This window comes from Trifolium pratense, linkage group LG2 (assembly GCF_020283565.1).
Source record: "Trifolium pratense cultivar HEN17-A07 linkage group LG2, ARS_RC_1.1, whole genome shotgun sequence".
Taxonomy (NCBI): Eukaryota; Viridiplantae; Streptophyta; class Magnoliopsida; order Fabales; family Fabaceae; genus Trifolium; species Trifolium pratense.
This window is the reverse complement of record NC_060060.1, coordinates 24,425,944-24,498,032: the sequence shown is the minus strand read 5'-3', so window position 1 is coordinate 24,498,032 and position 72,089 is coordinate 24,425,944. Positions and strand designations below refer to the sequence as shown.

The 72,089-nt window shown below is 31.3% G+C and overlaps 5 protein-coding genes, 1 long non-coding RNA gene and 1 other non-coding gene across 32 annotated transcripts in view; 4 read left to right on the top strand and 3 right to left on the bottom strand.

The window, feature by feature from the left end:
- The window catches only part of LOC123905086, a 5,268-nt gene extending 4,544 nt beyond the window's left edge, over nucleotides 1–724 (bottom strand). Inside the window, exon 1 of the mRNA XM_045954719.1 lies at nucleotides 168–724. The gene's annotated coding sequence lies outside the window, so the exon portion shown is untranslated. The remainder of the gene's footprint in view (nucleotides 1–167) is intronic.
- Nucleotides 725–10,252: 9,528 nt separating this feature from the next.
- Nucleotides 10,253–14,482, top strand: LOC123905085. 16 transcript variants are annotated; one of them, XR_006808334.1, is made up of 8 exons: nucleotides 10,253–10,459; nucleotides 10,755–11,085; nucleotides 11,568–11,669; nucleotides 12,021–12,439; nucleotides 12,602–12,709; nucleotides 12,806–12,870; nucleotides 13,833–13,901; nucleotides 14,000–14,482. It is a non-coding gene; the product is annotated as an uncharacterized LOC123905085 (long non-coding RNA). The 16 variants fall into 16 exon arrangements; XR_006808331.1 differs by adding an exon at nucleotides 12,969–12,989 and having other exon boundaries at nucleotides 13,833–14,482; XR_006808332.1 differs by having other exon boundaries at nucleotides 13,833–14,482.
- Nucleotides 14,483–26,469: 11,987 nt separating this feature from the next.
- Nucleotides 26,470–26,551, bottom strand: TRNAS-AGA. Its single transcript has one exon. It is a non-coding gene; the product is annotated as a tRNA-Ser (tRNA).
- Nucleotides 26,552–31,563: 5,012 nt separating this feature from the next.
- Nucleotides 31,564–34,503, top strand: LOC123905083 (xylan glycosyltransferase MUCI21-like). Its single transcript, XM_045954717.1, has 3 exons — nucleotides 31,564–31,579; nucleotides 32,129–32,249; nucleotides 33,230–34,503. The coding sequence occupies exons 2-3, from the start codon at nucleotides 32,156–32,158 to the stop codon at nucleotides 34,459–34,461; spliced, it is 1,326 nt and encodes a 441-aa protein (XP_045810673.1). The 5' UTR covers nucleotides 31,564–31,579; nucleotides 32,129–32,155; the 3' UTR covers nucleotides 34,462–34,503.
- A 3,516-nt stretch (nucleotides 34,504–38,019) lies between these two features.
- On the top strand, nucleotides 38,020–42,414 carry LOC123905082 (chorismate mutase 3, chloroplastic). The gene is made up of 6 exons (XM_045954716.1): nucleotides 38,020–38,267; nucleotides 40,352–40,574; nucleotides 40,663–40,749; nucleotides 41,489–41,632; nucleotides 41,809–41,901; nucleotides 42,039–42,414. Exons 1-6 carry the CDS (start codon nucleotides 38,077–38,079, stop codon nucleotides 42,273–42,275), a joined length of 975 nt encoding a protein of 324 aa, XP_045810672.1. The 5' UTR covers nucleotides 38,020–38,076; the 3' UTR covers nucleotides 42,276–42,414.
- Nucleotides 42,415–44,725: 2,311 nt separating this feature from the next.
- LOC123904436 (xylan glycosyltransferase MUCI21-like) lies at nucleotides 44,726–47,550 on the top strand. Its single transcript, XM_045954105.1, has 2 exons — nucleotides 44,726–44,822; nucleotides 46,286–47,550. Exons 1-2 carry the CDS (start codon nucleotides 44,726–44,728, stop codon nucleotides 47,548–47,550), a joined length of 1,362 nt encoding a protein of 453 aa, XP_045810061.1.
- Nucleotides 47,551–49,076: 1,526 nt separating this feature from the next.
- On the bottom strand, nucleotides 49,077–52,760 carry LOC123905081. 11 transcript variants are annotated; one of them, XR_006808311.1, is made up of 6 exons: nucleotides 52,458–52,718; nucleotides 51,941–52,344; nucleotides 51,759–51,835; nucleotides 51,026–51,302; nucleotides 49,936–50,043; nucleotides 49,077–49,370 (listed from the first exon to the last, which is right to left on the bottom strand). XR_006808311.1 is itself a non-coding variant. In XM_045954714.1 (4 exons), exons 1-3 carry the CDS (start codon nucleotides 52,100–52,102, stop codon nucleotides 49,995–49,997), a joined length of 324 nt encoding a protein of 107 aa, XP_045810670.1. In that variant the 5' UTR covers nucleotides 52,103–52,433; the 3' UTR covers nucleotides 49,087–49,370; nucleotides 49,936–49,994. The 11 variants fall into 11 exon arrangements, 2 of the variants coding, with proteins under 2 accessions (XP_045810670.1, XP_045810671.1); XR_006808313.1 differs by having other exon boundaries at nucleotides 49,087–49,370; nucleotides 51,941–52,054; XR_006808315.1 differs by having other exon boundaries at nucleotides 49,087–49,370; nucleotides 51,026–51,138; nucleotides 51,941–52,760.
- Nucleotides 52,761–72,089: the final 19,329 nt, after the last annotated feature.

Here is a 72,089-nt window from a genome sequence, read left to right as displayed (position 1 = left end):
AACAAAGGAATTAACCTTGTACACAAAACAGAACCAGATATAAAATACTAAAACTAAAATTCAACTAGGTTAAAAAAAAATAAATACATATATGTAATTAATTAAATAATTATAATTAAACAAAAATCAATGTCAAAAAAAATAAAAAAATTAAGAGAGAAATTTACCACAGAGCTACATCCTCTTGTTAAGAGTTTTGGGTGTTTAAGAAGAATCTGAGATGGATTCTACCATTGAAGAGAGTAACAACAATAACACCACCAAGAGAAGTAAAAAGGAATTGAGGAACTTTTAGATTCCCACTATTTAAAGCTAAAAAAGGTATAAAAAAAACACTAAAAAACAAAAAAATAATAATTATAAATAAAAAAAATTATAAGAAAAATAAGAAAGTGGGTGTTGTTGGAAGACCATTGAAGAAGCTTAGATCGTCATCAGGTTCAAGAAAAATAGAAGATTTTCGATCTAATGGGCCACCCAGACACACTTATCTTTCTCTTTCTCTCTCTATATCTATGTATGTATCTGTCTAAGAAAAAATGGTACACACAGAAAGAGAAAGAAAAAAAAAGAAGAAGAGAGAAAAAGAATGAAAATTTTTTAGAGAGAGAGAGAGAGAGAGAGATCCGAGATAAGAAATCTTTAACTCACAAAAACAAACGACCTTCTAAGAACAGTGACATGAAATTTGTCAACATCCGGTCTCTTTATATTCTCTGCTTTTCTATCACTCCTCTCTCTTCTTTCCATTACCATTTATATCAATTAATTATTTTTTATTTATTTTTATAATAAATAAATTTATGTTTTTTTTGACAAAAATAAATTAATGTATCTAGACTATATTATACTTCTATATACATTAATCTTTCAATGTAGTATCTAAAAAGTTAACTTCTTCTTATATTAAAGATCGAAGGAAGATTAATCATCTAATTTTGAAAAAAATAGATTTCTTTAATTTAGACTTCTGTAATTCAGAGTTCAATCACAAGGTAAATAAATCTAATTAAAAACTATTCTTATAAAGAATTGAACTTGAGGTTCACTCAAAGAATTTGTATTACGATGAACCTGTTAATTAATTACTTGAGTTCAATATTAATTTATATGTTAGTTTTTTTTTATATTACAAAATAAGACCAAAAAAAGCCCATTTCACTAGTAAAAACTAAAAACAAATGCTCATTTCTAGATTCTCTCCACCTTCGTTGCTTTGTTATCTTCATTTCAATTATTATTTTTTTACAAAGATATTAATTATTATCAATTTAAATACCAATAATTGACCAAAAAAAAATACAAATAATGGATCTGTACTAGTAGTAAGAAATTTGGACCGTTTGAAAGTCATTGGAATTTGATCTCTAATTATTACTCCTTAGATAGAGATTAGTCACCGATACTTCTTCCATCTCAAAAGATTATCACTTTTTATTTTGAATGTAACTTTTTTTTTTTAATGTCATACGCATCCGTCTCAAATTATTATTTTTGTATTTTATGATAATAAAAACAAAAATACATCAATAGTTAATCTGAATATCAAATAAAATAATCTGAATAATCATTATCTTTCTTTATTCATAATTATTGGTCAAATTATTCATAATTTTCATTTAAATTTATTTGAAATTGTCAAATGTGATGGAAAAATAACTTATTTATTTGAGAGAGAGAGAGAGAGTAATAATTTTGTCAAAAAGAAAAGAAGTATCTAATAATTTTGACTAATAATAATTTTCATTATTTTTGTCATTAATTTTTGTAAATATCAACTTGTGTGTATATAGTAGTAAAGTTTAGTCACACTGTATTAAGTTGTTAAAAAAAATTATATATATATATATATATATATATATATATATTACAATAATGTTACAATATAATTATTTGTGAAATTTGACCGATAATGATAATTATAATTATTATTATTATTAGTTTATTACTATTATTGTTTTTAGTCAAAATATTAGTCAATAATAATAATAGTATAATTATTATTATCATTAATATTTTTAGCTATCAACAGTGTATAATAGTCAAAACTTTAGTAATAACAGTAGAGTTTAGGTGCACTGTATTAATTAAGTTTTTTTACAAAAAAAAAAATTGTTGAAAAGTATTTTAAAACTTTAGTAAAAAAAAGGTTGCACTGTTCTACCAAAAAAAAAAGGTTGCCCTGTCATTTGTAAAATATGACTAATTATTGTCATTAACTTTCTTATGTCTGCATTTTATTTTTCTCCCGTTTAATTTAAATAAGTGATTTCACATAATTAAGTTTTTTTGTTTTATCTTTTGTTGTGATTTCGTCGTTTGAGATCTGCGGTGTGTTGGTCGTCGTCCGATTGGTACAACGTTTTGGATTTTTTGTCTTGTTGCGGTGTTCGTTTAGTTCATATTAAAAAATCAACTTAAATAAGTTGTTTTATACCGATCTCTGTTCGTCTTGTGCAGAGACCTGGTTAATAATATATTTGCCGTTCAAAAAAAAACTTAAATCAGTTGCAGATTCAATCAATGATTTGAATGTTAACGTTGAAGATCCGACAACATCAATAAAGATAAATAAAGATAACATAATTTTTTTTAAAAAAATTGACCTAATTAGAATATTTGAACTTGTAGGCGCCCCAAATTATTCTCACGACTTAAGCTCTTTGAACACGCTATAGAACTTCTTGAGTCGTAGAACATCCATTTTTTGTACGGTGTTGAATTGTCTTCTAAATAGACTACTCCAAAAATTGAACTCATATTCTTTTTATAAGAGAAAGATGACAAGGGTCGATGATTGAACTCGTATGTAAAATTGTACATAATATAAAATCATTTGATGTGTTATTGGAGTTGTGATCCTCTTCATTTTGTATTTTTTTTTCTATTTCCTCTATTACTATATAGTTTTGAAAATATAAATGCAAAAGCGTGACATTAAATGAGTCAAAATCTTTTTTACATACCTCAAAATATTAAAAAACTTTATTAACATAGTGTGATACAAGTGGTAGATACTTGAATCCCTTAACCATTTGGTCCCGGGTTCGATCCCTGGTTGGTGCGTATGGAGAAACATTTGTTGGGAGAGGTCAACCTCTTAAATGGATCTCAGTTACCTTGAGGGATTAGTCTCTGCAGTTGCACACGGAGGATACATTTGGTTTACAAAAAAAAAATTAAAAAAACTTTGGTAATGGAAGAAATGAAAATCATAGAAAATGGAGAGAATCCTTACTGGTATTATTGAAATCAACAAAGATTAACGTTGTTTAATAAAAAATACATACTGTATTTTTGTGGATCTTAATGACATATCAAATGATTAGTTTGTACTCCCTTAATTTGAAAATGATCGTTCAAGATTTTTATACATAAGTTAAGAAATGTCGTAATATTGTCAAAAGACGTGACAATTCTACTAAACTAAATTTTATTAACGAGTAAGCTACTAAATTAATTCATGTATTTAACTTGCTCTCAAATATAAAGTCTCGACTCGTTCAATATCTCAAAGTCATTTGCTTAATATCTAAATATCTATATATATATAATTCCTAGATAGTTCTCCTACTATCCATCTTAACCCTAATCCACATCACTCATTTACATCCAATTAAATCACACAATAATGCCACATCACTTCCTTATATTATATCATTTTCATCTCTATTTTTTTTGTTTCCACATCACTTCCTTATATTTTTTTTCAATATAATCAATATTATATCATTCTCATCTCTATTTTTTTTATATTATATCAGTCTCATAATAAATAATAAAGAATTATGCTTCTCCAATTATCCAAAAATTGATGTCACAAGATGTTACAATTTTCTACATTATTATTGAATTATACCTCTCCAATTATCCAAAAATTGATGTTGTGATGTTACATTTTTCTACATTATTATAACATTTCTTAGTGACAATGAAGATGAACATGGTTGGATTCTCTTTCAACATTTATCCCATTTAAATGTCAACCGTTTTCATAGAAACAACAAAGAGTTTATAATTTAGTCACACAAAAAAAATACGAAGATATACATTATTGACTTAATTACATTATAATTTTAGAGAAGAGTGAAGGTTATGCAAAAAGTTAGGTTATGAGATTGAAATATATAATAACCATTATCATTATCATATTTCATTCAATTTTAGTGTGTCGCCTATGCGTTGCACTATTGCATTGGCTGGCACACCCCACCAAAAAAATAAATATATTTCATTCAATTTTGATGGTCCGTACTCATTCTCTATACATATAGGTATATATATTGGTTGGAGGAAGTGATAAGTACATCACTTTTATATTATTATTATTATTATTATAATTTTCATTTTATAATACTTATTGTTACAATTTATACAAATAATTTTTCAACATTATAATATAAAATACCACATAACACCTGTGCATCGCACGGGTGTGGGACTAGTTTACTCATAAAATTAGCTACCTACTAGTAATAGTTATTGGGGTTTAACACAAGTGGTTGGTGCCAAATGTGCGAGTGTTGTAAATTCATAATATTTAAAAAATATTGTATTAATTTTTTTAATATGTTAAATTAGTTTATCCAAATTGACACTAGAGATAATCGAATCTGAGACCTTAAAGAGGAGCACACTCCCAAGTCCGAAGTCAATACCACCAGACCAACTCAAATGGGTTTTTATTAAATTTATATAGGTAATAGCTTTTTATTTTTTAATTTTTTTTATAGGAAACCTGTGAGATACATAATGTGAGTTATCCTCTTCCGATCAAAATGTTTCCATACGTGTGAGTCAAGAATCAAACTTCTGACTACGTGCTTAAGAGGACAAAGACTCTTATCACTTTTTTTTTAAACTCAAGACTCTTATCCCTTGAACTATTAATTATTGGTTTTTATTAAATAAATTTTTAAGAATTTTTAAATATTTTGAATGTTAAAATTAAATCACTCACTTGATTGTTATCCATTGCATCAACGTAGATGGTTGGTTATATAAAAATCATAGAATAAATGTATGGGGCCAAATGGTGTGAATATAAGATTTGTTTAGTGAATGTGTGTATGTGACTCCAACAATAATAGGCACAACAAACTTGACAAATCATATCTTTCTCTAACCTAAGGTTCGATTAAGACTAATTAATTAATGTCAGTTTTTCAATCTGACTTCGAGGCATTTGAGGTAAAGGGTGTGAATAAAATGTCATTTTTTAAGGAAATATTTTAATTGGGAAACATACAACAATAAGTGGGGGACCTTTTAAAGGATGAGCGAGGTTGGTCAATAAAATTGCCCTTGTGGGTAGCAAATATTTACATAAATGGGATTATTGGTTTGAGGAGTGCTAGCAACACACTCCAATAACAAACACACTCTAACACACTATCTTCTATTGGTTAAAATTTATATGGGTCCCATAAAAGTTATATGGGTCCACATTTTTTTATGGGACCCATGTGAATTTCAACCAATAAAAGAGAGTGTGTTGGAGTGTGTTTGTTAAAGAGTGTGTTGCTAGCATTATTCTTATTGGTTTTGTGTGGGGTACTTTTAAGGGTACATTTTACAGTGCATAAAAACATACTCCCGTCGTCCCTTAATATAAGTCTCAATCAGAGTTTTTCACGCATATTAAAAAAAGTTAGAAGTGTAATAAATGTGTATTTTTTGGGTATTACAACTATTAAATTGTCATTGGCGAAAAGATGTATTTGTAATTGACTTTTCGGATTTCAATGTAAAGTAGGATTATGTTTAGAAAAGTAATAATAAATGTGTCTAGTGAATTGAAAAGAGACTTATATTTATAGACAAATTTTATCTTTAAAATGGTGCTTATAATTAGGAACGGAGGGAGTATTTTGATTGGTTGATTCTGTTTCTTTGCCTGAGTGTAATTCTGTGAGTACTTGGTTGCTTTACCTAGTTGGACAAAGAAAGATGTACAAGTGCAGAAGCATAGCAGATTGTGATTCTCTCTTACACGTGGCTGTTTTTATGGATTGAATTGGATCTGTTTTGTAGTGGAAAATACTAGTTGAAATGGAAATCCCTTTATTTAAGGGAATTAAACTCATGTGGATGATTAATGTGTTTCATTAAAGAATAGATTATTTACCGGCACAAGTGGTAGATAATTGGATCTTTTAATCATTTGTTCTTCGATTTGATATTCGGGCGGTACGTCTGGAGAAATATTTGTTGGGAGAAGTCAGTCCCTTAAATGGATCTCAGTTACCTCGAGAGATTAATTTTTACAGTTACGCGCAGAGATACCTTTATTTAAAGAAAAAAGAATTGATTATTTTGAATTTTTTTATTATATTTTTGGAAGAACAGTTTTTTTTTTTTTGCTAGATTTTAGTTATTTCTCAGCCGAACTTTATGGGCAAACTATAGTGGGCAAAACTAAATAAATGGGCTACTTCATCCCAATTCATTGGTTAGCGACCTACACATTAACAAGTTTGGTCCGACCAATGAGTTAATACATAAATTCTACATTTAATATTGTAAAAAATTTAATGTTTAAAAAGTTAAAATGAATGAGTACGAAAAAATAATTTTATACATTTACTTTTTTAACACGTGTTGATATTCTCTTTTATTTATGGTGAAAAATTTACCTCACTTTTATTAGCAAGAAAAATTAGTCATTAACAAGAATTTCAATTTTTTTTGTCAAGTAGTCTAGTGATTAGAAATTTCATCTTAAAAGCGAATAAGTGGAGTGTCCAGAGTTTGAACTCCAACTTTTACACATATAGTATGATGTGTCTACCGACTCAATTAAGCTCACATCATAGGAACACAAAACTTTCAATTTTATCAACCAACATAATTTCAATTTTCATTATTTTATTTTTTGATACTCTTTTCTTTTTACCATTATATAGATAAAAAGTTTTAACCATTTTTAGCGCAATGACTAATTTCTGTGGAGTAAATTACAGGACACATGAAGTATGTTCTTCCCTCTCGACCGAACTTTTCATACATAAAATTTAGAAACTAAGCAGCAAGTAAGGGTTAGCACAAGAGAGTTAAACTTATAATGCTTAAGGAATTCAAAATCCTTACTATTTAAAAACAGTAATCAAAGACCATTAATAAAGTTCACGAATATTAAAAAATAATCAAAAATTTGTGTTACTCGTATTATTATTTTTTTTGTTAGTTACTCATGGATATTTATCCCTTGATGTAATGGGAGAGAGAGAATTTGTTTGTTTTTATAACAGTATGTGAATTTTTGAAGATAAGGTGGGCGGAAAAATAAAATAAAGACTTATCATTTTTTTGAGGTAAAAAATAAAGACTTTATGGCTTAAATGCAGATTTGTCTCTCATGTTTTGATTAAATCGGAATTTTACCTCCCTGTTTTAAAATGCGGATTTTTGCCTCCCTATTTTATAATTTTTTGGATTTTGCCCCCCACCAAAATTCTGCACAAAATTTGCTTTCGAGTCTCAAATTCAAAGCTTCCCACATAATTCACCAAACTGGTACCGAAATAACCGTAATCGAGTTAGTTTTCCACAGAATCAAATTCCACTAAATTTGGAGTTACAGAGAGAGACTAATTACCGTTTTAGTGAAGGTCTGTCCAAATTAATTATTGTATGGAACTACTACTGGTATTTTTGTCATGTCTCTCACCCTGTAGCTCATTTTTAATAGTATTTACATATCTGGAAAGCTAACGAAATTACCCTTGTTTGAATTTCAATTTTGTCGAATTTGGAGTTACGATGTGTTTGGTACACGATGTTGAATTTGAAGGTCAGAGGTAGATTTCTACAAAATTAGTAATTAGAGAGACCTTCACTAAAATGATAATTAATCTCTCTTTGTAACTCCAAATTTAGTGGGGTTTGATTCTGTGTAAAACTAACTCGATTACGGTCATTTCGGTATCCGTTTGGTGAATTATTAATTCAAATTGAGTTGTGTGCGAAGCTTTAAAGTTGTGATCCGAAAGCAGATTTTGTGCAAAATTTGTGCAGAATTTTGTGCTCGTATTAGAAATATATCATCTCCAACAATATACTATTTTTTTTAATAGAAAATAATCTATATATTACTACACAACTCAATGCAGAAGACATGACTAAGTTGGAGAGAAAACAAGTTCAGCCTGCTTCAAGAGACTTACAAAGAGTCAAAAAGGAAAACACCTAGACAGTAAGCCACACAAAAAAAAGGCACCCCTATTCCAAAACAAATACAAACAAAGGATTGAAATTGAAAGCTAAGCAATGAAAACTACACCCAAAAGATTCAACTTTAAGCTGAAAAAAAAAGAAGAGCAGCAGGCAACACAATACATAGAAAAATGTGCTTCAACCAAGGTTTTAAATTGCGGTTGCGGTCGCGGATGCGGTTGTGGTCGCGGATGTTGCGAATGCGTTCATTGCGGATGCTGCAGCGCGCAATACGGCTGTTGCGGCGTGAAATCATTTTGAAATTTCACAAGCTATATATAATGAAACTACTATGTAACTACACTATTTATCCACCATTGTATAGTCTTAGTCTATTTCATAAACACTAATTTGAATGCTCTTAAAATTCACGGTTGAGAGATCATTAAAATTAAGATTTTTCATTAGATTTGACACAAATTATGATTTGAAGTTCATAAATTTTATTTTTTGGTGATAAAATTTGAATGAACATCGCCGAAAACATCTGATGCGGCTTCTGATGCGGTCGTACACGTGAATTAAGATCACACCGCAATAGCGGTACGATGCGATTGCGAAGGCTACCGCATCAGCAATACTGCGGCCGCAATTGCGGATGCGGATGCAATTTTTTTCTTGTCAGCAAGTGCTTTCAAGTACAATGTTGTCAAGATCACATTGAAGTTGTAGAGCCTATCAACTGCAGTATGCTATTTTTTCGGATTGCTAAGAAGGTTCTGAAGATATATTCAGAAAGAGCTGACATCAAGAAGCTGTGAAAACGCAACTCTTTCTGTTTAGTTGAAACTGTTAGAAACTAATACATATTTTCTTATGATGATATGTATTTTAGTTATTTAATTAAAGCAGTGCTTGTTTACTTTACACTATATATTTCTGATTTAGTAATTAGTTGATCATCTCATTTCCTTTACCACTAGAGAAATGGATATATAACCATGAAAGAGAGAAACAAAAGCAACTTATCTTAGCTTAGCAGGAACTTCTCACTCTCTTGGTATTTTATCTACAATACAGTGATAATAACCACATTATGTTAGCAAGAAGGATTTTAGAACATTAATTAAATTCCAAATAAATAAATAAATAAATTTTCACTCTTGAAACTATAGATAGTCATTTTATTAAATCATTTCTAGATTTTTTACATTTGTAATTTTGTAAAATATCTCATATCCTAAATTAATCAAGAAAGAAAATAAGAATTGAAATGTTTTAGATACTATATTTTTTAAGTGTGTTTAAAATCGTTGCATACAAGTAAATGAACTAATGCGATTGTTCATATTTTCCTTATTTTATCGAGAGTAAAAGAACCACTATAATTGTACTTAGTAAACTTCTAGCTCAATTGACAATGTCAATATTGATAGGTTAAATACTTTCACCCGAGTATGAAATCTCACAATTGTGTTTATCACTCTATCTATAATTTGATCTCTAAACTATTAATTTCTCTTCAAGTAATAGTTAAACTATAGAAATATATTAAATAGTCCCTAATACATCCCCGCTTCAAAGGAAAGAAGAGCAAAGACTAGAGAGGAAGGAAATTCAAAGATAGAAGCACCAACTGGAGCCAAAACAACACACCCACCCACTCTTCTACCGAGTCCAACACAACATGTTGCACCTCCCGACACTACTAGAAAAATCGCTTTTAGAGACTGATTTAGAGACCGAAATAATTCAGTCACTATAGAGACCGAATTAGAGACCAAATTTCGAGGGTCAAAACTTAAAAAACAACCGGTCGCTAAATCGGTCGCTAAGTAATGATAGAGACTGAATTAGAGACCGATAATTAGCGACCAATATATCGGTCGCTATTAGAGACCGAATTTGAGACCAAAATTTTGACGTCAAAATCAAAATATATTCGGTCGCTAAATCGGTCGCTACGTGATTATGGAGACTGATTATTAGCGTCCAGAATATCCGTCACAAATGTTTTTTTTTAAACATCACCACCAAAAAAAAAGAAGTTAATCTAAATATCTAAATATTATTACTATTTTTTTTTGCAGCAAAAGCATTACTAAAATAAAAAGTGTTTTCTCCTTCCCAAATTATTTTTTTGTTAGACACAATCCACTCCTCTTCTTCTCACCACAACCCACCTCTCCATCGCCAAAGAAAATCTCATGGTCTTCTTCTGGTGCGATTTCCATTTAAGAATCCACATCGTCAACGTTAGACCACATAGCGAAGGAGCTATGTACTACTCGAAATCCAAATCCAGGTTTTCTTTCTTCTTCTGTTTTGTTTCTCTAATCTCGGTTATACGATTCATCTTCACTTATGCTTGTTAATGGCGTTTAGATTCCACGAAACTAATCAAAATATTGTTCGGTATGCGATTCTTCTCGGATTCTAGCTTTTGATCTTAACGAAATTGGGGAAAATTAGGGTTTAAGAAATCGATGTCGATTCCTCGATAGTTTGGTAAATTTTGATGTGTTTTCCTCTTAGAACATTGTCTCTGAGCTGATTGAATTGTACGGAACATGAAATTTTAGAGTTAAAAAAACTTGCAGGAATCAAGAGTTGGAGTTTTTCAATGAGTATGGGATGGGGAAGCCAACAGATACAAGATTATTGGAAAGGGTAGTTATGGAGCTGTTTGTGCGGCAATTGACACACACTGTCACACACTGGGGAAAAAGGTCGCAATAAAGAAGATTCAGGATGCTTTTGAGCATAATTTTGCAGGTTACAAATGATAATGCAAGGAAGTACTTTTTGAGAATGCGAAAGAAACCTCCTGTGCCATTTGAATGAAAATTCCCAAATGCTAATCCATTGGCACTTCGCCTTTTGCAAAGGCTTTTAACCTTTGATCCAAAGGATCCACAGACTGTTGAACAGGTATATTATATGTTTATCTATATTGTCATGTGGTACCCCAATACCCTATCTATGTAGTATTTAGCACTCCCTCTAGACTCGTATAAACGAAAAACAACCAATTGCTCATTACCCTTTGGCTTAATTTAATTTTGTTGATGTAATAAAAAAAATATAATTGTATTCCTCAAACAACCCTTTCTCTTCAGTTACTTTTCTATGTGAACTTCTCTCATGACAATATTAATTAATTAAATGGTTTTTTCAAAATGATAATATTAAATGTGGTAAAGTGAATTATATATTTTTTTTTTAATTTTATATTTGAATCTACCAAATATGACTTTTTTCTAGTTGCATAGGTCAAAATATACACTTCTATTGATTGCATTCTATGATTCTATCCATGTTTCCATTTTTTGCTGATGTTATTATCAATACATGTATGTATAATGAATGTTTATATGCAATGCATATTATTTATGTATTTATGCTCCTAGCAGTGCAATTGACCAATTAAGAAAGCAATTTGCTCATCTTGAGGAAAATGATGGTAAAAGTGGACCGGTGCTTCCGACTGAAAGAAAGCATGTCTCACTTCCCCGGTAAGATCAACCAAAACCAAACACGGAGGTCTTTCCCTTTGCTGTATTTAACATGCTGGTTATTGATGTTTCAATTACAGGTTTTATGTCAGAATGTTGTAGATAACTATTCCAAGTAGTTATCTTAATAGAGTAAGGCTTGCATAGGCACAAATCCAAATAATATTTTATTTTGGCACACACTAATCCAAAAATTTAAAACAAAAATAATATAATCACATCAATCAACATCATTTTATTTCTTTTCTCTTTAATTTTTGTTTAATTGTGTGAGTGTGCCTAAAACCTCTTATTTATATTTGTGCCTATAACAAAATTTTCCATCTAAATATAATCATTCCTCTTTTGTAGGTCCACTGTTCACTCTAGTTCAATTCTTCCAAGTTACCAGTCATCCCTTGATTCTAAAAGGAATGTCATATATTAGAGAACAACTTTTTTTTTAGGACAACGGAATGATCATTAAATTTTGATTTATTTAATTGATCTGAGAAACCTTGGTATCACAAAAGAGTGCTCACAACTTTTATGCATTTCAAGAGTTAATAATTTGGAAAGTTCATCATTCTGTTATTGCTTTTATAGCTTCTTTTGGAGGTGTTTGTATTTAATTCATTTTCTTATTTTGCAATGCTGGTTTTGACTATGATATTGTATCTTTGAATCTTGAAGCATCCTTCAAGAACAATATAGGTTCAGCCTTCGATGACTGAAGTTGAGACAGACTCAAGCCTTCAAAATATTCAAAGCATAAATTCAGTGCCTGTAAGGTATTTCACTTTTTCATTTTGACAGTGTTGATACTTATTATCCACTCTTGCTACTAGGGTGTTAGTTGGACTTTTTGGGGGGATGAATTGGTCATACTTGTTGACATCATGGATTATATTTACTAACCTGTTTCTTCTGTGTTGCGGCTTCACATTGAACAGGTTATTGTGCTAGAACAAGTTTGTTTCTCGCTTATTGTGCTAGAACGATTCATGGTACACAATAGGAGTTGATATTGTTTGTTCTTAGGCAGTTCTCTTGTTATCAAGGTTTGAGCTCTTTGCCCCACTTTCCCTAAAGCATATCTCTTTTTGTACAAGTTGTTTTGACCAACATTGTTATTCATATTTTTCCTTCTTTTGCAGTAATAATGGTTAGTGCAAGATAAACTAGAGGGCCATCTTAAAGTCTCATTCAAAATATTTAGAAAGTAAGCACTTGAAATTCATTCTTTTTCTCTTTTAACTTCAGTACAAATTTGTTTTTGCAATGAAAACTTATGATTTCTCCTCTATTTCTACTGTTCAGACCTCAAGACTCCAAGTTGAGGTACATATATTCATTCGTAAAGAACATAAATCCTCAGTGCCCTGCTTTGCATATTTTTAGATATATTTTGTTTGAAATGCAGCATTTACACTGCAATTTAACTATTGCATGGACATCCAACTTAAATTTAAGAGTTTCCTATAAAAACTAAAACATTTTTTCACTAGGTGGAAACTTTATAAATTAATTATTAATGATGCTACCATATCAATTGTTTGGCTTTAGCATATAAACCTGTCATGCCAATATTGTTAGAAACTGTCTGTTGTGAAAAAATAGTAGTGAGGATCAGAATCTAGAGAGTGTTTGGCTTACACATTATAAGATATATTATTATTTTCTGCATTTTGTATTAGCAGTAAACTAGGATTACCTTAATATAATATAATGTCATGTCCTTGATTTATTTCCCCTCAAAAGTTGTCTAGCTGAGACCACTGCTCATTTATAGTTCTAAACTAATGATAAATTGATAATGATAACATGCATTATCCTTAATTTTCTTTGCTGAAATATAACTACTGCAATGGTAGAAGTCCTGCAATCAAACGCAATATAGCTTTGCGGTATTAGGTATGTCCTGTCATTTTTCTAGTATCCACAAACAAAAATCTGGTTTGTTGAGTTTTGGTGAGTTGTTGGTGGGACTGGTATTAGGTATGTTCTGTCATTCACATCACATGGAACCCTGTTTCGGTGAGCACACTGCTAAAGGTTTTGATGAATGATCCTCTAGTTACCTATTTGTAGTTAGTGATCTGATGGTTCCTTATAGTTACATTTTGCAAATCTCAATATTGTTATCATCTTTGAAGCCGATTTACCTTGTTGGTGATTCTTTAGGTGGATGCCTTGCACTCGTTGCTGCTCGTAATCCAACGGTTGATCTAGTACTTATTTTAGTCAATCCTGGTGAGTCTATCAAAATTTGTTCACATATTTATATCCATATTGTAGTATATTAAAACTTTGATTAAGCACGTTATTATATTAATTAACTAAAAATGCAGGTAAAAGTGTGACAAAACAAGGGTTGGTAATGACTTTTGTACAACCTGTAGTTCACATATATGCAGGGATTTTTATAAATTGGGTTGAAAGACTATGATTATGAGGTTCTGTTGACATATTCCATCATTCCATGCCTAATTAATTTCTTAGCACTGCTTTGGATTTTGTGTAGGGCTTATTTCTTCAGATTAAATTTGTTTGTAGGGATTTTATTAATGCATATAGATGTTTTTATTTGATAAATTTCTTCCAATTTGCAGATTTTACAAGTTGAACAAAGGAATGCTCTTTGATATAATTTGACCTGCTCAAAATTCTTCTTGTAATGGAAATTGACACAAGATAGAGGAACCGTGATATTAGGTGTTATATCTTAGTATTTTAGAGGCATCTTGGTTGTATGTTGTAGTTAGTTTTTGTATTGTTATATCTTAGTATTCACAGATGATACGTAATGATAATTTAATCTTGGTTATGTTCTAGATTGATTACTTATTTTTTCATAAGTATTTTGTAATACTTAAATATAAATATAATTCATAATGTTGTGTGCATGTTTAATTGTTTGGCGTGTATGAAATAGTTTGAGATATTAAAATAGATTAAAAAATTGCTTTCTTAGGATTGTAAATTAATAACAATTTAAAAAAAAGATTAGAGACTGAAATAGAGACTGAATTTTCCATCTAGCGTCGTCCAATCAGTCGCAAAATTTGTCGCAAGAACAGAGAAATTATTTTCAAATCGGTCACAAAATCAGTCGCAATATTCAGTCACAAAATCAGTCGCTATAGCGTCGTACATTGCGTCGCAAAGAGCGTTGCAAACTCAGTCTCTAAGTCAGTCTCTGAGGTTGGTCGCTATTTCGGTCTCTAAGAACAGTTGCTAAGTTGGTCGCTACCAAATCGGTCGCTGGGTTGGTCACAATGGAGTAGCGACCAGGGTCGTTGATGCTGATTTTATTTGGTCGCAAAATCGGTCGCTATCGGATTTAGAGACCAATTTTGACGAAAATCAGTCTCTAAATCGGTCGCTAAAGGCGAGTTTTCTAGTAGTGCGATCATAGAAATAGCAGGGGCTACCAAGGATTTATTTTCTTAACCATTTATAGGAGAAAAGTTTAACCCTATCCACCAAACTCTCGACGGTCAAGGAACCTATGACAAAGATAACATCATTTTGAGAGATCCAAATTGACCACACAACATGTCAAACTAGAGTCAGACCTAACTTAAACCTCCGTCTAACCTCCACCTCAAGAAACGCTTAAATAACCCAACAATGCCTTCCTTTACCACCGAGAAATACAATAAATAATACACACGAGATATCAAACAGATTGATTGGTACTATGAATATATGGTTTCATCACAAATATCTCAAAAAAGAATATTGAATCAATGTGAGCCAAGAAAAGCATTTTGGCTTATGATGATGATATATACTCCCTCCGTCCCAAAATATAAGGAAAAATTGATCAACTAAAATTGATATATTTAGTTCAAATTCTTAGATTGGTGATGTTAACCGTTAATTCTAGGGCGATGGTGGAGATGTGCATAAGAGGATGAAGTTTGTATTCTGATGGGTGTCTTAGGGCATCTTTTTGGGTCGGGTTGATGGTCTCTCGACTGTGGAGTGTGTACTAGGTGGTGTCTGTTTTTAGTTTTTTTATTGGTGTTCCGTATATATACGGCGCCTTTGTTTTGTAGTTCCGTTTATGTCGGTCTCTGTTCGTCTTGTATAAAGACCGGTTATTATTAATAATATTTTGCCGTTCAAAAAGAAAAGGATGGAGTTTTGGAGAAGGGGCTGGAATGAGAGGAGACATCTATTCGTATGGGAAGAAGAATGGTTGCATGGTTCTTGTTAAAGACGCTTGTGTGACTCTTACCAAAGGGTAGGATAATTAATGTTGGTGTGTAAATTCTTGATCCAATTTAGCTTGGGTCCAGGATAAAGTAGTCCCACTCAATTTTTCTCTTTTTACTTGACAACTTTTGACAATCCGACTGCTTGATCTAATTGTTATATTTTTCAATGAAGGAGAATTTTGAGAGATTTATCTCAGCTATGTCTTTTTGGATGTTCTTTTTCTCATAACGTGTGATTTGATCTGCTTCAATGGTTAGGTGTGAATTGTGCTCTTCCTAACAATGTTTTTCTCTCATCAAGATCATTTTAATGGATTAAAAAGTTCGGTTTGGATGATTTGGAAAACTCATAATTCTTTTTATCTCTTTATATGCGTTTTGCAAATGTACTAAAAGCTTACATGTGTTCATTAGTAATGAAATTTCTATAGCCTAAGGAAGAGGGGACCAACATGCATTGTCTAAGTATTAATGTTTGAGTGCAAAATGTCTCTAGTCTTTGTTTTGTGTGCATATATAGTGTGTCTCCTTTTATCTCATATTCTTTCATTTTCCCACTTGCATGTATGTCTACCAAAATGCATAGTCAATGTCACCTATTTATTCATCTATTTTTATGGAGTATTATATACTTATTTTTTAAGGTTTATTCTTATTTTTGACTAAAAAAAAATATTCATTCAAATTGAAACATACATAGATCATTACAAATTTAAAATTGCAAAAAATTGAAAAATGTGAATCTACAACAATCTTGCAGCACCTAGGTTAATAGCATACAACGACATCATAAAAGTGCCTACAAATATGACAAAATAAACGTAACCGGAATATTCATATATACTCTCGGATCTGCAATGTTGATGTCCAAATCTTCATCAGACCAGTAATGAGTTGAGGTGAATATATCAATTTGAATTAACGAAACACGCTATCAAAACGAAAAACCAACAAAACGCCGCACAAGACGACAACAAATACAATGCTGCACAAGACGACGACAAATAGAAAATCACGAGAGAAAAAAATTAAATAGATGTGAAAATCACTTTTTTAAATAAATAGAAAGGAAAAACAATTTATTCTTATTATTTCATGTTGCTTTGGACTTTGGTATCTTTTCCTTCTGTACATAGCCCATAGGCTCTTTTTAGCTTTAATTGGTATCTCCCTTTTTATATATAATAATTCAAACCTAGCTGATTGAATTGAACAGGATAGATTTAGGTTATCAAGTTAGTAGGTACTTCCACCGTCTTATATTTGATAATAATATGTTTAACATTTAACTCATAATTATAAGTAAAAAGCTATTTTTTAGGTTATTAAAAAAGTAATGTATAATGAACCTAAAAAGTGATTTTTGCTTATAATTGTGTCAAGAGGAAATACATAGTTTAAGAAAAAAATATAATAATTAAAAAAAAAAAGAAAATATGGCTTTTACTTAATTGCTTATAAAAAGTTTGATGATTTATTTGAATGTCGTAAAAGTAGTAATGATTAGATAGTATCATTGTAAAATACATAATGAAAAGTTGAGCAGGTCAAGTATTTTAAGACAAAAGTTTATTCTAGAGGTTAATTGGGTAATTTTTATACGGAATAAAAAGTTGATTAACTCTTAAAACTCTCTTTACCGATTGATTGGGTAGCTCAATTGATTTGAGCTTAGAGTTAAATGAGTTAGAAGTCATGAGTTTAAAGCCGAACAAAGAAAAAAAAAATACTAAATAAAACAATTAATTACTTATCCTCAGAGGAGTCGTTGACTCATAGATATCCATAATCGTGTTGGCGATTGGACACACTGCCATTTTTAGAGCTTCAAGTCGTATGAACTCGCATCTAGTTCTTGCTCATGTTCATCCATATATGCATCATTATTTTTTATGCAATTTGATTTCGAGTCTGTATGCATGACTAGAGGTGGGAACAGGCCAGGCCGGCCTACATGGCCTTAAGGCCTAGCCTACATAGGCTCAGGCCAGGCCAGCCTATTTCTTTAAATAGAGCAGGCCAATGCTTTTTTATAAGCCTATTTAGCTAAAAAGGCCAGGCCGCAGGCCATTAAAAAAGCCTTTGAGGCCTACTAGGCCGGCCTATTTAAGTTAACATGAATAATATTTTTATTACGATTATTATTTATATATTAAAATTTATACTTTGATTAAATTATAAATCTATTAACTTTTTAAGTAATTTAAGTTTATTAATCTACATTAGTTTTTAACATATATAAATGTATTATTATAAACTAGAATTGAAATATGATGACATATATAGTCAAATTCTCTAAAATATCAAATGGAACATTATTTTATTAGTTCATAAGTATATTTCAAAATAAATATAATTATTTATTTAAATATGTTAATATGAAATAGGCTTTTAAACAGGCTAACAGGCCACATCAGACTTTCAAAAGGTCAGGCTCAGGCCTAGAATTTAAGCCTATGATAGGCCACAGGCCAGGCTCAGACCTTCGATTTTTTGACAGGACAGGCTCAGGCTTGGCAAAGCCTAGCTCGACCTAACCTATTTCCACCTCTAGACCACTGGATTGTACTGGTGGTGTGTGTATGTTTGCTGGTTGTTTTGGTACCCTTTTGGGTTGGCTTATAAAATTCTTTGGTTGGTTTAATTTCTTCCCTCTATTTTTTTTTACCGGAGCAGACTTTATGACTTTATACTCCCCAATATATTTAATTTTTTTGTCTTTTCTTTTTTTTGAAAAATTAATTTTTTTTGTCTTGTTGCCCTTTTTGTCGTAAAAAAAGAAGTTAAATTGTACTTTGGTCCTCTAAGTTGCATAATAATTTGATGATTTTGTTCTTCGAAGTTTGAAAATAGTGTTTTTAATTCCTTGCTTCATTCTCAATTTATGAAGTCCTGATACGTGACACGATACCGATATCATACGACACCGATATGGCGATACGAGAAAATTTTTAAAATTCCCGATACGATACGTCCGGGATACGTTATTTAAAAATTAAATTTAAAATTAAATATATAAATGCACAATATATAAACATAACTAAAATTGATACTTGTAAAAAAAAAACTAAAATTGATAATGATAAAAATTAACATTCAAATTACTAAAACTAAGAAAACAAGTGACAATTACATATATTAAGTTAAGTACTACCCAAAAGGGGGTGGGATATGTAGTTTAACTGGTTAAGCTAGTTGAGCTAAGGGTTAAGGAGTTGGAGGTCCAGAGTTCAAGTTATGACAAGGAGAAAAACTAATAAAGACATAGTTTGTAACATCATACTCTAACATTCAATACTTAAGAGAAAATACGAATTGTATCAGTCTCCTCTCATACATTTCCACCATCAAAGAACATTAATTGTCTGATACTTTATCGATCGATACACGTATCCGAGAAGTATCCGACAAGTATTGGTTATATTTTATTTTAAAAAATAATATTAATTGTCGATACTTCTCCGATACGATACTCCTCTAATACATGTATCGGAAAGTATCGGACGAGTATCGATATCAAGTACGTATCAGACATGATACTTTGTCATTTTTAAAATATCGAGACTTCACAAATCTCAATAGCAAAAGAGAAAACCTTTTAATTTTTTACCCAGTAAACACTATACGTAGACATATATTTTTGAGTATAACTATAAAATGCAAGCTATATATGATTATTAACATAAATAAGGCTTAAATGCAGTTTTGGCTAGGGGTGTACGTGGGCCGGATTGGGTTGGGTTTGGCCAAAACCAAAACCCAAACCACATATGGTACTCCGGGTTGGGTTTAGTAAAATAACAACCCGTTATAACATTGGGCCGGGTTGGGTAAATCCACTAATTTCCGGGTTGGATTGGGTTGGGTTGTGGGTTACCCAAATTATTTTTCTATTTTTTTTATTAAATATCTAAATATTGAATCATCATATTTTCTCATAAAAAATAACTCAATCAATGTATCTTCTTGAAAAATAGGGTAACTTTTTTTCACTATAAAAAATAATTACCCATTTTTGTGTGTAAATCTACTAATTTACGGGTTGGATAGCGTGTTATCCAAATGATTTTTTTGCTTTTTTTAATATCAAATGACTAAACCATGAATCACTATATTTGTTTATGAAAATTATTCAAATTTTTTAAATTTTTAAAAAATAATGCGAAAAGTTATCATATTTGTTTATAAAAATTATTCAATCTTTTTTATTTTCGTAAAAAATAGTATAACTCATTTTCAATATAAAAAATATTTAATAATCAAATGAAAAAATCTTTAGTATTTTCATAAAAAAATTTCAAGAAACATAGCACTAGTGGGTTAGTGGGTTTTTTGGGTTGGGTCCGGTTTTACCCGAAACCCAATTTTTTTAATGGGTTTTTCATTTTTGAAATCCATATCCACCCACTTGCCCGACCCAACCCACTTTTTTGGGTTGGGTTGGGTGGGTTTGACCGGGTCGACCGGATTTGCCCAACCCATGTACACCCCTGGTTTTGGCCCTCAAGTTTCACAATTACTTGATTTTGGCCTCCCAGGTTTCAATTGCTTGATTTTAATCCTCTAAGTTTCACAATTGCTCGATTTTAGCCCTCCAAGTTTCAATTGCTCCATTTTGGCCCCCAAGTTTACCCCCTTTTGCATTTGCTTACCCCCGTTGAATATTTTGATTAAAAATTGGTTATGTGGCATTTTAAAATTAAATATGTATTTCAAAATAAATAAATAAATTACAAATTGTTTTTTAAAAACTATACTATAAAATATTTTTTTTATTATATGTAGTTTATAAAATAATTTTGTCATATAAAAAAGTAAAAAAAAAATATTTATGAACTATTTTTTAAACACTTTGTAAACTTTTTTTTAAATAAAATATAATTATTAAAACTTTTATTAAAAAAACAATTTTTAATACTTTTTATAAAAGCAAATATTTTTATTTTTTATAATTAAAACATTTTTAATTTTTTTTAAAAAAATGTTATATAAGCAAATTTTAGTCAAAAAAGTCAACGGGGGCTAGCAAATGCAAAAGGGCGTAAACTTGGGGGGCCAAAATCGAGCAATTGAAACCTGGAGGGCTAAAATCGAGCAATTGTGAAACTTAGGGAGTTAAAATCAAGCAATTGAAATGTAGGGGACCAAAATCAAGCAATTGTGAAATTTGGGGGGCCAAAACTGCATTTAAACCTATAAATAAACATTAATCAAATTAAAAAATAATAATCATAGCTGCAACCTGCAAGCAAGTGAGTGATTGTTTACAAACTTAGAGAAAGCGCGCAAAAATTGTGATTTTCAAATTTTAAAGGTGCCACAATCATCTGATTCTGAAACTTGGGAACAAAAATCATCAGATTCTTTGATGTGTCCTAATTTAAATTTACATCAATATATACATTGAGGAGTGCTAGCAACACACTCTTTAACAAACACACTCTAACACACTTTCTTCTATTGGTTAAAATTTATACTAGTCCCATAAAAGTTATATGGGTCAACATTTTTTTAAGGGACCCATGTGAATTTCAACCAATAAAAGAGAGTGTGTTGGAGTGTGTTGTATTGCTAGCATTATTCTATATACATTACATGTATTTTCACTAGATGTTAAAAGTAGATGTTCTGCATTTGTACCAAAAAAAAAAGTAGATGTTCTGCACAAATATTATTCTTTAGAGGAGGAAATATGGTTTGAATGAATTTTTAATTTTAAAAACAGTGTGTATTTTTTTGACAAGAAAAACATACTTTATATGATTAATTATTTAGATTCTTACGTAAAAAAATATTATTTGGATCATACTAATTTAAAAGATAAAATAAAACGTGCTATGTAAAATATATTAGTCTAATCAATCTTCTCATGATGTGTGTATTATGAGATATAATTAATAAGTTGATTGACTTAGAAATACAGGAAACAGGTAGTTAGCAATATTTGATCGTTGATAATTTTATTTTTTATAATTTGAAATAGAGTGACTGATTCAATTGATTTAAATTAAGGGTTGAAAAAATTATAGGTTTCTGATTCAACTTCAAGAAGGAGAGAAAATATATTAATTTAACAAAAAAAACATTTCTATTTACTTTTTGAAAGAGAAAATCAATTAAATTAAATTGACCAAATTCATTATATAAAGATGGGCTATGCAAATTCCAATAGAGCCCTTAAACATGGTTAAACGTGACAAAATATGTTAAGTTTTTTACATATCCAAATTTTAGTTTAAACCCTCAAAATTTTGAAGTCCTACCTTGTGGTTGTGGTATAACTTGCACATGCCCATAGTTTGGGAGTTGTATTGTATAAAAGCTTTAGAGTTTGACCTATGCTACATTGCTACTTAACATTGTTCTATAAAATTTTGTATCATACTATTCAAAATAAATTAAATTTAAACAAAAAAATGGAAGAAGAAAAGAACACAATTTATTTATTTTTATTACAAAAAGGGTTTAAACCTGGAAACAAAATAAATAATTTTTTTTTTTGAAAGAGGCTAATTTTATTAAAAAAAGAGTACAAGAAGTACTACTAATATACATATTACAACAAAAAAGGCACCACCAGCCCAACACAACACAAAACAGAAAACCAAAACCAGTAGCGTAGGCCAGAAAAAACGGCCGCAAAGCAAAGCCTGCAACACGAAGAATATCACGCCTGCACCATGCAAAACCCCACCAACAATCTCAACGCCTTAAACACAGTCCGAGATCCCAACACCATTCATAATTTTGTTAATACTATAGATTAAGATGGGTTGCAAGTCAATTAAGAAAAGAGGAGGAGTATACTCATTCCAGGTAGATATGTATTATTAATATTTTTGAAATTTTTTTTTTTTGATGAGATGGAAAATAATTACTATATAAATATTATGGTCCATAGTTTTCTATTGTCACTTTCAAGTAAAATAGGTGATGCTTTCAAAAGACCTCAACTAGTGGAAGATTTGGCAAACTAGATGTGAAGGGACCCACTAAGTTTTATTGTAGTATGATAAACCCCATAAACAGTGTTTGATTGATATGATAGTCTGTTTTTTGGTCTTTGTTACAACAAATTTATTTCCACTTTTATTAAACAGATTGATTGGTACTATGAATATATGGTTTCATCACAAATATCTCAAAAAAGAATATTGAATCAATGTGAGCCATGAAAGCATTTTGGCTTATGATTGATGATGATATATATACTCCCTTAGCTTTTGTAAATAAAATTATAAATACTATTATTCAATTCCACTTTCAAATGCATCACACCACTTATGAAGTATTTTCTGTTTTGGATCGTATGTGAGTTCTTATGGCTTTGTTTCTTGTAAAAAGCGCTTCATTAGGCTAAGATGTATGGAAAAATTATAATATGGGCATAAATCCAAATATTTTTATCTTAGGCACACTCACAACAAAGGTAAAAAATTTAAAGAAAAAATTAATAAAGTGATGTTGATTGATGTAATTATTTTATTTTTCTTTTAATTTTGTAAATCAATGTGTGTGCGCGCCTAAATTTATTTCTAATTCTCTCGTGCCTAGACAAGAATACCTAAGATGTATGAGTGTTGTATATAAACTCCCTTTAACTTCAATTTCCTAGTGATGTGAGAATTTTTTGGTGTATTGAAACATTACCTAATAATAAGAGAAATGCTAAATAGTGTTATGGGGCAATGGTTAAAAAAAAAAATACAAATATATTCTTAAAAGTAATGCATTCAATCCCTTAAAATATAAAAATAAAATATTTTCTATTTAAAACTTTTGCTTATATTTCCACTTTTAATTTTTTTAATCATTATTCCAAAACACAGTTTAACACGATCCTTAAGTAGAGTAATATGGTATTTTCATTTTACCTATGACCTATAAACATGATATGCCTTTTTGTGTGTAGTCAACAAAATTAATATTAGATTTATCCTTATTTTACTAGTACAACTTTTTGGGATCAAAATGTACTCAATTACCATACTTTGTGATATCATATGGGCAAACATTTATGATCCTAGCTACATGTGATATGCATCATAATCATAAGCCATAACAGCAACCCCACTAGCTATGGTAAATATACTATTCAAGTCTAACCTCAGAAAACGTGAATGCTTTTTATTCATGATTTTTGTTAATAGAAAAAGTGATAGGAAGCGCTGTATATTGGAATAATATGAGATAGAATTATTTCATTAATATAAATTAAATAAATATTGGTACAAATAAATATAATACATATAAAATAAAATTGAGAAGAAAAAAAGTTTATTGATTTGACTGAGGCGTGCAATGCACTGAACTTAAGAGTATTTCGTCATCACATGTAAGTTATCCGATACACTTGGTCTCATCGCTAATATTCTCCAGGATACAATAGTCACTTCTTGTTAGCACTGCACGTAAATTAGCAAGGTCTCGAGAAACATTTTCTGGATGATCTAGGAACTTATTATTGGATGCTCTAGGAACTTATTATTTTACTTGTGTTACTTATTTTCATATCCTTGCTCTCTCTCGTGACTATGCTTCTTTATATATATATATATATGGAATATGAGTGTACCCGTTGCTAATCAATCATATAAGCAAAACCATAATTCCTATTGATTAGGAATAAAAAGCAACGTTACAATATTAAAAGGCATTAACCGAAAACCCACATTTTTTTTGCCAGTTAGTCTAGTGACTTGAAATTCCACCTTCAAAGATGGATAAGTGGAATGTCTGGAGTTCGATCCCCAACTCCTGCATATAAAATGTTGATGTCCCTACCAATTGAGCTAAGCTCACGGGACGAAAACCCACACTTTTAATTAGGAATTAGGAATGGCAACTAGATAAATTGAGAGTGGACCAACAATAAATTTTAAAAAAAGTGTGTTGACTAATTCAATGATAGATTAATAATATAATAATTAACTTTAAAATAAATTATTATATGAAAATATTCAACAATATATACACTGATAAATATCAAAGCAAGCCAGAACATTTTCAGTACAACCATAAAATTAAAGAGAGGGAAACATATGTAAATGAAATTAGAACATTTTATTTTATTTTATTTTATTTAGAATATTTTAGTCTGTAAAAACTTCATTTCCAGAATTTGTAGATTTTGTAACCCCTAAGAATTTCCAGATTTTGTAGTTTAGCCACGGTTAAACACATGGCTAACCTAATGGAATTCTTCTCATATGTTTTTCAGATGGTAACTCATTTTGGTTTTCCATTCTAATGTTCCAGAAGGCTTTCTTTTAAATATTCCGGTATGAAATTTTGACTATTAAAAAAAAATTAAGTGGCGGAAAAAATTTGTAGTGTTGTCGAATGATAAAAAGAATAAAATTGATGAAAAAAAGAAGTAAAGATATAATTGTAGGGGTGTAAAAAGTTTCCTAAATGCACAGTCGAATCCAACATGAATCATTTTTATTGTTGACGCAAGCCCACATCACATGGGCCAAAAACATGGGAAAAAAGGCAAGCCCAATAATCTAACATTTTTTCATTAGTGAAAGGATATTGATTTTTTTTTTTATTTTATTAAAATAGGGTACAATTGTTTTTTTTTTACGCAATTAATAAGTATATTAAATACGATTAACATTCATATAATTGCGAAATTTTAGATTCGAATATGAGTCGTATTGCTCTACCTACCAATATTCATATTGGTAATTGAGTTAAAACTTATGTACAAACATATTGAACAAGCTAACTAACTTGTTTTAGTAATCCTATCTATTATGACGGTGGGGAAAATACATGCAAAACAGGTTATCATTGTTGAGATTTATCAAGTGTGAGTTACGACCTGAATCTCTCTAGCATTTTAATTATTCAAGACTTACAATATGGCTGAGGCTATCGTTGAAATTGTGCTTGAGAAATTGAGCACACTCATCCAAAAAGAGTGACTTCCTATTTTTTGGGTTCGACCAAAACTTTAAAAGGCTTGGCCTATTGTGCAATGTTTGAGAGTGACTCCCTATCATTAGTTACTGCTAGTAATTCCAACAACAAGGGAAACTCTGAGTTTGGTTATCTTATTTTTAATATTAAGAATAGTTTACTTTCGTTATCACACTTTAAGGTAAAGTTTGTTCTGCGACAAGCAAATATGGTTGCTCACTCTTTTGCGAAGTCACCGTTATGTTGATGTCACTCCTCTTTGTATTGAATATTTGATTATGAATGAAATACATTAAGTTTGTTTGTTTCAAAAAAAAAATAATAATTTGAAGAGGAGAATACTATGTTTGTTTTTAAATCTCTTACTCGCAATACTATTAATTTTATTGTATTGTACACCAATTCTCTACAATAAGTATATAAAAAAATCAAGTCAAATTCAACTCATGAATCCTACAAATCAAAGAATTCTAATTCAATTGCTTCATACAATATCTGTATTATAGCTATTTCTATATAGAATTGTTGCTATTAAGCATATATTTCAGTTTTGTAGTGATTTGGAGTGCAAAGAGAGAAGAGTGTGGATTCTGATGAGAGTGTTGTAAGTGAAAGTTGTTGGATTTGGAATTAAGTTGAAAAAGGTAGGGAAAAAAAATATGAAAAAGCGTGGACGGCAGGATTCGAACCTGCGCGGGCAAAGCCCACATGATTTCTAGTCATGCCCGATAACCACTCCGGCACGTCCACAATTGTGTTAATGTATTAAGCATATATCTTGGTCAAATAAGTCAACATTAAAAAATTAAACAAGAACCAACCATGTCAATAGACTGCAAAAAACTTGTTATGCATCAATATAAATTTTTCAGTTTGCACTTTGCATTATGAAGTAATTAGTACTAACTAGGATTATTATGGAGAACTTGATCTTTGAAATTCTACCGACAAAAAACTAAGGTACTCAGTGATGCTGCTAGTTAAGCCTTTCATCCGTAAAACTGAAGTTCAACATCAATAATTGATTCCATGGTTACTAACATTTGTTATAATGTATTATGTGACTATCAATAATTTCCTTACTTTCAGGTTTGACAAGATGATTGAATGTTCTATACCAAAATATGAAATGCAAAAGAGTTAGGAAACTAGATAGGTACTTACTGCATCGATTACGAGATGTCCTAAATATATGTTTATAAGTAGAGGTAATTCTTGGTTTTGTAGGTTGAGTTAGGCTCCCAACGCCCAATTTTAAAATGGTGTCAGAGCCTCCTCCATGATTCGCTAGACCATGGCCTAAATATATGTTTATAAGCTAGAGCAATCATCAACTTACATTTAAGTCTAGAATTATGAACAAATATATATCACGCTCATTAGCTCTTTTAGCAGAAGTATAAGCTCAGTTAGAGACATCGCTAAATGTTAGGATTTGAAGATTATGCATTGTCGGTGTAAAATAAAATTGTTAGTAAATTTTTTTTTTACACTGATATTCAATTAAAATTCACTATTTTGCCAAATGGATTCACTTCTGAATCACCTACAGAAACAAAATAACCATAGGCAGCGATGTTGTTGAATATCAAGGTTTTTCTCAAAGATCACGAGAAGGTAGCAAGATCATAACAAAGATCATAGTTTCCTATCAAAATAATCTTATTAAGGATCCTAACAAAACTGAAATTTAATAAAGATAAAGTTCAAGATTAAGAATTCAGGAAAGAGATACTGAAATTAACAAAGGTAAATCTCTGCAAAGAGCAAAAACACACACATATATATATTGCTAGTGCAAGTGTTGTTTTACTTATTACACCAATCCTATAGATCTTAGATTCAATCAGATCTAGAAACCAAGATTAATGGAATTGGTGGAATAGGTAAAATAATCCTTGATCTAGATCTTGAAGTTTCATCTTCTTGCTCATCAGTATGTGAAAGTGAGAATGAAAAGGAATCTACATGTCTGTGTTGCTATATATATACTCCACTTATTGTTTTTTTTTTTAACAGCAAAATATATTATTAATAATACTCATGTCCCCGTACAAGATGAACGGAGACCCATATAAGAGGGCTACAAAATAAAGACCCCGTATATAAGCGGAACACCAATGAAAATGCTAAAACAGACACCACCTAATAGAGGTCTAATTCTAACCTCATTCTTAGAAAGACACTCCTCAACTTCAAAACCACCAGAGAAGACAACAACCCGACTCAAAGTGATGCCACTAGACAAACTAACTCCTGATCTCGAAGCAAAAGAGATCGGCCCATCAGAATCCAAAAAACAACACTTGAGTCAAAAATTGATGCGACACCGGTAGAAAGAGAACCTAGGCAGATGAGTCTCAGCACGCAGACCGCCTCCAGACGATCAACACCGACGCGATAGAAGTCAACCAGATACATAGAGACCTGCAGATTTGGAAACAACTTATTGTGTTTAGTTAATAATGGAATTTGTCGGTTTTATGCAAAATGTAAGTATTACCCGTTCCTGCTTTATTTATAGGCAAATTTTTCTTATTTCTCGCATATTAAGAAAGCAGTTATTTTTACTAATTACCCCTTACAATATATATTAAATTTGCATTGGAATTATAAAATCATGTTAAAAGTAGAACAATTAATTAGGGGTACTTTTGGAAGAATAACATTAAATATAGTTGCTTTTGGTAATTTTTGCTTATATTTGAGGCCACACTTTTTTGTTGATTTTTGCTTATAATTAAATAAGATCGGAGAGAATATTATACATAATAGTATATGGAGTATAGACACAACAATACATGTTTCACGACATGAAAAATGTTTAAGGTATTGAATAATACAGGACAATAATTTGAACTTATGCAATATTTGGTAGACAAAAAATATTTTAGCATTTTAGATAATTTGTGAATTTCAGTTTTTGTCTATTATCTTGACATTAGTTTTGCAAGTATAGTTTTAAAATCAAACGTATTAAAATTGAAATTATTTTGTTAGTACTTTATTTTTTTGACCAAACTCACATAACCTAATCCATTTTATTGATTGGGCCAATTTGTGTTTTTTGTATCTTCTTGGACCAATTTGGTTTGAGTCCATTTCTTTGTGAATTTCTAACGAAAAATTCTCTTGTTGTATGTTTCTTTTATCCTTTGAATTTCAAATTTTTTCTATGTGAAAAAGGTTTGGAAACTATTTTAACTTTTTCCAGTGTGAAATATATATTATTTTCAATAGCAAAAAAAGTTCGAAAAATACATTTCAAAATTTTTTTGCATGAAAAAATTGAAATTTCAGGGAATAAAAGAAATGTGAGTGGAAGAATAATAGCATATGAACTTTAAATTTGGGACGCAATTTTATGTGGTTTTTCATTGTCTCTTTGAGTACTTGCTTTGTCTACATAAATTGATTTCTCTATTATTTCCTAATATATACAAGCATATGATATTTTTGCAATAATCACCAAAGTTTGTTATATTTCTTATCCATGACGGAAAAGCATATTGGAATAAATTTTTTTAAGTTATAAGCTAATTGAATTAGGGTCCATTTGGATTGACTTATTTTTCAGTTTATGGGAAACAACTTATGCAAATAAATAAGTTCTTAAGTATTATTATAAGTTTTTCAAGGTATTTTATGTGGAAATAACTTACAAGATATAATTTTTGTTAGTGAAAACTTATGATTTAACATACAACTTTATTTATTTATTCTGTACCAAAAAAAAACAACTTTATTTATTTGCATAAGTTAGTTTCACAAGCTAAAAAATAAGTCAAATTCAAACGGACCATTAGTTTATCAAAATAAACTATAAGCTAATATAATTTTGGGTTCTATATATTTTGGTCCAAAGTAGAATCTTGTGAAGTATCAAACAATAATAATATGTATGATTTAATATATATTTAATAAGTTATAACCCGTTCTTTTTTTTTTAAATAAAAATTTTGTGGTTTTTTAGATATAGTTGGTTAGTTTGTTGATTTTTTTTTTCAATAGAAATTTTTTGAATTGTTGATTTGTTGGTGTTCTATTTTGGATATACACGTTGTATTAATAATATCGGAGTATATAATTTAGTAATTTTATATATTATTTATTGTTTGACTGAATTATTGGGACGATATTTTTTGTCTAGGTCCGCCCTATTTGTAAGGATCCGCAAAGAGGAAATTTTAATTATTTATCCGCTGCATTTGCTTGATTATTTTGAATAGTTTCTCTTCAAAAGAAGATAGGGTGATGTTGGAAATTTATGGGTTTATCCCTTTTTATTATTCTCTATGTCGCTGACCTCTCTTAACGTACACACATATGTTACCTAAACACACAAAAATTCTTCTCTTTTTTATATATTCTTTTCTTTTAATTTGCATGTGGCTCCCGGTGGAGGATCCACCCAACATATTGCATGATTAAAAGAGTAATAAGTCGTGTTAATCCGATACTTGAAGGAAAGGTAATAAATGTGTTGATTGGTTAATTTACAGTCGATTTCAGTGTCCTCGAACAACCTTCAAATAAGTTTATGAGATTGTTAAATGATGATATTTCTAGGAAGTCCTTCTCAAAATAAGTTAGATTTGACTCATATTTTTTCCCCCTTTTATGTTCATTTTTTTGACCTCTGACCTTTTATTTTAAACATAATTAATTATAATAGAAAAAATTAAAAATATTCTAGAATTACAATGTGATTATAAGAAATAACGTAATATGTATTTTAACATAATATCAAAATATTGTTAAATATTTTTGTTAAAATCTTTCTTTATAGTAGATACAATAAATATTCTTAAAATGCTAATAACAATTCACCCATTCACTTCTTCTAATTGATTAAATGGTCAAAGATTTTTTATATTCATCCTTTCATTATGTGTACGTACAAATATTTTTTTTATTAAAATAGTAGTATAATTTACAAAATATGGTACTAATACATGTATATATTTGTGATATGCATACACAATATTTTTTATGTAATTAAATTTATATACATCGAATCAAGAAATAATCAAATTCATCAATGAAGTTGATTCAGTTTGTATCTCATAAGGATCAAGAAAATGAGACCCAACTAACCTGGAAATAATTTTCAAGAAATAGTCAAATTTCATGCTCTAATAATTTACATATGTTTTTCTAGTAATTTCTAAAAATATAATGAATAACACTCGGCCACTAATTAAATTAACCTCACGTACGTTGCTCTTTTTTTTTTTGTCAAATAGTCTAGTGACTAGACTCTCACACATTTAAATGTGGAGAAATACGTTGCTCTTTTTTATTGGGTAATTTTATTACATTATTCAATAACATTTTATTATAATACTCACCCTTTGAGTTGAAAGGTAATATTAGATAAATTATCTCTCTGAAATATTCTTTTTATATAATTTTGAAATCATTTTATAAGTTATTTAGATGAAAATTAGTGTTTTTTAGTAAAAAAAAGTATTTAAGACGTTAATTTTGACTTTGTAAAAACCCATTATTAGTTTTTACACACCTCAATATATAATATATTACTATTTAAATTTTCTTAAAAAATTTATAAAAATGCTTGTACAAAAAAAAAGTATTTATAAATTTTTTTTTTTTTTGAAGGAATTTATAAAAATACTATATCTAGTAAAATGTATGTATATAAAATTATCAAGCGGTTAGACCTATATATTGATTTTATTTTTTTATATATATATATATGAAAGAAAGGGGAAGCTACGTCAAAGAAAAAGGAGTGACTACCAACCTTGCTATCAGGTAACTAAGTGCTCTTTTTGTTTTAGATTAAATAATCAATTTATATTCAATGGTTTGAAAGAATAATTTATTTTCTCTAACTTTTTCATTATCCATATCAATTAACCTTAGCTTCCTAATCATATTCAAATTGTAAATTCACTTTTCATCTATATATATCATGATGACTTCTTTGCGATTATAAAAAAATGATCACTTCTTTGCTAATAGTCCTTCAAAAATTAGTTTAGCGTATAGAAACATTAATCATTGATCATCTTTGTTTTTGTTTTGCCTCAGTGATCGAACATTTCTTCTATTTAATTAAGGGAAGTCTGATCGTCTCGAGGTGTTGCGATGTTTTTTAATTTTTGGAGTTTTTGGTGTGTTTGTATTTTTTGCGATTGTTTGTATTTTTTGCGATTGTTTGATTAAGGTGTTGACTCTAGTTAATTATTTGTACATCTGATACCTATTTGTACTATGAACTTGTTTTGCATTTTTTCGTATATAAAATTATATTTTCCATTAAAATTAAAATTGACCATTTGTTTCTTTTTCTTCAAATAGGGTGTTGTGCCAAAACCTAGTCTAACCATGTTGGAAGGAAAGACATCAACATTGTCAATAACAGCTATATGGTTTTCCATATTGGGACTCATCATTATTTTTCAGATAAATGTGGTGCGAGGTAATTAATATACAAAACCTATATTAATCTATATATTAAGGATTGTTGTGTATAAGCTTAATCTCATATTCACCAAATTGTATTGAACACATTTTAATTAATGAAATGTTATAAGTACCTTTTCGTAAAAAAAAAAAGCTTAATCCCATATTAATACTTGTATTGTATGTATGTTTGTTTTGGTTGATTATTTTTATTAGTGGTTACAATCTTTGTAGAAACAATTAACTAATTAATTTTATTTTTAGTTAGAGACAAAAGAATTATTCCATTTCACATTATTAAATTATTAATTTAAAAATATGACCAAAAAAAATGTACAATATTTCAATAAATTTCATTTAAATATAGTTACTTGATATTTACTTTTAAAGAAAGGAGTCAAAGTCAGAATGTAAGAAAAATCTCAAGTTTTATAGTAATTATTTAATATTTACAATAGGAGTCAAAGTCAATGGTAATTTAAATTGCTAGTATTGTAAATTATGGTATCTTTTTAAATTATTTATTAAATTTATTGTGCTATTTTTTTTTTCCATGAAAGAAAAGTTTAGATTAAAGGTGGCAGTGGCACACCTCCATAAAAGTATGAAGATCCATAAAAGCTTAAATTTAAGATGAAATTGACGTACCTGTAAAAAAAAAAAAAGAAGATGAAATTGACGTACTATATATAATTTATTAATTATGAAATTTTGGACTAGAATTTTAGTTATAGCTGATGTGAGTTGAAGGTTTAATTATATGTCTGAACACAATCGGTAACGTTTTGTTTTACTGAAAACAATATTATTATTTTTCTGTTTTGGTGAGTGGCTCTTTCGTAAAATCCATGGAAGAGATTGATTCAATTACTCGTCTCTGACTTGCCTTGATATTGAGTTGACATATAATTTTATTCAAGATTCACTTTACCTCTATAGTTTAAATTATTTTTATTTGTAATCTCATAGATTGATATGAGTAATTTTTTTATGCAGATTCAACTAGGCTAATGCTCTCAATTTCAAAGTGGAATTGGGATTTCGAAGTTACTTATAATACTACGGTTATCACGTGTGATCGTTCTAATGAAACTTATGACATATGTACAATAAACAGTCCAACACTTCTAGACCAAACTTCATTGACTCTTTTTACATTAGGTACTCATACAAGGACTCAACCTTACATCCATATGAAAATTCAACCTTACCCTCTCAAAAATGATAAAAAGGCAATAACCCTTGTTAGTGAATTCACTCTCACATCAGCTCCACCAAAATCATCTTGTGGTGTCACACATCATAGCCCAGCACTAGTGTTTAGTGTGGGTGGGTATAGTGGTAATTTCTACCACGATATAAATGAAATTTTCATACCTATCTTCATAACCATTAATTCTTTATCCAATGGTCAAGATGTAATACTTGTGATCACAGATGTTAAACATGGATGGTTTGAAAAGTATGTTGATTTATTATCTACATTTAGTCCTAACCACACGATCATCAACACAAGTAACCTAACAACCACTCATTGCTTTCCATCAGCAATTGTAGGTTTGATAAAGCATGGACAAATGATCATAAACCCAAAATTGCTACCAAACCCTAAAACCCTCCTTGATTTTCATGGATTCCTAAAAGGCGCATATATGAAAAAGAACACTCCATTACTATTTCCCGACAATAAGGGTAAGCCCATTCTCACATTGGTGAGTAGAAAGGGAAGTTATAGCCGTGAGATTTTGAACCAAGACGAAGTCATCAAGTTAGCCGAAGATGTAGGATTTGATGTACATGTTTTGGAACCATCAATAAATTTCCCTGTGGCTGATGCTTTTAGGCTGATACATTCGAGCAATGTAATGTTAGGGGTGCATGGTGCAGGTCTAACAAATTTAGTGTTCCTTAGACAAGGATCGGTATTGGTTCAAGTGGTGCCTATCGGACTTGAATGGGCCTCGGAGACTTATTATAACAAACCAACTAAGCTTTTGGGGTTGGATTATGTAGAATACAAAATAGAGGCAAATGAAAGTAGCTTGTCATGGGAATATGGAGCTGAAAGCTTAGTTGTCAAGAATCCAAAGGCTTTTCGTCAAGGAAAATGGTCTAAGCATCTAGTATACTTGAAGGAACAAAATGTGAAGATTGATATAATTAGATTTAGAAATTGTTTGACAACAGTATATGAAAAGGCCAAGAAATTTATCAATAGTACTAGTTAGGTAGCTAGTTGGATTTTTTTCTTAAAATTTCATCCTTCCCTTCCCCCTTATTAGTGTAAGCCATAGAGGCAAAATGTTTTTACTTTTGAATATGGAACTTGTATCATGCTATTTATTTCTGATATGAGGCACTTCAGTTATTATGTTTGTTTCAATGTAATACTAAAATTTGTTTCTTCAAGTATACTACATGCTTAGACCACCACCCCAAAGCCCCAATTTTCATTTTCTTCAAATTGGCACCCATTGAACTTGCAACCATTGTATATTAAGTAAAACTAGACCCTTACCCGTGCGATGCACGAGTGTTATTTGTTGTTTATAATATAACGTCAACTAAAAAATTTAAATAATTGAAGGAGGAATGACCTATAGTTGAAACTTGAAATAAATAAAAAAAATCATGAACATACATTTTTTTTAGGCAATGACATACATAGTTCATAAGTTGTTTTTTTGGTGCAAACATAATTCTTCAAGTTCTTCCAACTTTGTAACCAAAAATCAAACAAACAAATCAATTATTAAGCATAAACAGTGTCAATTACTCGGAGAAACACAATTATACATATAGATAAAGTATATCAATCTCTAAATTAAAAGTAAAATATATATATAATGCAAACATAAAAAAGTATAAATAAATAAATAAAAAAACAATACACTATTTAATATATATAGAAGAGGTGAATGTGAAAGGAAGATAAAAAAAAAAACATAGGTAAAGAAGAAAATCAATTATTTCCAAATGACTAAGGTGGTGAAAAGAATTGAAAAACAAACAAAGAAATAAAAAAATATTGATAATGTCCACCGAAAAGATAAGTGCTTATATGAAATTAAATTTTTACAACTTTTCATTGCTTAAAAAAACTTTTCATCGAAAACCATTAGATTTCTTGGTAATTAAAATGGGCATATGAAAAGGATAATGGTGTATGAATAGAAATGAAATGAAAAGACATATGAATGCTTCAAATTAAATGTGACATATGACAAATCATTAGAAATAATGTGCCATGTGGCTAAATAAACAATTAATTACAATTGTTAATTTTTTTATTTTTTATTTTTTAAAGAAAATGATTTAAAAGCTATGATTGGTTAATATAATTAGGGTTAGGATTAGTGGTAGGAGAACTATTTAGGATTTATATATATACATACCGTTTGGCCTAACTTTTAAGAAGGGTATAAGATAACCCACTTGGGTTGGTGCATCGATAACCCACTTGGGTCTGAGGTTCGATTCTCTCTGATGCCAATTTGGGTGAGCTAATTTAGCTTCTTCAAAAAAAAAAAGTATAAGATAAAATAAAAATAAAAAACAGTAAGAGTGAAAAGAAATGGACCTTTGAGATAGTGAGAGTGGACTGGCTAGTGGTTAGTAAAAACCGGGGGTGCATCAGTTAATCTGTAGAGTTTTTATGAAAAAGGTAATTAATGGTAACAATAATGAGATAGTTCTCCTAAGCTTAACTCAGTTGGTAGAGACATTGCACTATATGTGCAGGATCCCGGGTTCGAACCCGAAACACTCCACTTATTTACTTTTAAGGTGGATTTTCTAGCCACTAGGGGTCTGTTTGGTAAAAATAAGCTATAAGCTAGCTTATAGCTGATAAGCTAGCTGATAGCTGAAAAGCTAGCTTATAGCTGATAGCTGAAAAGCTAGCTTATTGAAATTAAAGTGTTTGGTAAAATTAGCTTTTAAAGTGGTTATTAAATATAAAATTACATAATTGATAGTGGGTAGTTTATTTTTTAGAGTGGGTAGTTATTAAATTAAAGGGTAAAAATGGAATAAAGTGTAAAAAGCTATAAGCTATAAGCTCAAATGCTACTTGAAATAGCATCTGAAAAAAAGCTATAAGCTAGTACAAAAAGCTTGTTACCAAACACCTCTAATTTTTTGAAACAAGCTTATAAGCTCATATAATAAGCTATAAGCTAGCTTATTTGTGTTACCAAACAGAGCCTAGGTTAAATGACAAACAAACAAAAAAAAATGATGAGATATTTTAGGGAATTTAATTTTTTGGAAACAAATTTGTTAGGATTGATACTACTTTTATGATTTTTTTTTTTTTTACAGTAGATACTACTTTTATGATAATAAACTTGATTAGTTATTATAAATAAAGAGGATTAGTAAGGAAAATAAAAGAGAATCAAAATAGAAGATACGTTAATTAGTCCGTTATAAAATTATTAATCATTGTATAAAGATTTATGTCAGGTGTATGATAGTTAATTTTTTCTGTGTATGATGGTTAATTTAAACTTGGGGAAACAGTCATTTTAGTCCCTGAATGTGCAACTTGCTGTCATTTTGGTCCCTGACTGAAGAAAAAATACAAAATAGTCCCCGACTCTACAACCCGTTAGTCACTTTAGTCCCTGACGTTAAAAATGACCGTTAACTTTACAAAAAAGCTGATGTGACATTTTTTGGGGACACGTGGCACGTTGACTAGGCATTAGTTGGACAAATAGTCTGATGATATGGCGAGGGACGAAAATGACAATACGAGGGACCAAAATGACAATATTTTTTCTTTTCTTTTTTTTTCTTTTCATTTCTTCATCTTCTTCCTCTCACTCCTTGTTCATACATTCATCAATAAAATACAGAATTTTAAACCCAATTTTTTTAAAATATCATCAATAAAAAATTTGTAAAATTTTAACCAAATTTTCAAACAAAATCGCTAAAACCTCAAATGAAAATATTTTTGATACAATTTGGTTGTTCCAATTTTTCCAGAAGTTACGGTAAATAGCAATCGATTGATGGTTGGGATTTAGGGGAAGATGAAAGTGCATAAACAATTTGGCGTAGCTGAGAGCGGTGAAGTGAATTCATTTGAGAAAAGAGGAAAAATCAAAGAGAAGAATGAAAGTTGAAAAAAAGGAACAATATTATGATGATCTATTGTTATGTGTTTTGGGTTTGGTGGGATTTAGATGACGGTTGATGAGAGAAAAGACAAAGTCGTTTTAAAATTTTTGAGATTTAGGGATTTTGCAATTTTTTTATTGATGATTTTTTTAAAAAAGTTGGATTTAAAATTTTGTGTCTTATTGATGAATGTATGAAGATGAAAAGGTGAAGACGATGAAGAAGGATGAAAGGAAGAAAAGATGAAGAAATGAAGAAGAAAAAATAGTCATTTTGGTCCCTCGTATTGTCGTTTTGGTCTCTCGCCATATCATCAGGTCATATGTCCAACTAATGCCTAGTCAACGTGTCATGTGTCCCCAAAAAAATGTCACATCAGCCTTTTTTTTGTAAGGTTAACAGTCATTTTAAACGTCAGGGACTAAAGTGACTAACAGATTGTAGAGTCGGGGACTATTTTGTATTTTTTCTTCAGTCAGGGACCAGAATGACAGCGAATTGTACATTCAGGGACTAAAATGACTATTTTCCCAAAAGAAAAAGGTGAAGAAAGGGTAGTAATGACATTTCATTAGTCTTTTGTTTTCATATGTTTATATGATTTCAAGTATTTACTAAATTATTATTTTATTTTTATTTTTATTTACAACCTTGAGAACCCTCTTTTTCCGGGGTCACTGTCTTGTCACCTTTCACAAAACAAAAAAGGAACAATGGAATCAATGTTGCACTTGCACCACCACCATCATCATCATCATCATCATCATCATCATCATATATCAACCAAACCCATTTCGCATGTTCATTCCAAACCCACCATTTTTCTTCAATCATCACCCATTTCTACAGTTCGGTGTCGCCCTCTTCAACTTCAAGCTACTTCTTCTTCTTCCTTTCAATTCAGGTATACCACCTTTTCAACCTATTGCTTTTGTTTATCATGTCATTTGTTGCTGGTTTGTGAAAGTTGATAGTGATCATCAGAACTTTGATTGTGTATTTGGGTGTTTTTGAATACCAACCCAACAACCTCAGTGTACTTATTTGAAATTGGTCATGCATTTTGTTGGGTGTGGAATTGAATTTATTGTTCTGGTTGTTGTAGTAATATGCTGATATTTTGCCATCAAATAGTCTACAGTGGCTGCAGATGAGCTGTTTGATTTAAGTGCAAGATGGATCTTGCACTAAGATCAAACGGCTTTGTAGTCATTGCACCGGTGGAGGGCTATTGGATCTAGAGTTAGAGGATTCAAGTTGTTTCTCTCTGTTTTAGATCCAATAGCTCTCTGGTGACTGCATTGATAAGGACATTGCAGAGGATCTAAGTGCGTGTTTGGATTGACGGTGAGGTTGACAGAATCATTGTGAGTCACTGTAATTTTGGCAAAAACTACACTTTGGAGCTTTACAACATCACACGGTGTTACTGTGATTTTGCCAAACTTACGATCAGTCGAAATATACTCAAAGTTTGACAAATATTAATAAGACTAAAACAAAAATAATAAGGATCAAAAAGTAAATTTTCCAACCAAGACATTGAGCTCAAGTGGTTAATGAGCTCCTCATAGGACAAATCGTTCGGGAGAATCTGAGTTTGATTCCTGGCCGGAACAATTATTGGCTAGACTTTACTTACCTCGCTTCTGTGAACCAGAGGGTTAATACCAAAACATAAAAAGTAAATTTTTCATGTTTCAAATTAAAAACAAACAAGAATTTGTTTTCATTTGTTTTAGGGATTAACCAAAAGAAGTGTGTATTATAAGGACTAAAAAGTTATTTAAGGTGGTAGAACAATATATCCAAATCAGTTTGTTTTTTCTTTCTTTCTGTCTTTTGTAGATTAGAGCACAAGAATTGTTTGCAGGCCAAGAGAAGAGACATGAATGGAAGTGAACTTTTGTTCCCAACGAAAATTTCATGCTTTTATGTTATTCAACATTGCTTGTGAGAGCAGGAAGTTTGGATTCAATCCAAGCTTCCAGTAATGTATCCCTGTGTTCACCTATCTGTCAAGCACACTTGCTTACATATGACTAGCATTTGTAGCATTACCTATTACGTGTAGTTAAATGGTGGTCGTTGTGGAATGGTTTGGCGGATTTTTTGACAACAACCATAGGCAACTTGTGATGCGATGGCCGCCATGGCGGCGACATAGGCCGGAATGGCATGTATATATTGCAAATTTTTGTGCTTTTGCCATATTCCGCCATTGATAAAACTGTTTGACTATTAATATGCAATCTGCAGAGAAATCAGAGCCTTTATGGTATGAGGAAGGCAAATGCATAAACGATAAAAATTCAATGCTCTCTAATTTAGTATGCTACATAGTTTGTTGTATTGTAGTCCCTCTATGAACTCTAGTCAGAGTTGCTTGTACAATTAGAGAAAAATCTCTCCGCAATTACCAAAAATAGGATTGAAATCCTAAATTGCAAGAATCAGAAATGAAAATTACAGTAGTAGAACAGAAACTACGGCAACTAGGCTAGTTTTTCCTGCCAAATCCCACTTCTGCTACTGAATTATTTCCTCTCTTCCACATTCTATCTTTCCCCGTCATATTATCATTCCAACAAAAGGATTCCTCAACTGCTACCGCTGCTCCCTGCTATCCCAGCACTCAAGTTTCTAGATTAACAGGATTCCGATTTGGGCTTTCTTACCTGTGTGTGTTGATCAATCCGTAAAGGGGATAGCATCGTATAGTGTGGCGTTTTTCCTTCCAATTTTATCTTTTAATTAAACTATTTTTATTTATAAATTTTTCATTGTTAACCCAATCAAATAATTAAATTTTTAATACTTATATATAAAGCGGATAGACCGGAACATTAACATTAGTGTCTGTTTGAACACTAGTTTATCATAATAGTAATATAAATCTTCAACAGTAACTTCTAACAGTTCAACCATAGAAATAGTTTGTACCGTGCAAGCATGTGGATCAATATTTGACAGTTTCTTTTGGTGCAGACTTTCAGGTAAAACAAGGGTGGACGATAGTAGGAGCTTGACTTTAGACAGCATTAGGCACTCTTTGATTAGGCAGGAAGATATCATAATATACAGTCTTTTGGAGAGAGCTCAGTATGCTTATAATGCAGCCACATATGACAATGATGCATTCTGCTCAGATGGTTTTCATGGCTCTTTGGTTGAGTACATGGTCTGCCAAACTGAAAAGCTTCATTCACAGGTTGTTACAATTTTGAAGCCATGAAAAATATGTAAGAGAAAAGTTTTGTGATTAAACTGTTTTGTGTTTGGCTTGCCTTTGAAATTAGGTGGGAAGATATAAGAGCCCTGATGAGCATGCTTTTTTCCCTACATACTTACCTGAGCCATCTCTTCCACCCTTGAAGTATCCACAGGTTTTGAAATTTTATCCTCTTTATTGTTATGTACATGAAAATTCATTTGATGCTCGACAATCAGTTTACTTTCCAGTACTGGACACTTCCAATGGGAGAGATCGATCCATTAATTTTCTTATAATTCAAAATCTGTGTTAATCCCTCCTACATAAAGTGTTCAGGACTTGAGAGAATCTCAATCCGTCTTTTGTACGATGTCACGGATAACACTAGATTGCTCTATTGCCCTTATATTACATATTGACATGCGAGCAATTTGTGCTTAAAGCTTAAAAGAAAATGGTACCTGCACTTGTATGTCTAATAAATTTAGATAATAGATGTTATGAATTATGATTACATGTTTATGCAACATAAAAGTAAAATTAGTAAATAGAGAGAAGAAAAATGCAGGTGGAATTTAACTTGATTTGACCTTAGAATTTTAGGCCTGCTTTCATCGACAAAGTAGAGAGGCAATTCATTATTTGTTCATTAGATTGACTTAGCATGAGTTGTAGTCTGAGCTTTTTAGGTCAAGCCACATGTGAGGCATATATAGCACATAATTTCTTCCATTTGATTATCATTATCTCTTCATACATATTTCTGCTATTTCCGTAAACCATCTTACTTCATTTAACTGAATTGGTTAACTATCATTTCCTAAAAATAAAATAAAAAAGATATTTTCGCAATATTTTGCTGATAGGTTTTTGACTGATCTATGTTGCATTTCTCTTGTATACATAACTAGGTTCTGCATCACTGTGCCCATTCAATCAATATAAACCCCATGATTTGGAATATGTATTTTAAAGATCTCCTTCCAAGATTAGTAAAACCAGGAGATGATGGTAACTACGGATCAGCTGCAGTCTGTGACACTCTTTGCTTGCAGGTACTTATTAAGCTTCCAATTTTGCAGAAAGTTTTATATCATTTTGAAGCAATGATCGATTTATTTCTCATTCTTTACTCTACAGATATTTCATATTATAATTATGCAAGAGGTTTTTAAGTATAGATACTATGTTTTGTTATGCATTATTTTATAATGCTTTGGCACCATTACAGGCTCTCTCAAAGAGAATCCACTATGGCAAATTTGTTGCTGAAGCAAAGTTTCAAGAATCTCCTTCTGTATATGAGGCTGCCATTAAACTGAAAGTGAGGATTTACTTGTTATATAATATACTACCTACGTCTTAAATATATGACCCTCTTGAGATTTAACTGTCATATAATACCCCTTATATTATGACTCTACATAAATGTATCTTGAGATGGTTTATCTTGATTCACAGGACAAAAAACGGCTGATGGAATTGTTGACATATGAAACAGTTGAGACATCAGTGCAGAAGAGAGTAGAGATGAAGTCAAGGACATATAGTCAAGTGGTAAAGCTCGATGAAACAGGCGATGTAGCTGATCCTGTATATAAAATCAAGTCAGGTTTGATTGGAAATCTTTATGGAGATTGGATAATGCCGCTAACAAAACAAGTGCAGGTAGAATACTTGTTGAGAAGACTCGATTAAACAGAAGAAAATGGTGTAACTTTTTCATCATGTAAACAGATTTTGTTTTTTGCTTTCCAATCCTTAGAACTTGATGTAATTGTTGACTTCATGCAACAGTACTCAAGGTTGATTAAAAAAAATTCGGTTCTTTTTTGAATGGAGGAGCATGATGAAGGATGTTTATCAGCATATTTTTCTTCCAAATATTGTGTGAAACCAAAAAAAAAAAATTGTGACTTTTTGCAAGATAATTTAGGATGTTCATCTTGTAATTTATGGATAATTATGTTGTTTTGAGGATTTTGATATGTTTTCTTTATTTTAGGAATGATCTTTTATTCATGATCATGACTCGATCGATGTTAGTTAGACTATGATTGAATGAAATTAAGGTTTTTGTTTAAGCATGTAGTTAACTTCTTTTTCTTTATTTTTAAGCTTAGTGATATTGACCTTGATAGTTCCATTTAGATCATTGAATCATCCTCCAAGTGATTCTTGAAGATTAAAACAAAAAATTTAGAAGAAAATAGAATATTGGATGAAGTCAGAGAGAGAAAAAAAGAAGAAAGAAACATACAATTGAGGAAGAAAAAGATATTAGATGTTGATGTGGTAAAAATGGAAACATATGTATGGTAAAAAATTGTTGATGTGTCAAATTTTAAATGGAAAACAGGACAAAAAAATGCATGGTACTTTATCTAAGTTTTCTCCTTCAATTTTTTGGGCTTTATTTTTATATTTGTTGTTAATTTGATCCCAACAAATGTTTTTCCTCTAAAAATGGTTTTTTTTTTACCAAAATATCCCTTTTGAGTATAATTCACTTTTTTTACACAAAAAGTCAGAATTTTTATAGTAAAATACATGAGTTAAAACTAAACTTACAACAAATGTAAAAATAGAGTGTCCAAAAAGTTTGAGTTAAAAAAGTGCTCATAAAATACAGATTCACAATATTATTTTTAGATTTATCTTAAAATTTCTTGTATATATTGTGCTTTCAAAAAAATATTTTACTAAATTATAATTTGAAACTTGGTCCCCCATAAAATTAATTCCTGCCTCCTGATCAAAAGAACTTCTTCTATCGCCCTCTAGTTTTCTCCTGAGTCCCCTTAAATTTCATAAATGTTTTTCTCGAATTTTAGAACTCGAACGTTGTTTTTGAGGTTTGAATTCTAGAACTCGAGCACCCCAATACATATCTAAAATTTCAGGATTTTACATGTTCAAGTTGTAGAACTTGAATGTCTCTCCTATACACACGTGAAATTTTATGATTTTACACGTTTAAGTTTTAGAACTTGAAACCCACTTGGGTTTGGTCGAGTGGTATTGGCTTGGGTCCTTGGAGTATGCTCCTCTGAAGGTCTCAGGTTCGATTCCCACTGGTGCCAATTTCGGTGGGCTAAGTCCATACAGAGCAAAAAAAACTCTGGCTTTAAATGGGGCCCCCGCAAGTGGGCGGTGGGATTGGTCCCTTTGGATTAGTCGGTCCTAAGGCCGGATACTAAGTTTTCAAAAAAAAAAAAGTTTTAGAACTTGAGCTGTCTGTTCAAGTGAACTTGAGCATCCTGTTTTAGATTTTAGAATTTGAAACATGTTTTTACCGAGATAATTTTAGTTCTATAAGTTGTTTACGTTATATCATATATTGATGGTTATCGTGATTCTTCGCTTTTCAATGTGTTTATTTGAGTATATGCGTTTACCAAAAACAAAATAAAGAGAAAAAAATACATATTCTTAAAATGTCTCATTATTTGTGATATATGGTTAAAGAAATGACTAAATTTAAATTATTAAAAAAAAGTTGATGATATGTCAATAAAGTAAATATCATAAAAAGTCAATAAAGTAAATATCATGAGTAAAAACAAATTCAATGTATCTCATATATATTATCATGTTTTATAGTAATAACATTAAAATCTATATTATATAACTTTTTAATCAACCAATAACTTTATAAAATATATACTAGTATTTGATAAAAAATATTAAACAATATAACAAATACTAAAGTGTTAGACCCATTTAATTTTTTTTTTTGTTGATAAATTAGACCTATTTAATTTGGTATCTCTATATATATAGAAGAAAGAAAGGAGAAGCTATTCACCAAAAAAGGGGGGAAGCTAAGCCAAACATACGGTGTAACTACATATATCATCATAGCTATCAGGTAATCAATATAATTTACATTCAACCATATATTCAAAGTTTATATCTTTTAATTTTAATCATCCATTATTCACTCACTTTACTTTTCCTTTATTTTTTAACCAAACTCACTCACTTTAGCTTCCTAATCAAAATATAATATTCTAAAATTCACTTTTCATGTGACAATGCAACTTCTTTAAGAATAATCCTTCAAGAATTAGTTTAGTGCACAAAAAAATTAATTAATTAATTACTGAAATTTTTTGTTTTTCTTTCTAGAAACACATAGCCTAACCATGTTGGAAGGGAAGATATCAACATTGTCAAAATCAGCTTTATTATTGTTTGCTGCATTTGGGCTCATCTTCATTTTCCAGATAACTGTGATGCAAGGTAAATTAACAAACCTCATATTAATTGCTAGGATTGTTGTGGTATAAGATTAATCCATACTCATACTGTATATTTCTTTTTGCTTATTGTTAATTTTTCTTAGATGGTTACGGTCTTCGAGGAAACAAATAAACTAATTATTTATTTAGATGAAAAACTTAATTTATTATTTAAGCATATGCCACAATTAAAACCTATAAAAATTTAAAGTTTTATTTGTGATAATAATTTAGTGATATAATTTCATATAAATTGAATTAACAACATAATTTAAAATAATCTTAATCTTTGTATTTTAAATGATATAAAAAAATACTTATGTTAGTTTTTTTTTGAAGAATACTTATGTTAGTTTTTAATCACAACATAAAAAATTTATAATTATAAGAGTTTAATTTTTCACATATTGACCATCTAAAAATGTTTTAGAAAATTGACCAATCAAATCTCAGTGTTTAGATCCAACAATATTAGTGTTTTTTTTTGAAATATAAGAGGGCTAAAGGCCAAAAAGAGAGAAATTAAACATGAACTAAACGAGGAGTTGCAACTTTTTTTTTTTACACAAGGAGTTGCAACTTTAAAACTATTGAATGTATGTGCAAAGCTATTGTTTTGATAATGATGTATCCAAAATTTTAAAAAATTCGTTTCTAATATAAAATATTTTTTTTCTATTCATAAAAAGAGTAAAAAATTTAAGTGTAATAAAAGACTCGAGTTTTTATATATAGTACTGACTATTTAATTTTACAATAGAAGTCAAAGTCAAAGTCAATGGTAATTTATTTTTTGTTGAATAAAGTCAATGATAAAAAATTTTTGACAATAAAGTCAATGATAATTTAAATTGGTAATATTATAAATTATGGTTGACCAAAAAAATATTGTAAATTATGGTATTTTCTAAATTATTTATGAATTTAATTGATATGCACTGACGGTGTAAAATAATTTTACACTGTCAACCAATATCAACCATGTTTTCCGCCACATCACTTCACTTCACCTCACTTTCTTGACAATGACATGACAAAATGATTGTTATTTATTGGACGATGGTGTAAAACTATTTTACACCGTCAGTGTATATCAATTAAACTAATTATTTATTAACTTTAATGCTTTGTTTTACCTTTTTTATGAAAGAAAAAAATAGGCTGGTCACCAATACATAAGGTTAGAGAACCACCAATTTTATTGAAGATTACATTAAATTTACATATCACCTACCAATTTTAAAACTTAAGATATTAGAGAACTCATAGTCACAACTATATGAGTCAACTGCAATTATATTAAAAGAGAAATTCAAACAAATATTCGCAATTTCACAATGGAGTTAGGATTTTAAAACTTACCAAAAAAACAAACATTATTCTTTTCTACAATATTGTTAAAATCCCATATATGTTAGTAAGTTATTCATCTTTTATATTAAGATATTCACTTTCTTTATGCAGATGCAACTATATTAAAAGAGAAATTCAAACAAATATTCGCAATTTCACAATGGAGTTGGGATTTTCAAGCTAATAGTACTCCAATAATCACATGTAACCGTTCTAATGTACGATTCGATATATGTACAATGAGTACTCCAACCCTTTTAGACCAAACTTTGTTAACTCTCTTTACATTAAACCCCCATACAAGAACCAAACCTCACATCAATATGAAAATCAAACCTTACACTCTCAAAAGTGATGAAAATGCAATGCAATCCGTTAGAGAAATGACTCTTACATCATCTCCACCAAACTCATCTTGTGGTGTCACACACCATAATCCAGCACTAATATTTAGTGCACGTGGATACAATGGAAACTTCTATCATGAAATAAATGATATATTCATACCACTCTTCATTACCATCAATTCTTTATTCACAAATCAAGATGTAATACTTGTGGTTGTAGATGGACCAACTTGGTGGTATGAAAAGTATGGTGAATTATTATCCACATTTAGTCCTAACCATAAGATCATAGACCCAAAAAACCTAACAACTACTCATTGTTTTCCATCAGCAACTATAGGGTTGATAAAACATGGACCAATGACTATAGACCCTACATTAATGCTACCATACCATAAAACTAAAACCCTACTTGATTTCCATGCATTTCTAGAAAGTGCATACATAAAAAATGATACTTCATTAATGTATCGCGATGATAAGGGTAAGCCGCTTCTCACATTGGTGAGTCGAAAGGGCAAAAGTCGTAAGCTTTTGAACGAAGAAGAAGTAATCAAGCTAGCGAAAGATGTCGGGTTCAATGTGCGTGTTTTGGATCACTCGAAAGGATTAACGGTGCCCGATGTTTATCAGTTGATTCATTCAAGTCATGTATTGTTAGGGGTGCATGGTGCAGGGCTAACAAATTTAATGTTTCTTAGACAAGGGTCAGTGTTGGTTCAAGTGGTGCCTTTAGGACTTGATTCATTCTCAAGTGTTTGCTATGGGAAACCAACTAAGCCTTTGGGTTTGGAATATGTTGAGTACAAAGTTGAGGCAAATGAAAGTAGCTTGGCATGGGAACATGGAGCTGATAGCTTAATGATTAAGGATCCAGAAGCTTATATTGATGGAAAATGGAATAATCTAAAAATATATTTGGGTGAACAAAATGTGAAAATTAATTTAATTAGATTTAGGAAGTGCTTGATGGAAGCTTATGAAAAGGCTAAGATATTTATGAATAATACTAGTTATGTGACTGATTAGATTTTTTGCTTAATAAATACTTAATCATCCCTCCCTGATCCTCTGCCCCTCTCTTTTTCTATTTGTCTGTTTATTTTAATAAATATGGACCTGTGTTCTTCTAATTTTATTGACATTGTCTCTGGATTTTTAACTTTTAATTATTTAATGTAAGATGGTCAGAATTCAGTTTTTAGGTTAATTTGTTTTGTCTTAAGTAGAATTGAATCCTAATATTGACTCATAAATTTTTAGAATTTTCTTCGTATTAAAATTATGTATATATATTTGCTAATTTAGCCCTAGCTAAAAATATGAAGGTCTAAATTAGCAAGATACACCTTTAATTTTCACTTTGAACAAAAAAATCATTCATATTTATTATTTAAAATGTTCCTTAATTTGCACCCACTTTACTAATTTTGTAACTTTCATTTAAAATGTTATAAATCTTTTTATGTTTTAAAAGACATAAAACAACAGTTTGTTTTTGTTTGTTGAAAAACAACATAGGCCTCGTCACTTTTTCTTTTCACTTTTGGTAGAGATTCAGCCTTCAGGCTTTATAAATAATGCTTGAACGTGTATGTTCACAATAAAAACACGACATAATAATGGAAATTAAAAAAAAACTACAAGATAGTGGCAAGAAAATAGTTCAGGATTAAGCTTAGTAATTCATACTTAAGATTAGGCTATTATTACATTCATAAACGTGAAATTTAAAATTGTTTCCACTGTGAATCGCTTTCACATAAGTAAGTTTGTTTGGATTGTATCAATTTTTTTTTTTTTATTTCTTAGGTTGTTTATTTAGGTCGTATATATTTATAATCAAGTGAATGTAAATTAGCAAATGGATGCACAACATTTAATAAAACCTACTTAACTAACCCTCAATTTTCTAGTGTAAACTAAATATCAAGATTTTTTTTGTCCAAAGTAAAAATGTGCATCTTGCTAATTTACACCTTCATGTTTTTAGGTAGGTCTAAATTAACAAACCACGTGTATATATATATATATATATATATATATATAATAGGCTTGCTAATTTACACCCACTTCAAAATATGAAGGTGTAATTAGTAATGCACACATTTTCTAATTAGACTAAAAAACCATTACCCTTTATAATTTAAAACTAACAAACTAAGTGTTAATTTGGTAAATTTTATTAAATAATGTACACTCACCTTACTAATTTACACCCACTAATTCACTACAAGAAAATAAGTACTTTGCGACGGTTAAAATTGCAGTTTGCAACGGTTGAAACTGTTGCAATTGTACATTTGCGACGGTTGGCAAACCGTTGCTGATTTGTGTGTCGCAAGAGAACTTTGCGACAGTTTTGAAAACCGTTGTTACTACAGTTTTAAACCGTCGCTATGTTTTTCCCCACATAAAACTAAATTTAATAGCAAATGTTGCAACGGTTACAAAACCGTCGCAAACTTCTTTTTTTTTTTAAAAAAAATATTAATTTAAAACATTCTTTATTGATTTTGATACCATGATTAAAGAAATTAAAATGCACAAATAAATAAATATAAATAACTTAATCTCATTTATATAATTCATTCAATAATGACAAAATCCATACATCAAAAATTTAATTCAAGTACTTGAAGTTCCAAACGAAAGAAACTAATGTAGTTCAAACATTCAAAAATTAAAACATAAATATATTAGTAGAGTGGCTAAACATAACATTACGTCAAAATAAGTTCAAAAAGTATCTAAATATCCCTAGTATGTGATGTTGCTTCATAATCCTTAATTAGTGTTAACTAGACTCAGAAACGCCTATCATCGCTTGACTCTTCTTATTCGGTTACCTGAAAAAACATAAGTATATATTAGGATACTTAAAAAAGTGAAATGAGTTGTACAAATTGACTTAGTCCATGGCATAATTCCACAAGATAATGGTATTTTCATACATAACATAATGCATCACTTTTCTAAGCAGATCAAATAAATGAACTCATAACAGAACAGAATCTTTTTTAAAAGCCAAGGAATAATTTATTAATGAAAGAGAGAGATAAGGTATACCAAAGAGTTACAATACAACACTTCAAATCATACAAACACATGATTACAATGCCAAAGTGACTCAATCATTAACAACCCCAGAGTTATAGCAACCCACAAAAGACAACAAATAAGGGCAACAAAATTAAGCTCCATCAAAACAACTCCCAGGCCTAAGACATGATTATAAAGCTAACCTAAATGGTAGAGACAAGCTGCAATCAATTAACTCCCATACCTCTTTTCAAATTGCAAATTTTTTTTGTAAGCACGGTAGTGTGTCATACCAGAATCTATTCAATCAAATATAAATCGAAATGATTATGAACTGAACATAATAGGAGATATAAGAGGAGAGATTTTTACCTCTATGGTCAAACCATGCTTGGAAAGTAAAGGGCATACTTGAAAAAACCAGTAGGATTTCACAAAGAACCATCCAAGTTCTTAACTCCAGTATGCATATTCTTTAGCCTGCACATTGGAGAAAAGGTTTAATTGTCATAGAGAATAAATTCATCAACAATTTACTACACATGGCTTGGAATGATGGGTGTCATAGAGCATAGTTACTGGAGTGTTGGAGATGGGTGTGCTATTAAGGCATGGAATGATGCTTTGTGTAGAGAATGAAACATAACGGGCTGCTCACAAATGCTCTCAAAAGTGTAATAGGATTGTGTCATGCAATGTGATTGTATTGTAGGGATATCGAAGAAACAATATTACATGCATTGAGAGATTGTCCGGTAGCAAAGGAATTGTGGATGAAAGTGCTCCCTGTTGCATCCAGAGGCATATTTTTTATGGGAGACTTAGATGGTTGGATTGAGTTCAATGTCAATAATAATGTTAAATGGTATGATAAAGAAGGATGGTGCAATTTTTGGGCTACTACATGCCACTGTTTGTGGACTTAGAAAAACAAGGAATTACATGAGGAGGCTTTTGTGAGACCAATGAGACCGATTCTGCATATTCAGAAGGCAGTAAGGGAGTATGCGCAGGCCATGAAAATCAACGCGAGTATGGAGGTGGGAGAGAAGATTGTTGCGTTAATTGGGTGTATATTCACAGACCGAGTTAAATGACAGTATGCTGATCACTTACAACACTTACACTTACATAAGATATTCATTGAACTTATACAACACTTACACTTGAAAATTCAGTTTCAGATGTAATAGAATTCAACTTTAAGCTTAAAAAATTATGTGTTTGTGCACACATAGAGTGGTAATGCTGAAATACTAGCCCATTGTAATGCCGAAATTATGTAATTAAATGTTATAACACTTAAGCCTAGCTAAAGTAACTAAATGTTATAACACTTATAAGCCATCACATTCAGATCATACAACACAGATGAAATTTCAACTAGCAAAATAGCATGAAAAGTTTAATCTAGAACCAAAGGACATAACAAGCAATGTGTGCCTTAAAGTGGAGTCATTACCTCTGAACTTCTAAGAACAACCTATCAGACTTGCACTTTAACATTCCATTGAACTTGAAGGAAGAGAATAAATCTTTTAGAGAGGATGACGACCGAAGATTTTTGACCACCTCCTACCAAGCGATTGCGCTCATGTTAGGTTTACTCTCAAACTGGCTGACCAATATCAATGACAATGGTGTAAACACCTGGCTGACTAATATCAATAGGTTGCAAGCACTTAAGACCAATATGATAATCACCCAATAGACAATGAACCCTCAGCAAGCCAGCCATACTAAAAATAGGACAGATTTCATATAAGCTATAAGTTGTTTTCATAAGTCAAACTGAAAATAAGCTAAAAACAGGCAAGTACATGTCATAAGTTGCAACCATTAAAAACAGCCAAGTACATGTCATAAGTTACAGCCAAGTCAGACAGGTGCAACCATTAAAACTAATCAAAATCATGATTAAAAATAACTCAACAAAATTAAGCACAAAAGGATAATGTTATATAACAGAAAAACAACAAATAAGCACTCTCATGAGTAAAAAATGCATAACAACCTCCTACCTAAGGTATGAAAGTTAAAAGTAGTTTGAGATCCTAAAATAAGATTACAAAATCAGTGGGTACAAGTTGCAAAATCAGTGCCATTAACCTATTAGGTGTGAAATTACGCATACCAATACTGCATTTGCTTATTTAAATTTTAAACTTGTATGAAAGCATGAGCATATGACATACCAGAGAAGAAACTCGCATATCTAATCCTTGTCTTTCCTTTGCCTCATTCAAAAAAGAAACCACATGCCTTTTTACCTCTGTAAAGAGTTTGAATTTTGTAGTAACTATATATCTAATTAATGGCAGTGATTCAAATCTAAATTACATTGACACACTAAATCAATGAGTAACGAGATATATACCTGAACAAGTTTGTACAAAACTGGGTTGGAAATCTGCTTAGGTGAAAACAAAGCAGAACTGCTTCTATCAACTCCACTTTCTTCAAGCTTCCCATCATCATTATCCACATGCACCTCAAATCCATAATCCATAAAACAAAGAAAAACAAACAAAATTAACATACAAAAATCTCTATTCCAACACACAAGTACACAATCTATAAAACAAATTAAGTTAACAAACAAAATCCTATCTTTTCCAACACATGCAACAACCCAGATAACAAAAAATAAAAATTTCGCAGTGTACACATCCAAAACCTCAAAAAAATCAAAACTTTTCAAAAATAAAAATCACACCCTAGAACCATTACAATCTAAGCTTCGTTTCACTTTCTCCATACTATTCGATCTCTCCATATACCCTGTTTACTTCGAAAGGAAAAAGTTGAAAATCGAAAATGAGAGGATAGAAAAACGATAGAAAAGATGAAAATCGAAATACAAATGAAGAATCTGTGAAAATTTCGATGAATACCTTTATGTTTCTTCTTCTCACGGGAACAAAGCATGCTTCTTCTTCTTCTTACAGATTAGGGTTCTTGAGGCTTCATGAGAGTGAGAGGGATTCGAGAATAAGCTTACAGATTAGGGTTCAAGAATGATTTCCGTGAGAGTGAGAGGGATTCGATTAGGGTTTTGAGAATGAAGGCTTGTGAGTTGTGAGAGTGAATATAGAGAGAGAGTATAGATTTTCGTGAGTGAAGAGAGAGAATGAAGGGTTTGATAAATCGTGTTTTTTTTCTTCTTTGTTACAAAAGCCAAAACATTGCAACGGTTCACTTAACTGTCGCAGAATTCCCAAATTAAGCCAAAACATTACAACGGTTGACAAAACCGTCGCATGCACCGTTGCAAAAATTCAAAATTAAGCACATTGCAACGGTTCTAGTCAAATGGTCGCAATGCAAGTGTCGCAAAGTGACAATTTTCTTGTAGTGATTAATAAACATCTTTATGTTTGTAACATACAATTATAAACATGAAACAAGTTTATTGTAAAGAAAAAACATGACACAGGCCACATAAATACAACACTTAAAAAACCATTGTAAAATTCGGTGCTTTATAGGCATAAGCAAATTTGTACCAAAAAAAAAATAATATATACAAGCATAAGCAAAAAAAAATGGAAAAGCTTAATTGGCTAAATTTTACTCTTATATAAGAATAAGCACTGACGTTATTAGTACAAAAGAAATTAAGTGGCTTTTTTTTAATTTAGAAAATTTAAGTGGTTTCTTGAGTAAATAAAATTAGAAAATAGATTGTTTGCTTTTTTGATATCCTAGGTTGTCACGTGTTTATTTGGGTTGTAAATATTTATAATTGTTTGGGTGTAAATTAGCAAGTGGATGTACATTATTTAATAAATTTTACCTAACTAACCCCCAATTTTTTTGTCCGATTAGAAAAGGTGCGCATTGCTAATTTACATTTTAATGTTTTTACGTGGATGTATGATGGTGGCTCTGCAAGTGCACATAATCGCAACCAAGTAATAAAGTGATAAGTTATCGTTCTCCACAGGGATTGTGCCAAAATTACTAGTTTCGCTTAGGAATAGTTTTGTATTCGCTTTGTTTAGAGATAGTTGTGCGGGTAAAAATAAATTGCAGGAAAGTAAATGACTGAAAAATAAAATGGTGCATGTCTGTCCACGCGGGTGGTTAAGTGTTTTCGAATCCCTCCCTTACTCTTGCTTGGTGGTTAATTCCTTTGTTCCCCTCTATCAGGATTAGTCTTATAAAATTGGTTCAGAAGCACTAGTTCCCTTATTTCTGTTACAAACCGGTCAGAGCCTAGTTCCTCGCTCCAGTCGGTTTCTACTTTTTCGTTTAAACTTAGGTATCCTTACCCTTAAGGCTCAATGTGTCGCAAGCTATCACGTGTGCCTCAAACTAGTCCTAACTCTGACTTCAGGTAGAATTTATCGTTCTAGACTAAGCTTTAATCCTATACTAAGACCTCAAATACTAAATTTAATGGTCTCATGTTGGACCTTAGCACATCGTCCTTCGTTCGGGATAATTAGCTTTGTTTCCTATCTGATATCCACTAATTTCCTTAGAGTTTATTCTAATGTGATCAGTATTAGAATAAAGAATAAAAATCGTGTTGGAACAAAATTGATTTGAAAATATTAGCCCCTAAATCTCTAAAGGTTTTGATGATAACAAAGTATTAATTAACAAATTGGAAGGACTAAAAATTTATTTTAAGTGCGCAGATATAAGCATCATATAAGCTCTGAGTGAAGTTCAGAGGATGTGAATTCAGAAGTTCACAAGCGCTCAGAAGATGTTGGACTTCAGAGGTTACAACGTTCAGAGGATGAAGACTTCAGAACTTCTTGTCTGTCTACAAGCTTCATCAAACTCTGAAGATCTCTTTGAAAGCTGTGAAGATTCTCTTTACTAGTCAACTCTTCTACCAATGAAGAAAAGGACCTTTCAAGCCTGATCAGTTCAGCTACCTCTGTTTTGTCTGTCCTAACTTGAGAACGTGGGTCTTCAGTTTTGTTAGCTGAATAAGGAAAGTCTTCTCTGCAGTAGTCAAAGTACCTGAAACTCTTTCTTAGTTTTGGATACAACCAAACTGCATCAAGACAGACTGCTTGAAGACAAAAGGTTATCAACTCCAACGGCTCCTTTTGCAACGACTCTTTTCTAGTGGTATATATACTAGAAGATTCAGCTTCAACATATACAATTATCAAGAATTGAAAGTGCGCTGAACAAACTCTGAACTCTGTGATATACAAGCTCTGAACCTCTGTTAAGTGTTTTTGCACTTTAGTCAAATACTCTGTACTATTTGTATTTGCTCTCTTTAGGTTCATCTAAGAGCATTTGTATATTTTCATTTACTTTACTTTTACTTGAGGAAACTTAAGCTTGTGTGCTTAAGTGTGAAGTCTTAAGCTTGTGTGCTTGAGCATTGTTGAGAAGTCTCTTGCTTGTGTGCTTGAGCAAGTGTAATCTTGTGTGATTATAGTGAAATCCCTTGGAAGTGCAAGGGGACTGGACTACTCTCGTTTTGTGAGAGGAACCAGTATAAATTGCCTGTGTGATCTCTCTCTCTCTCTCTTGTTATATTGTGTGTTATTTATCCGCTGCTAACTTAGTTAAGTTAAGAACTTGAAAAAGTTTTAACTTAGCTAAAACACAATTCAACCCCCCCCCCTTCTTGTGTTTTCACACCTTCAATTGGCATCAGAGCACCTGGTCTGTTACTTTCACTTAACAGTGAGACAGTAAAGATCTTGTGAGAACACTATGTCTGGAGGAGACGATAGTAGCACTAGAACAACCGGTGAAGAGGCCAGTGGAGCTGGTGGTGGTCCTAGAAATGCTTTTGGTTTTGACTACTTGAGTAATGAATCACATGAACATAGTGGCAACAGAAAAGCCCCTATATTCAATGGTGATGCATCATTATTTGAGTGGTGGAAAGAGAGATTGTATAGCAATATTACTGCTATTGATCATGAGTTGTGGGATTTGGTTGAGTTGGGAGTAACTTTTGAAAACTTAAATGAACATGGAAGGTTGTCCATTGAGCATAGAAAGTTACTCACACCAGCTAACTTAAAAATCTACACTAAGCATCATAGAGTAAAGGACATTGTTGTTGGTGCTATTAGACATGAGGATTATGTCAGAATAGAGAACAAGTCTACTGCTAAATCTATATTTGATTCTATGTGTGCTACCTATGATGGTAATGAAAAGGTTCAAGAAGCTAAAGCTAGTCTTTTGATAAGGCAATATGAACTTTTCACTATGCAACAAGATGAAAACATTGAGACTATGTTTACAAGGTTTCAAATCCTTGTATCTGGTCTTAAAGCTCTTAAGAGAAGTTATTCAACCTATGACCATGTTCAGAAGATTCTGAGAAGTCTTCCTATTGCTTGGAGACCTAAGGTCACTGCAATAGAGGAAGCTCAAAATCTCAAGACTCTGAGTCTTGAAGCTCTGATAAGCAATCTCAGAAGCCATGAGATGGTTCTGGATGCTGACTCAGAAACTAAGAAGAAGTCTAAGTCAGTGGCTTTACAGTCAACTAAGACTACTTCTAAGGCTCTTAAGACTCAGCTTCTTGATATTGAAGAAGAATCTTCTGCTGATGGTCAAGAGGATGAGATGAATGAGGATGAGTTTGCTTTATTCACCAAGTTTCAGCAATGGAACAGATTTAACAAAAGAAATTTCAGAGGAGGTAACAGCTCCAGAAATTTTGTCAGCAAAAAGGATGATCAGAAGAACTGCTTCAACTGTAAGAAGCCAGGACACTTTATTGCTGATTGTCCAGAAATATCTGCTAAAGACAAAAGCAAAAGATACAGCTCAAAGAAGCAACAATTCAAGAGTAAATTGAGAAAGAGTCTGATGGGCTACCTTTGAAGAGCTATCATCTGAGGAAGAAGTTGAGGAAGAAGAAGAGGCAAATCTAGCCCTGATGGCTTCAACTGACTCAGATGCAGACTCAGACGATGAATCAGAATCAGAATCAGATTCTGAAGTAACTGATGAGGTATTTTCTGACTGCTCTAAATCTCAACTTATAACTGCACTTAACAAGGTCATTGATAAAAATAAAAAAATAAAAAATAAAAAAAAAAAAAAATAAATATAAATAATATAAAAATAAAAAAAATAATAGTAAAAAAAAAAAATAAAAAAATAAAATAATATATATAAAAATAAAAAAAAAATAAAAAAAAAAATAAAAAAATAAAAAAAATAAAATAAAAATAAAATAAATAAAAAAAAAAAAAAATAAAATAAAATATAATATATAATTAAAAAATATAAAAAAATATATAAAAAATAAATAATGTCATGAGGCATAGAGGAGAGGGACTTGGCTATGAATATGGTAGAACATATTCAAAGCTAAAGACCTATCCCAAAAAGGTTGGAAAATCTTGGTTTACTATGTTGTACCTCAGAGTGAAGAAGGAAAGAAATTTGGTACTCTGGAAGATGAGGACAAATAATCTGAGAGATTTGGGAAATGACAACTCAGAGGAACCAAGTTCCTCAGGATCTGGGAAGAAAAACTCAGAGATAAAAGCTATTCAGAACTTGACAGTATTAGTTACAGATGTTCTGAAAGTTTCAAAATCTGAGGCTTCAACTTCTGGAACCAGAGAATTCTAGTTCATGAGAAAAGTCAACCTAAAGGCTCAGAAATTCTTAAAAGAAAGTCAAACCTCAAACCTCAGAGGCAACATAGGACTAAGGTTATTTATGATTCTAGAGTCAGTAAATATAACCAGTCAAATCAATGGACTGGTGATAAATACAAACTCTGGAAGCATAAACAATCCAAGTCCTGGAATAATAACAGAACTCAAACTAAGAAACATTTTCAAAAGAGTTATTATTCCAAACCAAAATCTTTCTCTCACACTCAACAACACAGTAAACATTTGTGGACTAACAAGCGTGGACCCAGAAGGATGGGTACCAAAAGCTGAAATTATGTATCATTCCAGATTTACCAACTAGGAAAGGATATGTCCTACCTAGAGTATGGAAACAAGTCCTATGCAAAGGAAGAAGGGCTTATGTCCTAGACCAATGGCTGACAAGTTCTCAAGTTAACAATCAGAACTTGATAAATGAAGAGGAAGAATATTGGGATGACTTTATCATTAACTGTGATAAAGAGGTTCCATCTTAGTGATTAAAGTTGTTTCTCATACAGCCTGCCACTCAAAGAAATATCATGAAACACTCATGGTATCTGGATAGTGGGTGTTCAAGGCACATGACTCGGTGACAAACAACTGTTTTCCAAGCTAACCATGAAAGAAGGAGGTTCTGTTGGCTTTGGAGGAAATCAGAAAGGAAAGATAATAGGTACAGGTACAGTAGGTAATTCTTCCCTATCTATTAATGATGTTTGGTTAGTTGATGGACCTCAAACATAACCTATTGAGCATAAGTCAATTTTGCGACAATGGTTATGTAGTTGTCTTTAATAAGGAATCATGTACTGTGTCTAAACAATCTGATAACTCCCATTATATTCAAAGGTCTGAGAAAGAACAATGTTTATAAAATTAATCTTTCTGATTTGAATGAACAAAAAGTGATGTGTCTTTTGACCTTGAGTGAAGAAAAATGGATCTAGCATAAGAGGTTAGGCCATGCTAACTGGAGGTTAATCTCTAAGCTTAGCAAGCTTGACCTTGTCAGAGGTTTACCTAAAATCAAATATCACTCAAACACACTTTGTGGTTCATGTCAAAAAGGAAAGATTACAAAATCTTCTTTTAAACCTAAGAACATTGTTTCTACCTCAAGACCATTGGAACTTCTTCATATTGATCTTTTTGGGCCAGTTCACACTGCCTCTATCAATGGAAAGAAGTATGGATTAGTAATTGTTGATGATTACAGTAGATGGACTTGGGTAAAATTCCTAAGAACAAAGGATGAAGCTTATGATGAGTTTAGCATCTTCTGCAAACAAATTCAAAATGAAAAAGGCTACACTATTTTAAAAGTCAGAAGTGATCATGGTGGAGAATTTGAAAATGAACCTTTTGAAAACTTTTGTGAAAAATATGGCATTCTGCATGAATTCTCTTCTCCTAGAACGCCTCAACAAAATGGGGTTGTAGAAAGGAAGAATAGAACTCTGCAAGAAATGGCCAGAACCATGATGCATGAAACAAATGTAGCAAAGTTTTTATGGGCAGAAGCTGTAAACACAGCATGTTATGTTCAAAATAGAATCTATATCAGATCTAAGTTGAACAAAACTGCTTATGAATTGTTCAAAGGAAGGAAGCCTGATATTTCTTATTTTCATCAGTTTGGATGTACATGTTATATCTTGAACAACAAAGTCCATCTAAAGAAATTTGATGCTAGAGGCTATAAGGGTATCTTTATAGGATACTCTGAGCGCTCAAAAGCATACAGACTGTATATTTCTGAAACACACACTGTGGAAGAAAGTCTGCATGTCAAATTTGATGACAAAGAGCCTGACCAAGTGTCAGAGCTTGTGGAAGGTTTGTCTAGATTTCAGGTATCAGAGGATCAATATTCAGATATTCCAAACTACTCAGAACATCCATTCTCTGAAGTACCTCTGAACACAATAGTTCCTACAGACTCTGAACAACCAAGAACTGAAGCATCTGCTGAACCTGATGTTGATGAGTCTGAAGATGATGAGCCCCCAAGAAATACTTTCAAATACAAATCATCACATCCAGAGGAACTGATATTAGACAACAAGGATAGTCCAAGGAAGACAAGATCTCAACTGAGAAATGAGGAATCATTAGTTGGTCTTATCTCAATGATGGAACCTTCAAAGATTGATGAAGCTCTGAAAGATGATGCTTGGATTGTAGCAATGCAAGAAGAGCTGAATCAATTTCAAAGGAATGATGTGTGGACTCTAGTGCCTAAGCCTTCACACAAGAACATTATTGGAACAAAATGGGTATTCAGAAACAAGCTGAATGAACAAGGTGAAGTGGTAAGAAACAAGGCTAGATTGGTTGCACAAGGTTATAGTCAACAAGAGGGGATTGACTATACTGAAACCTTTGCACCAGTTGCTAGACTTGAAGCAATCAGGTTACTTCTATCTTATGCTGTTAATCATGGAATAACCTTGTATCAGATGGATGTTAAAAGTGCCTTCTTAAATGGTTTCATTTCTGAAGAAGTGTATGTTAAGCAACCTCCTGGTTTTGAAGATGTCTCAAACCCAGAACATGTTTTTAAACTGAAGAAATCACTGTATGGTCTGAAACAAGCTCCAAGAGCTTGGTATGATAGACTCAGTAATTTCCTTCTTGAAAAAGGTTTTGAAAAAGGAAAGGTTGATTGCACACTCTTTAGAAAAACAACCAAAGAAGACATTTTAATTATTCAAATTTATGTTGATGATATTATTTTTGGTTCAACTAATGCTGCTTTGTGCAAGAATTTTTCTAAGATAATGCAGGATGAATTTGAAATGAGCATGATGGGAGAGTTGAAGTTCTTTCTTGGAATTCAAATCAATCAGAAGAAGGAAGGAACTTATGTTCATCAATCAAAATACACTAAAGAACTTCTGAAGAAATTCAATTTAGATGACTGCAAGATAATGAATACTCCTATGCATCCAACTACCAACATGGGCAAGTCAGATGATGAAGGAAAGGTAGATCAAAAGGTCTACAGAGGTATGATTGGTTCCTTACTCTATCTGACAGCCTCTAGACCAGATATTTTATTCAGTGTTTGCTTATGTGCAAGATTCCAGTCAGATCCTAGAGAATCTCATCTTACAGCTGTAAAGAGAATCTTTAGGTATCTGAAAGGAACAACTAATCTTGGACTTCTCTATAAGAAATCCAATGATTATGTGCTAAATGGATTCTGTGATGCTGACTATGCTGGAGATAAAATTGAAAGAAAATCCACAAGTGGCAATTGTCAATTTGTTGGTGAAAACCTTATCTCCTGGGCTAGTAAAAGACAAACTACTATAGCTTTGTCTACAGCAGAAGCAGAATACATTTCAGCAGCTAAGTGTTGTACACAACTACTCTGGCTAAAATATCAGTTAGAAGATTATCAGGTAAGCAGTATCAATATTCCTTTATATTGTGATAATACTGCAGCCATTCATTTATCTAAAAATCCTATTCTACACTCTAGAGCCAAACATATTGAAATTAAACACCATTTTATCAGAGATTATGTTCAGAGAGGCATTATAGATATTAAGTTTGTTGATACTGAAAATCAATGGGCTGATATATTTACTAAAGCTTTATCTGTTGAAAGATTTGATTTTATAAAGAAACATCTGAACATGTTTTCAATCTCTGAATGAAAATTTTTTTTGGCAATTAAAGTGTAAGAGGTTATGTATATCAGAACTTATGATTCAGAACATCTGATACACAAGCTCTGAAGTACTTAACTCTGATAGAGAATTTTAAATAACTCAGAGGCTCTGAACTATTTAAGTGGGAAACGTTTAGTATTCACTGCTGAACAGTTGTCCATTAAAATAGCAGTTACCGAGTAAATTTCTGCACGTGGTCTACGTGTGTCAGGTAGTGGGTGGTTAATGATGATTTTTGGTATTCAACTTTCTGTCAATTAGCGTAACTTCCCAAATTTGCTATTTTCGTGTTAACTGTGTGCATTTAAATAAAACTTACACAATACACTTGCACACTATTCACTTTCACAACCTACACTTTCATATTCTCTCTAAACCTCCAACAAACTTTCTTTCTCTCTCGTTAGTTTTCCAAACCTTACCCTAATCTCCAACAATGGCTGGTGCTTCGTCTTCTTCGTCAAAAAGGATTCCACCGTTTATATTCAAAAATCTTCAGATCGTTGGGAACGAGATGGAGTTTCCAGAATCTGAACTCACTTTTCTTTCAGAGAAGATGGTTGATTTCGACGGTCTACAAGCTAATGGGTTTGATGTTAAAAAGTACTTTATCACTCAGGGATGGGATAAGTACTTCGACATGCTTAATGGTCCCATTTATCCAGATTTGTTGAAGAAATTTTGGATGAAAGCAAAGGTGTTTGATAAGCATGAAGCTAAGAAGGAAGAGCTTGCTGCAATAGAAAGGAATCCTAGTCTGAAGGGTAAAACTAGGAAGGAAATGGGTTTGCTGGATTATACAGGTGTACAGATTAGGTCAAATATCTGTGGGATGAACATGGCACTCTCGCCTATCCACTTCAATGCTCTTCTTGGTCTACCTAACTCTGGGATAGAGTTAGATGTGTTTGAAAAGGATACAAGATACAGAGATGATCTTCTGCATCTCATTTGCACAGACTTCTCCTTAAAAGGGAAAGTCAAGGGTTTGACTGATGAATGTAGAGTTCTTTTCAAGATCATCTTAGCAGCTATCAGTCCAAGGGTTGGTGGGACTGATACAATCTCCTGGACTCATCGTCATCTGCTGTATTTCCTTCTGACAGGAAAGAAGGTTAATCTTGGAGATTACTTTTTTGAAAGGATTTGTGAAGCCATTTTTGCAAGTAAATCTCAGAGGAAAACTACTATAGTTTATCCTAGGTTGTTGTCAGACCTTCTGCATCAAGGTCATGTTGTTCAGAACTTAAAGAAATTCCACCCAGAATTGGTTCAGAAGAAGTTTTATCCAGAGATTCTGAACGCTAGTTTTCTGTCCAAGATGCGTTTGATTGCATCTAAGCCTGTTGCTCCCCCACAAGAGTTCTCTGTTAGGCTTGAAGATCGTCTGTATGTAGAAGGCTACCTAGTTATATCTGAAGCTGATGTTGAGCATGTAATTCAGGACTACTTGGAAGTGCTCAGACAAGAAGGTTTTGTTGTTGACAGGAGTATGGTTCCTCCTGCTCCTGCAAATCTGTATAACCCTTCTAGGAAGCAAAAGAGAAAGGCTGGAACTCAAGAGGATCTACCCAAGCCAGATCTGTTGGCTCAAAAGAAAGTTAAAGTTGAACAATCTATGGCTGAGCAAAGGACTAAGAGGAAGCATGAAGAAACTGCAAACAAGGCTGCTGAAGGAGCTTCCAAAAAGCCTATTGTTGTTGAGGAAGACAGTTCATCTGAAGGATCTACGTCAGAAGATGAGACTGAATCTGATGAAGAGACTCTGGCTGCTCGTTTGAGGAAAAGACCTGCTCCTATTTCCAAAGATAAAGGTAAGTCTACTAAGTATGTCTTTAATGAAAATGAGATTGGAATAGGTTACACCAAACCTCTCAGAACTATTTTACCAACCTCTGATATTCCAACCTCTGATAACCCCCTATCTGAACTAGAAAAACATCTGAGCCCTGACCCTCTCAATAATCACCCTCCTTCTCATGAAACTCAACACAAATCTAGCTCACCTCCTAAACCTAAATCACCTCAACCTCAACCTCAACCTGAAATTCCACCATCTGAACCTCAACCAGATATTCCAAATGATGAACCAACCTCTCCTATCAAACAACCTTCTCCACTTAGATCTCCTAACACAACCCCTGAACAAATTGCTCCTGAACCAACACCTGACCATAAATCTCCTGAGCATATTTACCCTGAATCCACTTCTGACATCTCATCATCTGAACCAACCCCTGAACCCCATCCTAATCCAAGTGCTGAACATGCTTCTCCTGAGCATATTCACACTTGTGCTCCCAAGCCTTCAGACGCAGAAGTTGTGATTATTGACAACCCTGCTACTGAAACACCTACTCTCTCTACCATTCCCAATCCTTCACCCTCATCATCTAACCCTTTTAGTAATCTATCCACTCAGTTTCATGAAGATTTGCTTAGATTATCTCGAATAAAGGACAGGTTCTTAGTTTGTCCTTCTGATGTGGACCTAGAGGTTTCAAGCATTAAGGCAAGGATTTGCAATGCTTTGGATGTTGCTGCTGCAGAGATTAAGGCCGTGGTTAGTAAGAGGGATCTGGATGGTATAAGCTTCATGAGGAACAGTTTGGCTAGGGCTGAGTTGAAAAGGTTAACGCCGTTCAATCATGAAGAACATGAGCGTGCTAAGCTTGTCGCTATAGCTGCTGCTGTGAGGCGTCTGTCTACTTTCAAGGATTGCTGGATTGACTCTACACTTTTGCAAAGTCTTGAGGATCAACGGATTGAGAATGAACGTCTAGCTGAAGCTGCTGCTAGGCTTGCTGAAGAACTTCCTGTGATAAACCAAGAGGATGCTACAGATGATATGCTTGCTTCTCAGAACCAAGATGATGTCCTGATGATTGAGTACCCAGAGGAAGGTGAACCCTCTGATAAAGGCAAGGCACCTTTGGTTGAAGAACAAGTGCCTATGGTTGAAGATCAAGCTCCTGTTGTGGCTGATCAATTGCAGATATTTCAAGAAGCCCTGAGGGAACAGCAAGAAGGTTTAGAACGTCAAAGAGCTGCTCAAGAGACATTGGAAACCAAGGTGGATGGTTTAGTTTCCAATGTGGGATCCTTGAATGATAAATTCGACCAACTCTTAGCCTTTCTTAAGAAACCCTAGGATTCTCTGCACTTGTTTTAAGTTTTCTTTTTATTTTCCTGTTTATCTTCTGAACATTTTTTTCTGGTTTATCTATTTCAAGTTGTTTTGTTTATGTTTTGCTTGCCTACTTTTTCATGTTCACTTGTTATTATTTTTTTTTTTTTCTTGATAAATAGGATCATAAGAACACAAGATGCTTTTAAAAAAATGGAAATTTTTATTCATGATCTAACCATGTTGAGTACATTGGTGAAAAGAAAAAGAAAAAGACAACCTAATCCTAATCAGATGGATAAAACTCAGAAGAAATCTCTGATTTCTCCTCAGCATCCTCTGATGAAATTTCTATGGGATCTGGGTTTTGCTCTTGTTCTTCTTCTTCTTGTTCCTCTTCTGGAACATAGCTAGCCAAGAACTCAACATAGTCAGCATCATCTTCATTCTCTTCAGCTTCAGAATCTGATGAGATGATTATTATCTCAGCCTCTTGTGGTTTCTTGTTGTCTTCTTTATCTTTCTCATCGTCTTCGCGTTTCTCTTCGTTCTTCTTTCTCTTAAACTCAGCGATGCGTAAACTAAATCTTTTCATTATTCCTACCTTCTCTTGCTTCACTTGTTTATTCTTGTTTTTACGTGAAGATGGCATGTTAACTTGTTCACCTTTTTTATAAAATCTTTGAGCGCGTTGGTTTTCGTTTTTGAAATTAATTCACCTTTGTAACAACCACTCTTCTTCTTTGACTGTCTTGGTTATATAAATTTTTTTTCCTTTTTGATAATGACAAAAGGGGGAGTAGTTACGCATTAATTGATAAGTGATAAGTTCAAAACTGAAACCACGCTTTTATGCTTTTATCTCGCTTTTATCCGTTAAACTAAAAGTTGTTACTTTTAAGTTGTTTTACGTACTTTTAAGTTGTTTTACGTATTTTAATGCAAAGTTGTTACTTTTAAGTTGTTTTACGTACTTTTAAGTTGTTTTACGTATTTTAATGCGGAGACTAAGTTAGTTGAAACTAAAATAAATTTCATAAGTAAGGATAAGTTAAGAGTGCAATTTTAACTTAGCCTTATGAGACTTAGGGGGAGAGCTTGCAAACCTCTCACTCTGAAGAAAGACATGAAATTTGTTTCATTTCAAACCATCTTAATCTTATACTAAATTAAAATATCATGGATAAAACATAAAGTTCAGACTTTATGAAGTATCAATCTTAGGGGGAGCTTGCAAACCTCATAAACCTAAGAGAAACATGATAAGTTAATTTAACAACAATTGTCAATTAATACTGATGTTTGTCATCATCAAAAAGGGGGAGATTGTTGGAACAAAATTGATTTGAAAATATTAGCCCCTAAATCTCTAAAGGTTTTGATGATAACAAAGTATTAATTAACAAATTGGAAGGACTAAAAATTTATTTTAAGTGCGCAGATATAAGCATCATATAAGCTCTGAGTGAAGTTCAGAGGATGTGAATTCAGAAGTTCACAAGCGCTCAGAAGATGTTGGACTTCAGAGGTTACAACGTTCAGAGGATGAAGACTTCAGAACTTCTTGTCTGTCTACAAGCTTCATCAAACTCTGAAGATCTCTTTGAAAGCTGTGAAGATTCTCTTTACTAGTCAACTCTTCTACCAATGAAGAAAAGGACCTTTCAAGCCTGATCAGTTCAGCTACCTCTGTTTTGTCTGTCCTAACTTGAGAACGTGGGTCTTCAGTTTTGTTAGCTGAATAAGGAAAGTCTTCTCTGCAGTAGTCAAAGTACCTGAAACTCTTTCTTAGTTTTGGATACAACCAAACTGCATCAAGACAGACTGCTTGAAGACAAAAGGTTATCAACTCCAACGGCTCCTTTTGCAACGACTCTTTTCTAGTGGTATATATACTAGAAGATTCAGCTTCAACATATACAATTATCAAGAATTGAAAGTGCGCTGAACAAACTCTGAACTCTGTGATATACAAGCTCTGAACCTCTGTTAAGTGTTTTTGCACTTTAGTCAAATACTCTGTACTATTTGTATTTGCTCTCTTTAGGTTCATCTAAGAGCATTTGTATATTTTCATTTACTTTACTTTTACTTGAGGAAACTTAAGCTTGTGTGCTTAAGTGTGAAGTCTTAAGCTTGTGTGCTTGAGCATTGTTGAGAAGTCTCTTGCTTGTGTGCTTGAGCAGGTGTAATCTTGTGTGATTATAGTGAAATCCCTTGGAAGTGCAAGGGGACTGGACTACTCTCGTTTTGTGAGAGGAACCAGTATAAATTGCCTGTGTGATCTCTCTCTCTCTCTCTTGTTATATTGTGTGTTATTTATCCGCTGCTAACTTAGTTAAGTTAAGAACTTGAAAAAGTTTTAACTTAGCTAAAACACAATTCAACCCCCCCCCCCCCCTTCTTGTGTTTTCACACCTTCAAATCGGACAATAAAGAGTTTTAATAGGAACAATAGGATTTATACCCAAATTATACAAAACCAAGCATTCGTAAGGGAGTTCTTCGACTCCACCTAACATAGGAAAAATAAATTACAAAGACAATAAAGAAAAGAATCTTATTGGCCTTGGAGTTCATTGACCCTCCTTGCCTCCTCCTTAGAGTTCTCCTAACTCTCTTTTGAGTATCACTAGTGTTGAGTGTTTTTTTGAATGAATAATAGTGAAGGAGGAAGACTCTATTTATAGTTTTTCAGCTGGGTTTGAGCTTTTTTTGCGCGTCCATCGTACCCATCGTGGCCACGATGGCGTGTAATTTTGCCTCATCGTGGCCACGATGGATCATATCGTGGTACGATAGAAGATCTTCTCCGGATTTTCTGTTTTCTTCAAAGGCCTTTCATCGTGCCACGATGACAAATCATCGTGGTACGATGAGAAATATTTGTTGCAGATTTTCTTCAATTTAAACCGCATTCTCATCGCGCCACGCTGGATCTCATCGTTGGTACGATGATTGCGCTGTTTATTACGTTTTTGCCCTTTTTGCTGCTTTTTCCACTTCTTGCTTCTGGGCCAAGTAACTTCACTGTTCCGGGTATTTACTTGATTTTGGACTTCAATTGCTATTAAAATTACCCTAAATTGCTACTAAAAACATCATATAATTAATTGTCATCAATGTATATTAACAATCCTCGTATATATATATATATATATCATCAAGGTCGGCACGCCTTAAGATTTTTGGTGCTTTGGAACAATTTAAAATAATGGTGCCTCTTATAATCATATTATTATAATTGTTTCGTTTGTGACGAACAATAAACTTGGGGGGTCAAAATGGATATAAAAAATGTAATTTACGAATTTACAAAATTAAACAAAAAACTAAAAGGAAATATTCTTTTACCACGAAACTAATAACAAACTTTATACTACGTAGTCATGAGAATTTCAATTATTGAGAATAAAACTTTATCCTCCTCTAATTCTTAAGAGAAAGCATCTTTAGTGATCTGAATATCAGTCACGAGTTAAGAAAAAACATCAATTATTGCTCAAATTTCTTTTTGATATTTTTTTTTATAAAATTATTGTTCAAATTATAGATCAAACTTATATTCTCTTAAATGATAATTTAACTTTGAACTTTATCTAAAATTAAGAATTTTATTTTAATTTAGAAATTTTAATGTCATCAATATTAAATAAAAGAAAATATAAAAAATTATTAATATTTTATTAATTTAAGTTAAAAAATCAATTTCAAATATTAGATAATTCACACTTAATTGATTTTCCCTTATTCTTCAGAATTAAATGTGACTATAGTCATGCATTTGAATAACAAATAACACCAACAACTATATACCTATCAATATATATATATATATATATATATATATATATATATATATATATATATATATATATATATATATATATATATATATATATATATATATATATATATATATAATTTCTCTCTATCTCTCGCTAACACACAAACACACACACACACACACACACACACACATATTTTTCATGTATTAAATATGATTCTTTGAGTCATACATATATGTTACGTGAGAATGAATATTATATATGATTAAAATAAAAAATGATTGCACATTTTAATACCTTTTTTTTTTTATTTGTATGAATTCCTATTGTATTTATTAAATAACTTATTATATTTAAATCATCACATAAGATTTTATAATATTCTATTTTATCAAACTATAATTAATTATTTGTTTCATCTCAGATGTTTTCATCTATTCTTTTTTATTTTGTTATTTTTCTTTCTTTATTCTTTTCGCATGAGCATAAAAAAAATGTTATTTCTCCTGCTATTAATGTATCTCCTATATTCCTGTGTTCCTTATTATAAACAAAAAATCATTCACTTATCATTGAATAATTGATATACTTGAATTTATAATATAGATCAAATACTCTCTTATTCAATATAAGTATAAAATATATATGTATTAAATTTTTTGTTATAAAAAGGAACGGAGGAAATATAATATTATAAAAAATATAAGTATTTCTTTAAAAAATTGAGAAGGAAGAAATAATTATTAATTAAGATGAGACTGATGGTTATTTTATAACTGTCTTTGAAGAATTTGATCTTTGTAATGTACCAAAAAAATAATATTTGATCTTTGTCTCGTTAAGATAACAAGGTCAAATTCTTATCGTTGAGTTACAACAAGTAATTCTTTAACTAACTTATGATGAAGTGAAGTATCGATATTTTTTTAAGATAAAGAAGTTAATTACTCCATTCTCGAAATAAGTTGTTTATCTTTGATTGAATGAATGAAATTAAGATTTTTCTTCAATGGAGTAGTTTCTTTATCTTCCAAACTTAGTGATATGACCTAGATGGTTCCCTTAAGATCATTGGATCATCTAACAAGTGATATATATATATATATATATATATATATATATATATATATATATATATATATATATATATATATATATATATATATATATATATATATATATAAACAAAAAAATTAGAGGAAAATTGAAGAGTAGCGCATTTTCTCTTCCAAAGTATTTTGCTAATATCATTTAAGTTTTTCTTCATATTCATGTTTGATAACACAATATTATCATCAAAACAAAATTCCATTTTACTTCCTTGTTGATGTTGTTGTCTCCCTTATCTTGTCCCAGAAGTGAGTCTTGACTAAAATGTGTAGGTGGTTCATACGATTCATTGAATACAATATACCCTCCATTATCAACTTGAGTAGCATTAATATGTTCCTGGTCCTATCTCTTATCTGTCTCTTATTTATTTGAGTTGTATCAACAGGGTGGTTGTGAATAGATCCTGGCAAACGAGTTCTATTTGATTCATTGAAGGTAGCATAGTGATAATCTTCCTTGTCGGCATTCATTTGAGTAACCGGAACAACATTTTGATTAGGAATGTTAATATCTTCTTGCGGCTTGTTATGCAAATCGTTTTGTTAGATAATAGCCATTAAATACCCTATGTCGAGCAAATTAGGATCATAACTATCTAGCAAAGTGGTTCGATTAAGAGATGCTTGTCTCGAATGTTCGTGTAAAGTATCATCATGATTAAACTTATTTGGCAATATGATTTGAGTTAAAATTGTGCGTTTTTTTTTGTAGTATTAATGATATGTAAATCCATTAGACTATATTATGAGATCGAATCAAGAATTTTCAATCTTTTTTTTTTGGGGGGAGTACATAGTATTTTTTGCCAATTAATATAAAATTTTTCCATTAAATAAAAATGTAAATTAAAGTAATGACGATTTTTCTTCATATTAAATTGAATTAGACTGAAGGAGACGAGTACTATAATTTATCAACATAGTAGTATACTCTCTCCGATCTTATTTATAAGTCAAATTATGTTATTTATAGTATTACATTAAATTTACATTGGAACTATGTAATCATCTTAAAAAGTAGAATAATTAATAAGGGGTATTTTTTAAAAAATAATATTAAATAAAGTTAAATTTGGTTACTTTAGTTTATATTTGATGTTAAAATTTTTTATTGACTTTTGTTTATAAATAAGGTAGAAGAAAGTAACTAAGTGTAATTGAGTTATGTGCCCAAACAAAAGGCAAGCAATTCCTGAAATTGCTGGAAACTATAAAAATAGGGTATGATCCAAGGCATCTTGTCTCAATTTTCTTCTCCACAATTGGAAGCTTCGATCAGAATGTAAAGAGAATCATGTATGATGGTGCCATGATAGTGTATTGTCTTTTTTGAGCTGGAAAATGGAATTTTATGACCCCACCATGTGTATGTGTATGTCACTATATTAGCACATGATTATAAAAAAATGTTTCAATTTTAGCTTTGATCTTCTTCTTCCTATAATCTATGTTGCCTAGGTGTCGGTACATCACCCGTGGTAAAAGAAGCTGAGGTGTGGTAGTTAAGCTATTTAAGTGACTTGTTACATTAATGTTAATTCAGTTAAAATTAACCTTTTATAAAATGGGATAAAATTAAGAAATATAAGTGTTCAAAATTAACCTTTGATGATTTGTTCAAAATGAAAGACAAATGTCGTGTCCGGTACTTAGTATGGTTGACAACCACTTGGAATATTTGGAATATTCGCAATAAAGTAATTTTTAAGGGCAATATTCCGGATGTTTCGTCGTTATTGGAGACAATCAAACTTCATTCTTGGTTGTGGTTCACTAGTCGGTATGGGCGTAGGACTTGTACTCCTTTTCCTTTTTGGTGTTTAAATCCTATGTCTTGTATTATGAGCACTTAGTTTAATGCTCTTTGTTGTAAGGGTTTGAGTACCCCTTTGTACTCCCTTATAATAAATTTTTGATTATAAAAAAAAAAAAAAAAAAGAAATATAAGTGTTATTTTAAAATTTATGAGGTCAAAATCGTAACTTTGTGAAACTTAAGTGACCAAAAGTGCAATCTAATCTATATATTGTTACGGCGTAACAAGTTCGCTCCTTAGGAACAGTAATGCAACCAATCAACACATCACATGAAGTGGATTAAACCAAGTTTAGAATGCTATAAATGTAATATAGTGGAAATTTGTATTTGTACAAGGGACAATCAAAGAAGATTTGTGATTGCAGAAACTAAGTGGATAAAGCCTGTTATGGAGGTGGAGGTAGGTGAAACCATCATACTTCCCTCTGGTCATAATTATAAGAGAATTTTTATTTTTTAGGTATATTGAAATGCTAATGTATCTAAACTATAATATAGTCAAAATAAATTAGTTTTCCAATAAACCTAAAAAGTGAAAGTTCTTTGTAATTAGGACCGGAGGGAGTATTGTTAAATGCACTCAAGTGGTTGCACGAGTTGCAGATACATAATATGAATTTTGGGATTGTAAAATGGTGGTAGATAATCTCTATAGCAATAAAAGTTATGCTTCTGACTTTGATGCTATTATTAGAAAATGTAAAAATATTCTAACCACCATTCTTGTGAATTCTCATATTAAGTTTGTTAGGAGACAAACAAATCAAATTACTCGTAATTTTGTCATAGTGGCTCCATATTTTTAACTAGTGTTCATATATTTATCGATATCCTAACACATATTTATTCTATTATTAAGAATGAAATGATATAAGTCTTTTTTGCTGTAAAAAAAAATATTATAACAATTTTATTACAAATATTTCTCTTATTGAACAAGTAATAGTGAAAGTCGTCTTGATCAAAATTCAACTTTTATTGTTAACAAAACTTATATTTTTATTTATTTTCACAAAAAAAAATGGATCAGTCTTCCAACTCATTCGCCATTTTTGGAATATCGGGGTTTTATAGGACATGATAGAGTGACAATTTGAAATTGATCACTTAAATTGGTTTGTTATGTTCTCTGCCTCATTGTAGATGAGTTAAAGAGTTATTCTTATGTGGTCATGAGACCAAGAAATTAAATTTGATCACATACTCAAACACAATAAATAATTTAATCATTTAAAAAATTATATATTATTTTATTATTACTTTTTCTACATTTATTTTTCTTGTGTGTGACCAAGAATGTGGTCCAAATTTTTGGGTCCATGGAAGAATATCAAGCATATGATGAATGAACCAATCCATTTTATCATCCCTAACTATGACATCAT

Excerpts from the sequence above, each read along its gene's own strand:
- LOC123904436 (XM_045954105.1), top strand. The coding sequence starts at position 44,726 with ATGTTGGAAGGGAAGATATCAACATTGTCAAAATCAGCTTTATTATTG. Across the intron at positions 44,823-46,285 it reads CCAGATAACTGTGATGCAAG|ATGCAACTATATTAAAAGAG; the intron begins GTAAATTAACAA and ends TTCTTTATGCAG.
- LOC123905082 (XM_045954716.1), top strand. The coding sequence starts at position 38,077 with ATGGAATCAATGTTGCACTTGCACCACCACCATCATCATCATCATCAT. Across the intron at positions 38,268-40,351 it reads TCTTCTTCCTTTCAATTCAG|ACTTTCAGGTAAAACAAGGG; the intron begins GTATACCACCTT and ends CTTTTGGTGCAG. Across the intron at positions 41,633-41,808 it reads GTGACACTCTTTGCTTGCAG|GCTCTCTCAAAGAGAATCCA; the intron begins GTACTTATTAAG and ends GCACCATTACAG.
- LOC123905083 (XM_045954717.1), top strand. The coding sequence starts at position 32,156 with ATGTTGGAAGGAAAGACATCAACATTGTCAATAACAGCTATATGGTTT. Across the intron at positions 32,250-33,229 it reads TCAGATAAATGTGGTGCGAG|ATTCAACTAGGCTAATGCTC; the intron begins GTAATTAATATA and ends TTTTTTATGCAG.
- LOC123905081 (XM_045954714.1), bottom strand. The coding sequence starts at position 52,102 with ATGTTAATTTTGTTTGTTTTTCTTTGTTTTATGGATTATGGATTTGAG. Across the intron at positions 51,139-51,940 it reads TTTTGTACAAACTTGTTCAG|GAGGTGGTCAAAAATCTTCG; the intron begins GTATATATCTCG and ends ATCGCTTGGTAG. Across the intron at positions 50,044-51,025 it reads TTGTTCTTAGAAGTTCAGAG|GCTAAAGAATATGCATACTG; the intron begins GTAATGACTCCA and ends TCCAATGTGCAG.